This window comes from Solanum dulcamara, chromosome 10 (assembly GCF_947179165.1).
Source record: "Solanum dulcamara chromosome 10, daSolDulc1.2, whole genome shotgun sequence".
Classification (NCBI taxonomy): Eukaryota; Viridiplantae; Streptophyta; class Magnoliopsida; order Solanales; family Solanaceae; genus Solanum; species Solanum dulcamara.
The window spans coordinates 16,104,601-16,176,689 of record NC_077246.1 but is presented as its reverse complement, the minus strand read 5'-3'; the positions used below and the strand labels follow the sequence as shown (position 1 = coordinate 16,176,689).

At 35.7% G+C, this 72,089-nt stretch overlaps 1 protein-coding gene across 1 annotated transcript; it reads right to left on the bottom strand.

Annotated features, from left to right (window-relative positions):
* Positions 1-32,196: 32,196 nt before the first annotated feature.
* LOC129870793 (plant intracellular Ras-group-related LRR protein 6-like) lies at positions 32,197-37,403 on the bottom strand. Its single transcript, XM_055945653.1, has 3 exons — positions 36,954-37,403; positions 33,311-33,480; positions 32,197-33,226 (listed from the first exon to the last, which is right to left on the bottom strand). Exons 1-3 carry the CDS (start codon positions 37,218-37,220, stop codon positions 32,554-32,556), a joined length of 1,110 nt encoding a protein of 369 aa, XP_055801628.1. The 5' UTR covers positions 37,221-37,403; the 3' UTR covers positions 32,197-32,553.
* Between the last annotated feature and the right edge of the window lie 34,686 nt (positions 37,404-72,089).

Here is a 72,089-nt window from a genome sequence, read left to right as displayed (position 1 = left end):
GTCCAGAATTAAATCAAAATCCAACATATCAAGAAAAATGATATCAACCCTAGTGTCATGACCTTAAATAGTCATCACAAGGATCTAAAGACCTGATCCACTACTAAAGAATCTTCTACCGAGGTAGAAACACGTAATGGCTCAACTAAGGGCTCCAGGCTCATACTCAGTCGAGGGGAATAATATATAGATATATAAGAATATGTGGAGCTTGGATCAAATAAAAAGGATGCGGGCTGATAAAATAATAGGACCGTACCTGTGATGACATCGTTAGAGACCTCAGCCTCTACTCTTGCTGGAGCTGCATAGACGAGGGCCTGGGCTACTCCACCCTACACATAGACTCTACCTCTTGACCTACATCCTCAGGGACCTCCCCGTGCACCTTGATGACCACCCCTGCAATCCTGTCCCCGACTTCCGCCTCTAACTCGAGGTGTTGGTGCTAGCGTAGGTCTAGCTGCCTATAGAGCTGGTAAGTCTAGCCTGCAGTGAGGACACTCGCGAGAACATAGATCTAGCTCTCCCCTACTCATAGCACCCCTGGGGCTGTCAGCTAAAAGCTATAGGTCGGCCACCTCAGTCGAAAGAACCCATTTGCTAATCACCTCAACCTTGACTCAGACCTTCACTAGGGACACCCTGATGGTGTTGATCACCCTCTAAAGTCAAAAGGGAGGCCTGGAATGGGTGAATGGATTGACTAGGCTGAGATATCTAGTAAGATCTGTCATAGGACTCCCGAGGTCTAAAGCAGCGCTCACCCTGAACATCATCCTGTCTAGCTCTCTTACCACTGTCCTCTTGGGCCTCGCAATGGAGCTGCTCAAGCGTGCGAGCATGTTCTACCTCTAAAAAAGAGCAACCCACTGAAACTAAAGACTGAGTCTCAATCTGCAGTTGGAGTCTCAATCCTCTAATGAAGCACTTAACTCTCTCCTCCTCTGTAGGTAAGATCATGATGGCATATCTGGAGAGCTTATGGAATCGGGCCTCTTACTTCGATACAGTTATGGAGCCCAACTCTAATCAAGAAAACTAATCTCAGAGCAAATCTATAACACTCATGGGAATAAATTAGGTTAAGAAGGCCTCTGAAAACTCAGCCCACATGACCGGTGGAGACCCAGTTGGCTAGTCTCCAAATATATACTCCATCATTATTGGGCGGGACTGTCTAGCTGATAAGCAATGAAGTTGGCTTCTCTCAAATCCACTAGACCCAATGTCTACAGGCACTCATGGCAAGTAAGTAGAAACTCGTGGGCATCCTCACCTACAGCCCCAGAAAACCTCGATGATGATAGTCTAAGGAATACCCCGAGTATTGTTTGCTCCCGAAGTGGCATGACACCCTTCAAACCATCTGACTGAGTGGCAGGTGCTGGTGACTGTTGAACAATGGGTGTCTATGGTGCAGGCGGATCTTGTGGTACTGAAGCAATGTTAGTTGGGTCTTGGTGCATACCCCTAATGACAACTAAAATATGGGCGAACATCACCTATAAGTTTGGAGCTGCGATTGGCTCAAGTGGTGACCGAGCTGGTCCCAGGCCTACCAGCTGCTGATATGCTGGAGCTACGGGTGGCTCCACCTTCTACTCTAAAGTTTGCTCTCGATATCGAGCTAGTGCTATAGCCATGGCACAAGCCCAAGGTCATCCTCTACCTCCAGCGCATGTGAGAGCCATCTTGTAAAAGAATGGAACAAGTGAGATTTACAAAAAACAATAAGACACACATTGTAAAACAATAATATAAGAGATGCATGTTCCTAAAGACATCTGTACCCTTCTGAAGATAAGTCACGAACGTCTCCACGTTGATCCACAGGACTCTACTAAATGTTAGCTCTGTACAAGTGAGATCGATTAATCTAGGTCTCTGATACTAACTTATCAAGACCCAATTTCTCTTGTCATAATTGTACCTATTATGACCCACCAATAGCCAAGCCGACCCATATCCCAAAACTGTGAGTAATAGGATGTCAGGTTAGAAGACTAACAATTCAATTTAACCACCGTAATGAAATAATAGGAATGTATATTAATGGGCGAAAGCTAATAAAATATAGACAAATAAAAAATCCCTCCTAGAACCTAGCTAAATCCACCGGGCTCTCATAAATTCGACGGGTAACCCCGGGCACAAATCTAAGGTAACAACCTGAACGGCCCCCCATAATCCCGACAGGAGCAAAGGTAGTTGAAGTATAAGAATGGAGCCAATAGAGTTATAATAATACCACCGATATCCCAGACATGAACTGAACCATCCCAAAAGCATGAAACTTTAACCCAAAGCCGAGGTAGATAAAGACTTGAATAGAAAATTCATCAGCGAATCCAGAATTTGAACCACGTGTACACTAAACCATAGACTTCAATCGGGTAACTGCAGCTAATAAGTTGACATGAGTAAGTTAGACCATGGACTTCAATCGGATAACTGAAGCCAAGGGGTTGAACATGAGTAAGCTAGACCACAGACTTCAACTGGGTAACTGTTGCTAAGGATCTAGACCACGGACATCAACTGAGTAACTATAGCTAATAAGCCGAACATAAGTAAGCTAGACCACGAGCTCGAACCAGGTAACTGTAGTAAGGGATCGAAGCAAATTAAAATCAGCAGCCAACCAAGTGTCATGGGGAGTAACCCCAAACCAAGTGCCATCAATACATCACTCCAGCTCGAACCATATACAACCAGAATCATCGAGAAGACTCCTAGAGTCAAGAACCAAGCAATATAAAAGCGAGGAAAGAATAGGGAATTATAGAGGTAAGGTCACTTATCATCTAGCTAAAGCTTGGACTATCAGACTCAGGTCTGCTATATCAGTCTATAATGAACTAACCGTCCAAAATGACGTCAGACAAGTTCTAAGGCCCAACAATACCAAAATTGCGCAATGCTAAGGCAATACTATTCTAAGCCTAGACTAAGGCCTAACATGCTTCCAAACATATAACCACAGGCACTCCATACATCACAAGGTATGGATGATCAACAATAAGAAGTGTCATGCTTAAATAGTCCAACAATATACCGAAATAGAGCCTAAGATGTGAATTGTAGAAATTTAGCATGCTCAACACCCAAACACCTCTCATTCATACAATTGCCTAAACATGCTCAATCTCACGAGTGGAAAATTATAGCCTACCTATAGGCTGACCACATGCTCTCCCAATAGAGTCACACATTAATACGGTTGTTATGATAATAAATTATCTAATTTAGAGACGGGCCAATTTCGAAGTAAAAAATTTAGAATTGTAAGACTCGCTCTGTAAGTCACAAAATTGACTCTGAGAATAGGCTCCATTTACTACCCCTAGCTCATGTTCCAAAAAGTAACACAATTCACACATTAAAATAGACCCAAACCTAACATGCATTAATGATCAACTACATAGCCCAAGAACTCCGAAAATGCAAGAAAAAGGGGAATTTTACCTCAAAATAAGCCCCAAATCCTAATTCTGATCACATCACTGGGTTACCCTAAAAGATTCACATAATTTAGCCTTTTGAATCGCTCAAATCGCCTAAGAATTGAAGGAGAAAATAAAGTTTAAAGTTAGATATCAAAGTTGGAAATTTAGACTTACCGGTCATCATGTGTCACACAAGCGAATACCCGAGCGACCACTTCAAAGAGATGGGCATCACTTTAGCGACACCAGGTCTCTTAAGTGACCAGTAGCTTTAGCGACATATCTATCTCTTAAGAGATAGCCGCCCAAGAGGTCTTCTCACATTAGCGAGTTCCTGGCCGCTTTAGAGACTAGGAGTCACTTTAGCGATGGCACCAGACCTTGTCGGTGTAAAAATGAGCTTAGCATGCCAATTCCTCCGATGGGGTGCTTGGGATTCATTCGGAACCCCTTGCGTGTAAATGAGATATGCTACCCCACCAAATTTGACATTCCAGACTCAATAGCAGATTAAAAAATTCTATACATTGTTATTTTAACCAAAATTGGGTCCCACACCCAGTGCTATTTTGAGCCTATTTCCACAATGGGCCTCGGTTTTCGACTGAAAACCTCGAGAAGTAACAAAGGGTCGGTCTAGACCAAAATCAAAATCTAAAGCTAGTTGTGCTGTTAGAATGTTCATTGGAGCACGTTTTTCAAGAATGTTTACCAAAGTCAACTATATGCCAAGTTTCTAAGGCAAAAGATCCAATTAGCCTCAAACTCGTACTGATTGCCTCAATATTCTTGTCGACCATGCTACTAGCCAAATTCGGCCATTCCAGAGTTGATGGAACTATTAGAATTCCGTTCTAAGGTTATGTTTTCTGAAGTTATGACTAAAGTCAACTGTTCAAGTTATAAAAACTCTAAAATAGAGAAATAGGCCTAAAACACAAATGATCGACCAGGCGACTGAACAGTCACTACCAGCAAATCATAAATGACTTGGAATCTCTACAGAAATGCTCTAAATGATGAAATAAATTCTTTAATTCAAAAATGACCTAAAGGGTCATTATATCATTGGATTCCTTATGATGCATATATTTTATTCTTGATATTGAGTTGTCATTTCGGGCGTTGAATTCAAGAGTCATTCATTCGGTGGAAATATTTGAGTGTGGTTCAGCAATCGAGGTAGGTTTGGCTATCCTTCTTGAGACTAATATATGGTAATTAGTTAATCTTATGTTGTAGACTTTTGCGATGGTGTTGTAGTGGGGTTTGGGACTGTTTAATTATTTATGATACTCGTGTAGGGGATTATTTATATTGTGTAGCCTATGTGGGGGTCATAATTTCTATCTTATCTATGTTTGGCCTGTATAATCCATGACTTAACCGTGTTAGAGATGTGGAAAGGTTATTTGACTTGAAATGCCTATCTGAGGGGTTGATTTGGGGGTTTTGAGTATAATTGAGTACTGAGTTGAATCTAAGATAGGGTGAACATTTATTTTTATAAATTTCCTTCCTATTGCTATCTATTGAGGGTGAGTATCATGCTTAGGTTGAGTTTAGAGGAATTGAACCTTATGTAATCATGTTGAGTTGAACATTGCGTTCATGCCATATTTTTTGTGATGCATTCATCTCCATTCATTACAACATTAATTTTGGGAAGTGGAGAATTATGAAAGTCTTTTTGAGAAAGAAAATGTGGCACCTTATTGATCCTTGACCACGAGATAGGTGGAAAGTTAATGAGATTTTGAGATGTGATACAGTATATAGACTGCGAGTCCCCCATAGGTCCTTGTCTAGAAGCCTTACCTCGACATGTATATACGACAGGTTGTGCGACATTCTTAATTCCACCATACCATCATATCATTGCATCATCATATTACATTGCATTGCATTGATATCTGGGATACTTGACCTATCTTATTCAATATGATATTGAACTGAACTTATGTGTTTACTTTAATCGCATTGTTCTATATAAATTGGCACTAGCGTAGCTGGAGTGGGACTTTTCTGTCTGCTGGTGAAAGTGTTCCTTAATTTATTTCATAGGTTTGAATAATTCCTTAAACTTAGTCGATTAAACCTACTGAGTACATGTGTATTGTACTCACCCCTACTTTTGTGACCCTTTTAATGCAGATTCTAGCTAGTGTATCCAGCGCGACTATTGATTTCTAGTAGAGATACTATCATTTGATTAGTGGTGAGATCTTGGGGTCCGGATAGCCGCTAGTTCCATCTTTCAGTTCCTATCTTTATTTTTTTTTGGAGACTTATATTGTATATTCAGACTCAAACTTGTATTAGATGCTCTTATACTTATAACACTAGGTTTTAGGATAATTTCATTGTTGTTCTTTTTATTTCATTTATTTGTGGGATGAATTTTCTTTAGGAGTCTTGTATGGTTTTACTTTTAGGCTTACACATCATGATGTAGTTTGGGATGTGTGCCATCATGACCTCAGTTTTTGGGTCATGATAGGATTATTGCCATGACCTTGACCCTTCGTGATTGGCACCCACACCAATCCTCCAATGGGAGAACTATTATTATAGCCCAAACTACTAATACTCACATGATATAAGACGCTTAAAAATGCGGAAGAAGGTTTAATAATAAAGAAATGGTTGTGTTCCCATAAACTCAGAAATATCTAGTTATCAACCTCAAATATGCAGAATTTAACTCCTAGGAACTGGAAGTCGAATGTACCAATACTCTAGCAAAGTATCAAGTTTAGGAAAGGGGATGCAACGCTAACAAGTCACAAAATAACAGTGTCTGAAAGTTAGTTCTGAATGAAGGACCAAGACATGGAAGAGCTCATGGTAGCTTGAAAGAATCTGGCTCACCCTTTGAACTCCGTTAGATCAATAATCTTCTAAGCGAGGTCTCTCAACAGCCGCCAGTAGATGCCTTGTATTCAATAAAAATAGATCAAGTGTAATGTTAGTACACAAAGACAACGGTGTACTAGTACGATCACGTGGCTAGATAGTAAGCAATACATGAACAAGTAAATACCACACAATAAGCACATATATATAGAATAGACTTAACAATTAGCATCTCATACCCAGTACTCAACTTTATCAGAGTCCATCAGTCTTATTTATCATGCAATTTCACATAAAGGTCCGCTCATGGGACTGGTAAGCACATATCTATGTGTCAAAATATGACACCAGGTCCAAGGTTTATGTTAGAATGTGACACATGATCCAAATATATATCAGAACGTGACACCTAATCCAAATATGTATCAAAATGTGACACCTGATCCTAGCATATAAGTCAACCACAATCACAAGGAATAGTCAACCTACCCTATTTACCTAGAACAGGTTCATTCCAAGTCATGTCCAGTAAGTGGTCATTTTACATAGATCATTGCATTCTTCCCAATTCATATACACATATCATACAATGGAGTAAATTAGCAAGTACATGAATCACATACAGGGAGAAAACTATCACCTACCTGGAAATCAAGCCTTGACAACTCCAAAGTGCAGGAGTTTTCCCTTTCCGAGTTCATTCAGCTTGTTCTTGGTCTAAAAATAGTTAATACATACAAAGGATCAATAAAAAGGCCTAATTTTCAGGAATTATAACATAATTCCCCTCTTAGGACAAACCCATGATCCTAACCCCCATTTAGGGATATTTCTCACCATTAATTTCGAAACAAAACCCTACCTCAATGATCACCAATCATAATTTCTAGGTTTTAGGAATCAAAATATGAATTAAGGGAGTGATTTTCTTACCTTTGGAAAACAATGTAGTGGAAATTAGCAAGAATTCTCCCTAGGTTGCTTTTGATCTTTTAATAACAAAGTGGGATGACTAAAAACCATTTTAGGACTTTTCCCCGGCTTTAAGTTACATCTGTCCCGCCACAACGGGACTATCCCGCCCTGGCGGCCTAGCCCTAGTCAGAATAACCCTGCTCTAATGGGATAGGCAAAGACAAAGAGATTTTATAGAGTCTCAAAGTCTCCCCTTTGACAACACACTCTTTCCCCAAGATGCCTTAAATTAAACTCTTCACGCCAAGATCGATCTGGAGTTTTACTCACCTAGATGTGATTTCATAAATACATATAGACTCTGTATCATCTTGTCTATCAACTGACTCAATCAAACTATAGTTTCAAACCCCCATCCATTTTTGGATCACCCTAGACCTCAACTGACTCAGAATTTGTCCAAGTCTGGCCTAATATCAATATTTTCCATATCACTACCCAATGTTTTCTGGCCCAGATTCCTTTCCTATTGCCTTATCTATAATAACGGGAAAAAGTCATTATAATTGATACCAATTTACCCATCACTTGTCTCCAAATGACGAACTAGGAAAAATAGGGCTTAGACAGAGACGGTGTAGAACTCAATTCGGCGAATAGCTGAGGATACTTTTCTCCTATGTCCTTTTTGGTCTCCCAAGTAGCTTTCTCTACTGGTCGATGCTTCCATTGAATCTTCACAGATTTAATTTCCTTGGTTCTCAACTTCCGAACACCATGATCTAAGATTGTTACTTACTCTTCCTCATACCGAAGACCCTTATTTGACGACACGGAGTCCTATTTAATGATGTAATATCCATCTCCATTGTACTTTTTCATAATGCATACATGGAATACTGAATATTCCCTAAACAAGCTTGGTAGTAAGGCCAATCATTAAGACACTGGCCTTACACGATCAAAAATCTCAAAAGGGCCAATATAGTAATGACTGATCTTGCCCTTCTTACCAAATTTCATTACCCCTTAATAGGTGACAATTTAGAAGCACTTGTTCACCAGCCTGGAATTTCATATCCCTTATCTTAAGGTCAACATACTTTTTTTGATTACTCTAAGTTGCCAGAACCTTAGCTTGGATGCTCCTTGCCATATACTGAGCATCCCTTATGAAGTCAACCCCTAAGGGCTCCACTTCTCTAGCTTCAAACCACCCTATGAGAGATCTACATCCCCTCCTATAAAGGGCTTCAAATGGTTCCATCTCAATACTGGAGTGGTAGTTATTATTGTACAAAAACTCACACAAGGGAAAGAACTTGTTCCGATGTCCCTCAAAGTCGATCACATATGCTCTCTATATATCTTCCGGCACTTGGATGGTCCTCTCTAACCGTCCATCTGTCTGTGGATGAAAGGTTGTGCTGAAAGAGAGTTGAGTGCCCAACTCCTTATGTAACATTTCCTAAAACTTAGAGGTGAATTACGTACTATGGTTTGAAATGATGGAAAGGGGCACCCCATGTAGCCTTACTATATCTTTCACATAAATCTTGGCCAATTGATGTGCATTGTAGTCCATCCTAATGGGAATAAAGTAGGCTGACTTAATCAATCTGTCGACCACCACCCAAATAGAATCATACTTCCTCAAGGTCTTGGGGAGTCCCACCACAAAGTCCATGGCTATTATTTCCCAATTCCATTTAGGAATAGGTATTCTTTGAAGAAAACCTATCATTATTTATTGCTCATATTTCATCTGCTGACAATTCTGCCACTTAGCTACATACTCGCCTATGCCTTTCTTCATACATGGCCACCAATATAGACTCTTTAAGCCTTGATACATCTTGGTCACTCCGGGATGGATAGAGTATCGTGAACTATGGGATTCGGACAATACATTTTGAATTAAACCATCTATTCGGGGAAAATCCTTCTCCTAAAGTTGAGCATCCCACCCCAGGGGCCACTTGCAGGCTCCCAAATAGGCTAGACCGCTCATGCCAATTGGTTTCCAGCTTAATGCATCTACCATCACATTACCCTTGCCTAGATGATACTGGTGGTGACATCATAATTCTTGAGTAACTCCATACACCTTCTCTGTCTCAAGTTCAAATCTTTCTAGGTGAATACATGTTGCAAACTGCGGTGGTCAGTAAGCACCTCTCACTTGACACCATAGAAATAATGCCTCCAAATTTTTAGAGCAAACAACACCACTGCCAAATCCAAGTCATGAGTCGGGTAGTTTTTCTTATAAAACTTCAAATGCTGTGAAGCATAGGCTATAAAATTATTATCATGCGTCAATACAACACTCAAACCAAAATGTGAGGAATCACAATAGACAATAAATTCTTTACCATCAATTGGAAGGGTCAAGATAGGTGTTGTGGCCAGAAGATTCTTGAGCCTTTGGAAGCTCTTTTCTTATTTATTGGTCCACTTGAATGGTACCTTCTTTTGAGTCAACCTTGTTAAATGAGTAGAAACAGAAGTGAAATTCCTCATGAACCGGCAATACTAATTAGCAAGTCCCACAAAATTCCAAACTTTAGCCATAGAGTTAGGCCGACCCTAATTCTTAACTGCTTCAATCTTTTGTGGATCTGCCATTACCACTTCTTTCAAAATAACATGCTCTAAGAAGGCAACTGAAGATAACTATTATTCACACTTGGAGAATTTAGCATGTAGTTTTTGCTTCCCCAGAATACCTAGAATAATGTGAAGATGGGCTGCTTGTTCTTGATCACTCTTTGAATACACCAGAATATCATCTATAAACAAGATCACAAATGAATCTAGGAATGGATTGAAACCCTCATTCATCAAACTCATGAAGGTTGCAAGTACATTAGTCAGCCTAAAAGACATCACTAAAAAGTCATAGTGCCTATATCTTGTTCTAAAAGCTATTTTGGGCACACCCTCAAGCCTAATCTTCAATTGATGGTACCCATACCTGAGATCAATTTTTGAAAAGACTGAGGCACCTTGCAATTGATCAAAAAGTTTATCAATGTGCGGCAATGGGTACTTATTACAAATGGTGACCCTATTCAGTTATCGGTGATTAATGTACATTCTCATGCTACCATTCTTTTTCTTAACAAACAAGACTGAAGAACTCTACGGAGAAGCACTAGGATGGATGAACCACTTATCAAGAAGTTATTGGATTTGAGACTTAAGCTCTCTCAATGCTACTGGAGCCATGTTGTAAGAAGGAATAGAAATTGGGTGAATGCCTGGCTCCAAGTCAATACACAAATTTATGTCTCTATCAAGAGGCATACCAGGCAAGTCTATTGGGACTAGAAATTCACACACTACTGGAATAGACTCAATGGAGGAGACTCCACATAAACATTCCGAATATGAGACAAATAGGCCAAACAATCTTGTACCACCAATTTTCTATCCTAGAGAAGGGATATGACCTTAGCTGGCATTAACCTGTACACCCCTTTCCACTCTAACCTTTCCCTAGCTGGAATCTCTAGAGTCACAGTCTTAGCATTACAGTTAAGCACAACATAATAGAGAGACAACCAAGTTATGCCTAATATCACATCAAAATAGATCATGTCTAAAATCATCAAGTCAACCCAAGTCTGAAATCCCATAAACATAACAAGATAGACGCGATAAACATGGGTGACTATAACAAACTCTCCAACATGGGTAGAAACATGTATGAGGGCATCGAGTTCATCATATATCGCATCAAAACCATAAGCATATCTTACTGACATATATGAATAATTATACTTTGGATCAAATAAAATAGTAGTCATCTGGTCATAGATAAGAATAGTACATATGATCACAACATTAGATATTTCAGCCTCAGTCTTGCCCAAAACGACATAAGATTGAGCCTTGTCCTATTGATGGGCCACCTCCCTGCCTAACTGCACTGCTCCTGTACTTGCACTACTATTCCCTCGGCCTCCATGACTTTTCAAATTTTCAAATTCACACCTGGTAGTGTTCTAAATCTATCCCCTGAGGGTGGGGACACTCCCTCCTGATATTCCTACGCTCTTGTAATTAAAATAGTTGCGCTCAAATGATGGCCTACTACCAACTATGAAAGATTCTCTTTGCCCTTCTTAGGCCGAATGCTCTTGTGGAGTACCTAAAAAACTACTAGTAGAAGTGGACAGTGCTGGCTTAATCGACCTAGCTATAATTGTCGGCCTGCCTAACCCTCTAGAATAGGATCCTTGGAAGTTACCTATACTCTTGGGCTTTTTAGCCAAAGGCTCGGCCTGCCCATCTCATCATACTGTCTCTACCGTCTTCACAAAATTTGTGGCCTCATTAAAATTCTTGCTTGATGAAGTCATGTGAACAGAAAAAACCTATAACTCAGTGTTCAACCCTTTCACAAATAACCAAATTCTCTCCTCTTCTATCGTTACCAACTGAGTAGCATGCTTGGATAGTGAATAAAATTTGGCCTCATAGGCAACCAAGGATATACTACTCTGCTCCAATGCCATAAATTTGTGCTTCTTGTGATCCCTCAAGTACAAGACACATATTTATCCAAGAATAAGGTATGAAACAAGGCCTATAGAAGTTTCAGAAACTTTTTCAGTATGTCGGGCTCAATGCCTGTCATAACTGAGCCCATAAGTGGTCTGAAAAATACATATGTACCACCACCTCATCTACTAAAGGAGTTGCAATAGCAAATGGGCAAGAAACAGGATTTGATACTGTAGGCAGGGTGGGAATGGCTCAAGTTCTACCTAACCCACTTAGAAAGGTCATAATCTTCTTCACTAGTATGGGGTCTAGAGGGGAAGACCACCAGTCCCAGCTTGGGCATCCTCTACCTGTTCAGCAACCTCTTCTTCCTTCACCTCTCTATTCTTTTCCAACTTATCTTGGGGCACATGAGGGGCCTTTTCTCTTGATAGTTCTTCAATCAGAGCCTCACCCCTAGTGGATGCTTCTCTCTCTTGATCTCTTTCGTATCTCCTTCTCCTGCCCCTTTCTCGACCACATCCTCTCATGATTGGTTCCTTATTTGGTTTAATAAGAGCTGCGTGCCGAACACTATTGTAGTAAGTGTTCATCATTTAGAGACAAGAGAGTGAAAGAGGTTAGATACTAATTTGGATCACCAGCTATCAATTGGAATCAAGTTATAGCATGAGGGGAAATGAGACAGAGAATATTTTTCTAAAGTCATGTAGCCTCTCGAAGGAAAGTATAGACATCTCCGTACCATTTCGTAAGACTCTACTAGGCTCATTTATATTATAACCCAACCTAGGGCCTAGCCGCGATACGATAATTAGAATCCCAAGGGACCCTAACCAAGCCTTTTGAATAACATTCAAGAGTATACATAAGGTAAATGAAGTAAATAAGCAAGAATCAAAGATACGTAAGCATAATCACAATATAGAACATAAGTCTCAAAATGCAGAATGAGAGATAACATAGACTCCAATGAACATCTAACATGTCTTTACTAGCCTAGATGGGGGCATTAGATGATATCCAAGCTCACCCGATAGAGAAGGTAAAAGAAGATCATAAACTCATAAGAAATAAAATGTCTCATCCTAGAAATATGAGGACTCACCAAAAGTATAATAGTGCTAACTCTATCTAGAGCGAGAGGAGGATGAACGTGATCATCGGTCCCTACATTATGATACAATGTAGGTAAAAAATATGTGTTAGTACGTAGAATGCACTAAGTATGTGAGAGGATACATGAACACTAAATATAGGGCATAGCAATATGAATCATGGATGCAAGACCCATATCATTAAAACATGAGTAAAGTCTTGAGAACAATAAAACATTTATCTCATTGGTCAATGCAACAAAACCATCATAATTATCATATGAACTTACATATATGGGAGATAACTGTAACTGATATTACGACCATATGAGCTATTATATTGAATCTGATGATCCCCATATTGAGAAGCGGGGAGTCTACTTGACAAGGTAGGCTCCGACCAACATTATCATTATCATGTGCTATATGTGGATCCTTTAGCTAGGCCATATTGGCAAATCTATGGTGTCAATGTAGTTTAAGAGACTAGAGGTTGGTACTAGGGCTCAGGTCGAGCCCCCACCTCAAAGTCCACTCGGTGCTAAGTAAACCATCCTACGGAATACATATCATATCATAATCTTAAATCCTACTTTTGATAATCACAAGATTTTCATAATCATAATTCATAGAGACTTGTTCATAGGAATAACTCATTATCATGTAGGAACGAGTCGTCACTATCTCTACAATTCGTAGAGTGACATCATAGGGTTGTCTGACTTAAGATTAATAAGGGGTAGTTTGGTCATTTCACCCATAGTTTATCAATGTACGTGGATGTTTTTGAGACTAGATTCATTATGTAATTTGTCCTAAATACTCCTAAACCCTTTTGATTCCCTCATTATCTCCCAAACAAGTTTAATAATTGTCTCCCAAGGTTCCTCAATAGTTCATCATCTTCATCAAGTTTTGGTTAGGGTTTCCTCAAGATCAAGTCTTCTTTTCTCAATTTCAAGTTCAATTTCAATCAAGGTATGTGTGGATTCATCCATGGAGTCCAAGGTTCTTCTCAAATTACTTTCATGATTTCTAATTCAAAAGTCTTATTTTTAATAACTTTGCATTGGGTTTTCTTACTTATATTGAGTTTTATGATATTTGATTAAATTACTTACCTAATTGATGTTATTTTCATGAATTGTCTATGGGTTGATAAGAAAAGTATGATCATGCATGTTTTGAATCCTATTCTCATGGTTTTTAATCAAACTGACTATTTATTCAAGTTTTACTCTAATTTTAAGTATGAATTATGATTATGGATTTCAATTATGATCAAATTATGGATTTCATGCAAGTTATGGAAAGGTGACTTAGGGCCCTATGTTGGTGACCAAGGATCCTCATGATATGAATTATGTAAGTATGATATTGTAATGTTGAAAGGCTAATACTCGTCTTGTAAGTATGTTATGAAAATGAGCTACTCTATGAATGTTAAACTTATGTACAAGCTTCATGATATATGTTAAGTATGATCACTATGTATGTATTCTGTAGGATTTGGATTTGCACCGCATGATGACATGAGGTGGGGGCTCAACCTACGGGGTCCTTATATAAAGTCTCTTGTCTCATAACTATGTACCACTGTAGATTGCCTTCATGGCTTAGCTAGTGGATCTACATATAGCATATGTACATGACCCACCGAGTAGGGTAGAGTCTACTTTGGCAAGTAGGTTTCCCTTTTTCTGTTTTATGGGAAGACATTAAGATTCTATGTTATAGCTCGTATGGTCTTATTGTCGGTTATGGTTTCTATCCCATATATGTATATGCTCTTTATGTCCATTTATGATTTCAACTATATCTCTCAAATGCTTTGATCATTATGATTTTTCTCGTAACTTTACTCATCCTTTTTATCATGTATATTCTTTGATCATTGCATCCTATGAGTTACATTGCATGACATGCCCACATACTTAGTTCATTCAAATATACTAACACATATTTGTTGCCTACATTATCTCATAATGTAAGGGTTGAGGATCACATTCATACACGTGGCTAGTTGAGTTCCATTCTGCAAAGTGCTGGTGAGTCATTATCTTATCGAGGGTGAGTTATGACTTTGTTCTATCCTAATGACTTTTTACTTCACTCATGTTTTAGGTTGATCTAGGGACATTTCTTATCCCCCATCCTTCTTGGTTAGTAGAGGCAATTGTTTGACAAATTGTTATAGAGTCTATATAGACAAGTTACATTCTTCTTTTATGATTCATGATTTAGACTCTTTCTTTGTTATTTCTGCATTTACTTTACCTTATGTATGCTTAAAGATAGGTCAAGGGGCTTGTTTGGAATCCTTTAAAGTTTTTATCATCGTGTTATGACTAGGCCCTAGATTGGGTCCGTGGTGATGTTTGTGGTCAATACCTTAAAACTTGGGGAAAATGTAAATCTACAGGACCTCCTTCATGGAGACCATGACGGTTCGTGAAGGTCACCACGGCCCGTAGTAGGTGGTCTTGGTAAGGAACCTTAAAGGGAGATATGCAGGGGTGTCCACCATGGGACCCACTATGGTCCGTGAAGGGAAATACGACATATGGTGATTGGGACGTGGTCCCTACCTTAGATGGATTTTGAGGGTCTCAAGAGAGGGGTCACCACAAATAGCACCATGGCTCATGGTACTCACCACAACCCGTAGACCATATTGTGAACCCTTTCTTATAGGGTCTGAGGCTCTAAAATTCTACCACGGTGGCACAACATGAAATGTGGTGATAAATAAGGCCCGTGATGGCCTTCGTGGTCATCACTTGGGGCCAAAACAGAGTTTTTCTGAGAAATTCATCCTTAGATCCTCGTTTTAGGACTTTCTAACTTTCAGGGTCTTACAATTTTTGTACTACGAGATCAACGAACCTAGAGCTCATATACCAACTTTGTCACTACCATGAACTGCCATGATTGGCACCCATACTAATCCCCCGGTAGGTGAACCATTATGACATCACAAACTAATAGAACTCGCAAGATATAAGACGTTTAAAGATACGTAAGCTGGTTTAATAATAAAGAAATGGTCGAGTTCCAAATAACTCAGAAATATCTAGTCATATACCTCAAATATATGAAATTTAACTCCTAGTAACTGAAAGACAAATGTACCAAAACTCTAGAAATATCAAGTTTAGGAAAGGGGATGCAACCCTAACAAGTCATAAAATAAAAGTGTCTGAAAGTTTGGTTCAGAATAAAGGACCAAGACATGGTAGAGCTCATGATAGCCTGAAAGAATTTGGCTCACCCATTTTAGTCTGATTGATTAACAATCTTCTAAGAGATGTCTCTCAAACAGCTCTGAAAGATGCCCTATACTCAACAAAAATAAAGCAAGTGTAGTATCAATAAACAAAGATGACGCTGCACTGGTAGGATCACACAGCTATCCAGTAAGCGAGGCATGAAAAAGTAAATACCGCATAATAAGCACATATATATAGAATATACTTAACCATTAACATCTCATACCAGTACTCAACATGATCATAGTCCATCAGTCTTATTTATCATGCAATTTCACATAAGGGTCCTCTCATGGGACCTACAAATACATATCTATGTGTCGGAAAGTGATACCTAATCCAAGATTAGTGTGGGTACGTAACACCGGATCCAAATGTGTATTAAAATATAACACTTGATCTAAGCATACAAGTCTAGCACAATCATAAGGAATAGTCCAACTACCCTATCTACAAAGAATAGGTTTGTTCTAAGTCATGGCCAGTAAGCAGTCATATCACATAGATGATTGCATTCTTCCCTATTAATATACAAATATGCATACAGGGGCGTAATTTAGCAAATATGTGAAGCACATATGGGGAAACAACCATTACCTACCTCAAAATCAAGCTTTGATAAATCAAAAGTGCAAGAGTTCTCCCTTTCTGAATTCGTTTAGCTTGTTCTTGGTCTAAAAATAGTAAAATACATATAAAGGATCAATACAAGGGTCTAATTTGCATGAATTATAATATAATTCCCTTCTTAGGACAAACACATGTTCATAATCCCCATCTAGGGTTATTTTCTACCATTAGTTTTAGGCAAAAAATGTCACGACCTAAGCCTAGGGCCTAGACGTGATATGACGAATAAGGAACCCGAAAGTACCTCAAACAAGCCTCTTAGCATTCACTTAGACTTTTATAGGTAATGACAATAAGTAAACAAGTAGAAATCATAATAGTAAATCTTCAACTTACATATATCTAACAATACCTCTAACTTTTAGATTTAACGGGGCTAAGACAAGTCCCTAGTTCACCCTTAATCATAATAAAAAGAAATGCCATAGTAAGTGTCTAAAGATCTCAACATATCATAAGCTAGAAATATAAAGAAGTATTGTTCCTGGAATATGAGAACTCATCAAAAGTAGTCTTCAAACAAAATCTCAACTAGCCACGTAAAGGAGAACGAGGAGGAGCACCGAACCCTGCATGGTGATATCATGTATGCAAAAGAGTATGCGATAGTACTTTGAATGTACTATGTATGTAAGCATACATGAATATTGAGGAAATATTAAAATATTTATGTAATATGAAACATAATGCAATGAATGCATAATCAATCATATAGATATTCTTTAAAATATTTATTTAGTGGGGAAATGACCATAACCAACATTTAAGACCATGCGAGCTATTACATCGAATCCAACAAAATCCCCTACATTGGCCGGGGAGACTACTTTCCGGGTAGAACTCCATCAACTTTATTCATCTCTTTAACTTTAACTTTAAAGGCTTTCATGGATCCATTAGCCTAAGCCTACAAGGGATTCTATGTTGGCACATAGTTAATGAGACAAGGGGTTGCTATTAGAATTTTCTTACCGAATCCCACCTCAATCCTCAATGACTCATTCGGTGCTAAGTCAATCCCATAAAATAGTTTAATACTTCAAAGTATTCATAGCATATAACTTAAGAATTCAAAACATGATATTCGGTAGAATAGCTCATTAAAATATTTTGTGATTCAAATATGCAAGAATTATCCTTATAGCATAAAGAATCTATCATTCATAGCATTTCATCATTCTTTTATTTTATAATACTCCCTTTTTATCATGCACATTTCTTTCATAAACATTCATTTAGAGTCAAAGTTTTTAAGTCAAACTTCATTGAAAACATAGTAAAACTAGGTGGGTTCAAATCACTTCAACTTGCAAACATGTATGTAAATGAATATGCATAAATACTTTGAAATCCATTAATTAAAAATCATGATTTAAACAACCCACCATAAATTTTAAGAACCTTTAAAGAGATAAATAGATAAATTACTTGCAAAGCATCAATTCATACATATGAAATTATGTTGCATCAAAATACATCAATAATCATTAGTTTAACCATGATTCATACTATTAAGTAAAAACAAGAGTTACTATAAGAAAATATTACTTGAAATCAGGAAATTTAGTTGGAAAAGGTTTGGACTACATGGGTGGAAGAACCCATGGATAAACACCCGAATAACTTAGAATAAAGCTTAAAGAAAATAAACATAATTTATCATATAATCAAAATACTTTAGGCATGAGAGTGGAAGGAATACTATCATTGAATCATTACATACCTCGAATCCGAAGCGTTACTCAGAATTGAAAGACTTAATAAATACTCTTGAATTCTATCATTTTCTCCTCGCCGGAGCATTTTGTGTACTACTCAGAGTATATGAATCACCGGAATAGTATTTTTATACTACTATGAACTAAAACTATATTTTGAGAATGAGTAAAGAAGTGTATAGAGAGAAGAGTTGCTTGTAAAAGCTTGATGAATAAAATGATGAAATAAGGTAGGTATTTATAGGTGTGAAGAAGGGACCTAACAATAATTAAAATAGTTATAAAGAAAAATCTAAAAATTTAATGGAAGATTGTTATGTCATGGGTGATGTCAAATAGAGGACCATTGATTTCATATGTGATGTCAAATGGATCTAGATCTTTCCATGGTTGGTGAGATAAACCTTCTTTTAATGGAATACCCTATTTTGGAGCTGCGTTTGAAAAACATAACTTCCTCATTAGGATTTGGGGTTTACATATGAATTGTTGCTCTAGAAGTCTACTTTCATATCATTTAAGAATCAACCGATTTGGAGCATCCTACAGTGAGATATGATTTTTCTTCTACAAACTCTCTATTTCGCCACAACACCATGTCTTGCAAGAATTAATTTATTTGACCAATTTAAACTCTGAAACTTAAAATATGGTCTTCACAAAAGTTGTCGGTCCAAACTTTCAACCGGAACTTCTTCATAGGTCAAGTCTTCTTCAACATTCACTACTGTCAAAGGAACAATGGAATTAGGATCACCCACACATTTTCTCAACATAGACACATGGAACAACGGATGAACCATGGCCATTTCCAATGGCAACTCCAACTCATATGCAACCTTGCCAACACGTCTCACGATTCTATAAGGCCTTACATACCTAGGGTTCAATTTCCCTTTCTTACAAATCAAACCACACCCTTCATGTGTGAAACCTTCAGATACACCCAATCGTCCATATTAAACTCAAGATCCCTTCTTCTAGTGTCAGAATTAGACTTTTGATGACTTTGAGCTATCTTTAACCTTTCTGTAATGATATTCACCTTCTCTAAAGCATCAAGTACCTAATCGGGGTCCAACAAGATCATCTCACCTACTTTGAACCAACCAACCGGGGATCTACATCATCTTCTATACAAAACCTCAAACGACGCCATCTTAATACTTGAGTGGTAACTATTATTATAGGAAAACTTGATGAGCGGTAGATGATCATCCCAATTTCCTTTAAACTCCAACACGCAAGCCCTTAACATATCCTCTAGTATTTGAATTGTCTTTTTAGCTTGCCCATCCGTTTGAGGATGGAATACGTTGCTCAATTTTACCTTAGTACCGAGGCCCTTTTGAAATGATCTCCAAAAGTGAGAAGTGAATTAAGTACCATGATCCAAAATAATAGATAATGTCACACTATGCAACCTCACCAACTCCCGAATATACAACTTGGCATAGTCTTCGGCTCTATAGGAAGTCTTAACCAGTAGGAAGTGAGCCAACTTAGTCATTCTATCAATAATTACCCAAATCGAATCATGACGTTTCCAGTTATAAGGCAAACTCACTGTAAAATCCATATTCACATCTTTCCACTTCCAAGTAGGGATTTCAATGTCTTGGTCTAGTACACCCTGCCTCTGATGTTCGGCCTTCACTTGTTGGCAATTCGGACATTCATACACGAACCTTGCTATGTCCTTCTTCATGCTACCCCACAAATAGAACTCTTTTAAGTCTCGGTACATTTTCTTCGAACTGGGATGAATGGAGTATGTAGAATTATGAACCTCCATCAAGATCAAACTCCTTAGACCATCAACATCCGAAACACATAGCTGACCTTGGTAGTATAGCACCCCATATCCCCCTTGGGAAAAGACCTCTATCTTCTTTCCTTCACCAACTTCTTTAACTCGATAAACGTCGGGTCAAGATCTTGCTTTGATTTAACGTCCACCACCAAAGAGGATTCAGACCTATTTTGAACAACCATACCACCACCATAGGTATCACACAACTTCACCCCTAATCTAGCCAACCGGTGAACATCTTTCACCAACTCCCTCTTCCCTTTATCCACATGGGCTGCACTCCCCATAGACACTCTACTAAGTGCATCGGCAACCACATTGGCTTTACCCGGATGATAGTGCACACTTATGTCATAGTTCTTAAGGAGTTCTAGCCACCTCTTTTGCCTTAGATTAAGGTCCTTTTGGGTGAACACATATTGAAGAATTTTATGATCGGTATACACATCCACATGCACCCCATAGAGGTAATGCCTCCAAATATTTAGAGCAAAAACAACGGCCGCCAATTCAAGGTCATGGGTAGGGTAGTTATGCTAATGCACCTTTAATTATCTAGAAGCATAGGCTATGACCTTGCCATTTTGCATTAAGACACAACCTAAACCAATCTTTGAAGCATCACAATAAACTACAAACCCTTCTAATCCTTCTGGTAGAGTCAAAATAGGAGCGGAGGTAAGATGATCTTTCAAGGTCTGGAAACTCTTCTCACACTCATCCGTCCATATGAATTTGGTTTTCTTTTGGGTCAATTTTATCATAGGAGATGAGATGGAAGAAAACCCTTCGATGAACCTTCTATAGTACCCGGCTAGACCCAAGAAGCTCCTAATATCTAAAGGAGACAACGGTCTAGGCCAATTCTTGACTTCTTTCATTTTCATAGGATCAAGCTTGATCCCATCATTGGACACTATGTGACCAAGAAATGCCACCTCCTTCAACTAAAATTCACACTTACTAAATTTTGCAAATAATTGCTTATCCCTCAATGTTTGAATCACAACTCTCAAGTGATTTTCATGTTCTTCCTTACCCCAAGAGTAAATCAAAATATCATTAATGAAGACCACCACAAAAGTATCAAGGTAAGGTTTAAACACCCTATTCATCAAGTCCATGAATGCCGCCGGCGCATTTATCAACCCAAAACTCATCACCACAAACTCGAAGTGACCATAGCTTATTTGGAAAGCCTTTTTGGAAATGGCACACTCTCTCACCCGTAGTTGGTGATATCCGGACCAAAGGTCAATCTTGGAGAAGTGACTTTTCCCTTGTAATTGATCAAATAAATCATCTATTCTAGGGAGTGGGTACTTATTCTTAGTGGTCATCTTATTTAATTATTGATAGTCTATGCACATTCGAAGTGACCTATCCCTCTTTCTCACAAATAACACGGGATCACCCCATGGAGAAATACTTGGTCTTATGAACCCCTTTTCTAACATATCATTTAATTGTTCCTTCAACTCTTTCAATTCTACCAGGGCCATCCGATAAGGAGGAATAGAGATAGGTTGGGTATCGAGGAGGAGATCAATACAAGAATCAACTTCCCTTTTGGGAGGGACACAGGGAAGGTCATCAAAAAAGATATCGGGGAACTCATTGACTATGGGAACTGACTCAAGATGAGGACTTTTGGAGTCGATATCCCTAACCCTCATAATGTGGTAACTACAACCCTTAGAAATCATATTTTGAGCCTTAAGATAAGAAATGAACTTTTTTTTATGAAAATTTTATATTATACATAACAAAAAGATAGTACAAAGAGGGGGACATAGAAAACCTTACCTTCGAAAATAATAATATGAATGATAACTACTGAGAGGACTCCAATCGATACAATGCGACTAAGAAGAGTAAGTATACAAAACTAGTCCTATTCAACTAAGGTACATTCGAACCTAGTTAAATTGAAGAAAATCAAGTATACGTAACTTCCATTTGTATGGATCGAGATCGGTCATGTCTTCTGTGTTGCTCGACTAACGTTTTTGAGTATCCATTCGAGCTTTAACTTCTTGGGATCTACAGATGCTGGTTCCCTAAATCTAGGATCAGCCTCACAACTCCAACACAAGGCTCAAGGTCAGTACAACTAAACCATGAGACACACAACAGTGACCAAAATTGAAAACTAGTTTCTTTTTTATGGTCGTTGAGTGTAGCTCCAAGTATTGGATGTTGTATGGCTGGTCTGGATTCTTGTCGCTATAGAAACAAGCAAAACCATCTGCTGCTCCTGTAATTTCTGAGTTCCCAAGGTACTTTGTTTTTGCCCGGTAACTTAAGCTCATGTTAGATCTTGTTGGAGTTTAAGACGATGTATTTTGTTGATGAACACACCATATAAGACCTAATAAACAAGTTCCATTTTGTTAGATTTCGGAGTTTTGCCAAAAAGCTGTGAATCAGCTTTTGTGAATGCTGAAGATGCTGAAAAGGAAGTAAGTTGTGATCCAGTTTGTTGGAATTATTGATGCTGAAGAAGGTGCAACTTGTTGGAGACATGTTGCTACTGAAGAGGTGCTGGAGAATAGCCATGTAGTGAAGAAATAAACTTACCCTTCACCACCGAATCACGACTCTCTCATTCAATAACAGACTCATTTGGAAATTAGAACTTGACTCAATAAGTCCTACAATCTATAGAAGCATAAGATGTATGTAATCAATCCATCCCAAGAACGGCATTGAAATCTACCATGTCAAACTCAATGAGATCACAAGGAATAACTTTATGCAAGATAGACATGGGACAACCCCCATAGACCTTTCTAGCAATAACCGACTCACCAATGGGCTAGACACCAAATAGGGCTCTAATAATATGTCGGGCAATACATCAAACCTATTAGCAAGGAATGGAGTAACAAATGATAAATTTACACTCGTATCCAATAGTGCATACGCATCAAAAGCAAATACCTTTAACATACCGGTAAAGACATTGGGTGTGTCCTCAACCTTTCATCTCCCATTCGGTGCTAAGTCAATCCCACAAAATAGTTTAATACTTCAAAATATTCATAGCATATAGCTTGAGAATTCAAAACATGATATTCGGTAGAATAGCTCATTAAAATATTTGGTGATTCAAATATGCAAGAATTATCCTTATAGCATAAAGAATCCATCATTCATAGCATTTTGATCATTCTTTTATTTTATAAGACTCACTTTTTATCATGCACATTTCTTTCATAAATATTCATTTAGAGTCAAAGTTTTTAAGTCAAACTTCATTGAAAACATAGTAAAACTAGGTGGGTTCAAATCACTTCAACATGCAAACATGTATGTAAATGAATATGCATAAATACTTTGAAATCCATTAATTAAAAATCATGCTTTAAACAACCCACCATAAATTTTAAGAACCTTTAAAGAGATAAATAGATAAATTACTTGCAAAGCATCAATTCATACATATGAAATCATGTTACATCAAAATACATCAATAATCATTAGTTTAACCATAATTCATGTTATTAAGTAAAAATAAGAATTACTATAAGAAAATATTACTTGAAATCAAGAAATTTAGTTGAAAAAGGTTTGGACTACATGGGTTGAAGAACCCATGGATAAACACCCGAATAACTTAGAGTAAAGCTTAAAGAAAATAAACATAATTTATCATATAATCAAAATACTTTAGGCATGAGAGTGGAAGGAATACTATCATTGAATCATTACATACCTCGAATCCGAAGCATTACTCAGAATTGAAAGACTTAATAAATACTCTTGAATTCTATCATTTTCTCCTCGCCGGAGCATTTTGTGTACTACTCAGAGTATATGAATCACCGGAATAGTATTTTTATACTACTATGAACTAAAACTATATTTTGAGAATGAGTAAAGAAGTGTATAGAGAGAAGAGTTGCTTGTAAAAGCTTGATGAATAAAATGATGAAATAAGGTAAGTATTTATAGGTGTGAAGGAGGGACCTAACAATAATTAAAATAGTTATAAAGAAAAATCTAAAAATTTAATGAAAGATTGTGATGTCATGGGTGATGTCAAATAGAGGACCATTGATTTCATAGGTGATGTCAAATGGATCTAGATCTTTTCATGGTTGGTGAGATAAACCTTCTTTTAATGGAATACCCTATTTTGGAGCTGCGTTTGAAAAACATAACTTCCTCATTAGGATTTGGTGTTTGCATATGAATTGTTGCTCTAGAAGTCTACTTTCATATCATTTAAGAATCAACCGATTTGGAGCATCCTACAGTGAGATATGATTTTTCTTCTACAAACACTCTATTTCATTACAACACCATGTCTTGCAAGAATTAATTTATTTGACCAATTTAAACTCCGAAACTTAAAATATGGTCTTCACAAAAGTTTTAGGTAATGATGTTCAAGTTATTTATAAATTTGAATCACCTAATTTGGACCAACCGATTAAACGTTATGCCCAAATTTCTTATCTGTAATAGGAAGGTTGACTAGTTTTTTTCTTTTAATTTGCTTTTCCTTTTCTAGGTTGTTGTCACGACTTAATTTCTCGAGTCACGATGACACATACTATAACTCACTAGTAGGTAAGTCAACTCGTAATTCAGAATAGCTAGTAATATATTTAAGGGTAGAACTAAACAAGAATAAGTAATTCTAATATAAACAGAATAATTCAGCGAAAGACAAAACCAAAATGGATATATATACAATTGATTCCCTCCTAGAACCTGAAAGTCACTAGTACAAAGCTATCTAACAAGAGAGTACAAGTCCCAAAACTGGACCATAGAAACTGAAATGTCTCAAAATGCAAAAGACTAGTCAATATATATGAATGAAGATAGAAATAGTACAAAACGCTATGTGCTCACCCCATCTCTAGATTAGACTGTTGTAGGCTCGATATCAATGCTGGACACTGGTGCTCGGACCTACATCAAGAAAAAAATACAGAGTGTAGTATGAGTACCAAAATAATAGGTACCTAATCGGCATCGTAGGCCTACTAAGGTTGAAAAGTAAAGGCAATATGAAAAGAAGGAATAGAGAAAAACATAGGTCAATGAGCAAAAAGCTAGAAAGTAATAATGAGATGCACACGAGTGTATAAAGGACTAATTGAAGTAATCTACAAACTAAACTACACCTAACTGGACTCCCATAAGCCTACAAGGTATACCGGTGTGCAAGTTAAAATAAAACCCAAACGGACCCCCATATGCTTGAGGAGTACACAGAATAACTATGACTAAAGAGAACTAAATCTGGGGACTCAAAACTAGAGTGTACCGAACCAGAACCTCAACCAACACCAGTAGAATATGACTGAACAGAGGTCGAACCTTGCACTGGATGCTCCCCGAAAGTATCCAAGTAACCAACTGCAAGAACCAAGTAACTGAGGCCGGATCTCTAACTGGATGCTCTATATGATTATTCGAGTGATCGAGGCTAGAGCTTGAATCTGGATGCTTTTTTTAAATATCAATAAGGTTGAAGCCTAAGCATAAATTTGGATGCCCAGCAAAAGTGCCAATGTAGTTGCTGAAGGAATACCAATCGATCCATAATTATAACATCCATGTAACACCATCCACAATTAGCTAATCAATGCAATTTTCGAGTTTGAATCCACAACTAACCTATGATAAGGGAATGAAATCGGTGTTGCCGGCGTAACTCGCAAAATAGTAGAATCAAAAAAATAAGTTCAAACTATCGTCGGAGCAAGCGCATCACCTAGATAAGGCTCAACTATCAGAAAGTCTAATATACCAGTCTACAGGGATCTAAGACGAACCGACATCGGGGCAAAACTAAGACCTATCGGATCCGAATCATGCAGTTTTAAGGTAAGCACTAGTCAAATCTAGCTAAGGCTGAAAATACTTCCAATAAATAGTAAACAAGTATAAAAATAATCCACATAGTATAGAGGATAAAATAACAGTACAAGGTATGCACACAGTTACCCGATAATTCCCGAAGTAAGCCTAAAACATAAATTCTAACCACCTGTGCATAATTCAATAGTTACCCAACCCAAATTCCAACTAATCAACATGCAATCATATTCTCAATCCGAATCTAAAGGAAGAGAAATCATAGCCTACTTGTAGGCCAAACACGCACTCTCCAAACTACTCAGGTCGATCTTTTCCCTTTCGAATGGCATCGGATCACTACCAGGCTGTCAAAAATAGAATTACAATGTTTCTACAGTTGTTTAGACACTAAATACACATAAAATGGAGATGGAGCAATTTTAGAGTCAATAACGAAAATGTGGGACCTGTGCTGGAAATTCTGGACTTAACCCAAAAAATAGGGCCTAATAAGTTCCCGAGCTCATGTACCAAAATGGAACACAATTCAGAGATCAAAAACATCATAATATCAACATGCAACCAAAATTCGAATTTTCTCAAGAACTAGAAATGGGACATCAGCTGAAATTTTATGGAAGTAGGAGGTCTACAGTGAATTCCAACAATACCACGACGTTATCTGTAATGACCCGTTATGTCATTTTGAAAACGAGTCCTCTTTGTTTCATAAAAAACCCTTCTATAAATGTAAATTAGAAATTTTGGACTATACAGTAACTACAGTTAATTATCTGATGATTGATTTTAGATAATTAATTTAGTTGGTGAGCTAAATTCTTAATTTATTTAATACCTTATACCACTTAGTCCATATAAGTTAGTAAATTTTAGTATTGTTAATTTATAATTATTATACAAAACAAATTATCCTAGAACGTGACTTCGTGAAGCATCGACAACGAAGATACAACTTCCTGCTAAGCGAATTTCAATTTAGCTTCAAATTTGTCATGTAAGCACTAATATTTGCTGGCTTCTTGCTTCAATTATATACTAAAATATAGTTGGCTAAGAAAATTAAAGTGCCGCACTATAGCATTTTTTTGTTTGGAGTTTCGAGGGGAGAAGATTTTTTATTTTTCATTATTAACTAAAGGATTGTTGAGAATTAATGGTTAGCTAATTAGTGGTTAATGATTGCAGAATGATTATGGTGCCATTAGTTGGTTTTAGGGTCATGTGTTGTAGTGTTTTAAACTCGGAAAAAATTAAGATTTTGGGTGGTCATTCTTCGTGTGATGGTGACCAATTGGTTGTCATTATGAGTAAAATGTGATGTATTAAATAAATTGGCAACTGGGTGTAGATTTCATACAGTGTCCATTAGTTAAGGACACTGGTTTTGCCTCTAAATTTGTCACCACCTTTGGCTTATTAATTGGCATCAAGATTTGTAACTTGGTTAGATTCATGTGAGTTTTTGGGCCTATGCTACTTATATAGCAATATGGGTGTTGTTAGTTTCGAAATCTTATTGTGATTATTTATTTAATTAGATTACATTGATTTGAAAGTCCAACGAAAGGGGAAGACTCAAGTTCCAGAGTGATTGCTTGATTATTTGAGGCAAGTGAACTTCTAAAACTCGATAAATCTTTAGAATCCTCGAATTTCCTTTCTTGTATGCGTTGGGGAATAATGGGAATGAGGTGATGGATTATGTATTCATCTAAATAATTGAATGGGGTTAATAAAAATATAATTTGTTGCTATAATCGTGATTGAAAAGTGTGAAATGCTTGATATCGACACTGATGTGAATCTTATGATATACCTTGATAGTCCAATTCTGATTGTGAATTGCTTGAACTTGTCATTTCTTCATTATTGTGTGAACATTTAGAATTGCATTTTTTGTTCTTGGACACTATGATGAGATGGAGAGTGTGATGCCGAGGTCATTTTCGGCGAGAGTATGATGTCGAGGTCATTTATAACGAGAGTGTGATGCCAAGGCCATTTTCGGTGAGAGTGAGGTCTTTTCCAGCTAAAGTGTGATGTCGAGGTCTTTTCTGGTGAGAGTGTGATGCCGAGGTCATTGCTGACGAATGTGACTGATGCTCTATTATTGATTATGAATGAGCATCCTTGCATACTTATTTGTGGTATATTGACTCTGGTGGTTGATTCGTGTTATACTTGTAATTTCTGTCTTGTGATGACCTAATTGTGCTTGTGGAACATATTTAAATTGTGTATTATGAAATCTAGTTGGGCTGATTTTCTGTGCAGGTTGTAGTTATGAAGATTCCATTGGGAGGAAAGGAGTTCTTGTATTCTTTAGATTTTCTTAGTTTTGTTAGTTGACTTGCTGGGTATCGTGTTGATTGGTACTTACTCCTTGCTTCTATACTTGTATAGGTTCTGAACTCGTACAGTGATTTTGAGATATCCATTATCCTCCGAGGCTTCGAGGTGACTTAAAGAGGTAGTTGATTGACGCTCGGTGATCTCCCTTGTCTCTTTTTGTTTTATGCTTTGTTCTATTTCAGATACAAAGACATTTGAGACTTGTATTATTTTTTATTTCATATTTATTAGTGGCTTGTACATATGACAATCATATGTTGGGGTTATTCTAGTTTATTTAAGACTTTCGATTTTAGTGTATTTGACATATGTAGTATTCCACAGTATTTTCTATAATTGTTGGATTTAGGCTGACTTGTCTTGGTGAGATAGGATGAGTGTTATCACATCCGATTTTTGTCGTGACATTCTCCTCGAAAATCCACTCAAAATAGCCACTAGAATCATCAAATTCAGACTTAAAATGAGGGAGAAATCAAATTCCAAAATATCCCACAGATTGAGTTCACAAAGTAGCCATGGCAGCAGGTGAAAATGAGAATTTACCTCAAACAAAGGTTCCAAAGAAGCTTCTGAGATTACCAACGTGTTCTCCTCGAAAACTCTCACAACCTAGCCTCTTGAATCACCCAATTTAGAGCTCTGTAGCTCAGGATGTTCAACGTTCAAATTTAGAAAAAAAACTAAAAATGGTTGTCTTATAGACGAGGGTACACCAGATACAGTGCACCACCACACCAGCAGATTATTCCCATTTTTAAAGTCTCCGATGGGGTGCTGGGGATTCATACGGAATTTGATAAAATAAAATAGATATTCAACCCTACTAAATTCGACGTTCTGAACTCAATGGCGCAGTTGAAATTTCCATACGAGATCATTTTGACTGAAAGTGGGTCCCACACCCAAGCGTCATTTTTATCGAACTTCCCCAACAGGATTCGAGATTAGACCGAAAGCCTCAGAAAGCGAATGAAAGGTCATTCTAGACCAAACTCGACATTTCTAAACCAACCCCGCTGAAGGAATTTTCATCCGAGTACGTTTTTCAAAAATGTTGACCAGAGTCAACCCATTGCCAAATTTCAAAGGCTAAAGCGCCAAATGGCCTTAAACCCGCACCAATTTCCTCGATACTCATGCCGACCATGCTACCAGCCTAATTTGATCATTTCGGAGTTGATAGAACCATCAGAATTCCTTATTAACCTGATATTTTGACTAAAGTCAATTTTTCAAGTTTCAAAAGCTCTAAAATAAGGAAACAGATATAAAACTCAAACGAATGATCAGGCAATCGAACAGTTAGTGCCAGCAAGTCACAAATGACTTGGGGTCGCTATAAGAACGCTCTAAACAATGAAAAGGAGGTATTAAGAAAAAAAAGACCTAGAGGATCATTACAATTGTGCATTGTTTGTTTATGTTTTAGCTTGGGATGGAAAATTGGGCTTATGCCCATGTGGTGTGTTTTGGTAATGTGTGAGTTTGATTTTGTTTAACCAATAAAAAGCCCAAAAGTTTTTATTAGATAAAAAAACCACACTGGAGAACTGATTTTAGCACATATGTACAATTAGAAATCATCTCGTTCAAACATATACACTTAAGTAGGATGAATCTTAGCTTAACTATATGGGGTGTTATAGTTTTGTTACTTGTAGTGGAGGGTAATTGCTTGCTTTTCTTCTTTGTGCCACTTCTTAGGTTATTACTTGGTTTTGGAGACAAGTCACCCTCTTTGCTAATATGCTAAATATTTGTCTCCGTTGTGTCATCCTTCTCATTGTCCCTTGTATCTTCCTATTGTTGAGTTGACATCTCTTCAATTATTTAATTTAAATCCAGCCAATCTGGTACCCGACAGGAGCTGTTTGGTTTCATTAGAAACTTTGTGTGATCCTACTTCTCTATAGGCAAAGCTAATTAAATTTTCAATTTTCTTATGATTTTTTTGAGCAATTACACCTCATCTAAAGGTATTCTGACATAAAATAGATCCCTAGGATCAGGATTGAAATCTTCTATGTCTTCTTCTCTATTGTTTATTCTGGTGCCTTCTCTAAGCTATCTCTATCCATGTTCGAACGCTTCCATATCATAATATCGTTATTTTTTTTTGCATTCACCACTCCTTTGCTAGTCTTCTGCATATTTGTTTCCGTCTCTTTTACTTGTTGAGCTCGATATTGTGAAGTTTCTATTGAACCTTCCCTCTTTTCCTGGTTTAACTTATGGTTGATCATTTCCTTGTTGTAATTCAACTATTTTCCAAAAGAGTTTTCTACGCATTTCATTGTTAATTATCCTATTGTTTTCTCTCGATTCTGATCATTGGTTTGCTTCTTGCCTTTCCTATTTTGATCTGCTGTGTTGGCCTGATGTTTTTCTTTTTTCTACTCGTTATTCTTTGTTCTAGTACTAGTACCTCTTTTTGCATTCTCTAGAGCTACAAATTGATTTTTGCTTGTGATTTTTTGAGGTTGTTGGTTTCAAACTGTTATGGGCTTCCAAGTATGCTCAACTCTTCCACCCATGTGATATTGCTTGCTCCTCGTATATTCATCCTTTTTTTTTCTTAATTAACTTTGTGTCATCGACTTTATTTCCTTCGTCCTCCTGATTTTTTATATGTCCCTCATTAGTGATCTTATTTGTGATTGTGTTTTTTCCTTTGGATTCTCTATTTTCTAGTTATCCTCCTATTTTTACTTTCTTCCTCGTCCTTACGGTATAATTCAAGGTGAATTACATAGCAATCAGTCTCATTGTGTCATTATAGTGAGAGGCAAACCTGGGATTTAAAGACCGTGGAAGCATCATTATATTAATGTACGCTCTAGCAAAACATTCAATGATGATTGAGGGATAATATCGTATTCAATTGGTCATAGTGATGTGAGCAATAAAGAAAATACGAATATATAAGTCAAATATGAGTTCTAAGCTAATACTTAGATTTTAACATTGTTGTAACAATTGATTGTGATATTTTCGTGATCAAATGTGTGATGAATATACATGTTGATTGCAGATTCGAATCACGTATGCATCACTTTTGTTGTTATTATAGCCCTTTAAATCAAAACAAAAACTAATAATAAAAATGTGCTATTCAAAGATAGATCTAAAGTTGTAGTTGTGGAAGCACTATCCTCAACCAATGCCCCAAGATGCACTTCCGTTTGTAAGGTGCACAATTAAATATATACTTGTTCCTCAAAATATATACACATACATATACATAATCTTTTTCGAAGTTTGTGCACCCTCACTTATAAATGTTGGTATGCCTTTGCTTTGTAATTTGCACCTCAACCAATATTTAAGTACATAATCATAATTAATTTTAGCCATCTATCAATGATTTCCCTGATACTTTTCTTTTTCATGCCAACATTGACTCTTTGTGTAAACTCCCTCAACAATTCAACCTCTACTTTACCCTTGCACAACTAGGTCTAATCTGATTTCACGTAGCTATATTAATTTGTAAAGGTTTTCCTATTGTTCATGCTAAAGAAAAATTGTTTCTTTTCCAAAGAAATTTGGTGGTAGGTACAAAACTGATATCCATGCAATAATGATTCTATTTTCTTTGTTTGGATTAAATAATGGATCCCACTTTAACACACACATAAGGTACGATCAGTTTTATAGGTGAGATAGAACACATAATTCGCTAACAAATTTATTCAAATGTAATTATTGATATGATTTGATATAAACTTTTGGTGTGGGAAAGTTTACACGGCTGATGAATATTGTTACCCTCAAGCTTTTAAACAACATTGAACTTAATCCACCCACCCCAACCCCAATGTCATCAAAAAGAAAGGAAAAACAAATTAACAAGCATTACTACCCCATCTCTTGTTTCATTATTTATTCAAACATACCCATGAGGCTATTCATCTACTAAAATCTGTAATATACAATCTTAAAGACCACAAATTCTACAGGACGCAATGTACAGATAGATCTAGTACACATGCATGATTTCAAACGTAAAAGAAAACAAGCTAAGAGCTACCACAATATAATACCCAAGCAAGTTGCTATGTCTATTGGCAAATTAAGAATGAATGCAAGTCAGTTTCCTTATTTGGAGAAGTAGGTTTTTTGAGAGAGGAGACGACGAGGAGAAAGCATGCCCATAAATCTTGGTGAGGCAATTGCATCGATAGTTCGATTGCTTGGAACACCAAAGTCCTCTCTATCATCTCTAGGTATGTTGGCACCACTGAAGGTGCTACATCTTGCTAGCTTTCCCAACCAAGACTTCTTCTTAGGGGACTTTTCATGCATACCATTAATCTTTTCACACAAGTACTGCTTAACTGCATGTATCCCTTGCTCCACCACCTCTGGTGGGGGAGAAACGAGGTGGTTGCCTTCTACGCTCAACTTCTGGAGCTTCTTTAAGCATCCAATGGAATCTGGTAACTCCGTAATCTTGTTGTAACTAACATCTAGTTCATGCAATGAAATGAGAAACCCTACTGAATAGGGCAACTTTACAAGGTACTGGAAATTTTGACTAACGTTGAGGATTTCAAGGTTGATTAGGTTCTCAAGATCATCAGGGAGAGACCTAAGGCAGTTTAGCCTGACATCTAACACGTGAAGATTGGTTAAGTGGGAGGTGGAGTACGGAAGGTATGCTATTTTATTTGAATTTATGCATATCTTCTTGAGATTTATGAGCTCAAATCCAATAGTGTCCGGCAAATGAGTAAGCATATTGAAGTTGGCATTCAACTCTTCCAATGATCTGCAAGTAGGAAGACAATGTTATACTTGTGTGTACGTTCCTCATAATGTTATGAAATAGATATGTTTAACATGATAAATTAACCTGCAATTCTCAATAGTTTTAGGGAGCGACAGAAGGAAATTCCCAGAAATATTGAGAAGTTTGAGCTTTGATAAGCAACCTATAGAGTTAGGAATGGACTTGAGCTGATTTGAATGCATATCTAACTCCACCAGGTTAAGAAGTCTTGCTGTTAAAGACTCTGGTATACTCTGTCAAATGTTCAACAATAAGTCACGTAAGCTTAATTTTCTAAGTATTTATCTTTTTCAAATTTAATGTAAATGTGAATAAATTAAAGAGTGAATTATATAGGAAAAATTACTTAAATAAGCAAGCATAACTAGTATATCAACTCAATCGAGTTATAATTTTAAAAACATTACATAAGCCAGCAAGAGTTTCCTTTTTCCTAGCTAATTTGCCACTCTCCTCCTTCTCTCCGCTCTCTCTTACTCGCCACTATCCTACCTCTCCCTCTTCTTTCTCTCTCTCTCCCTCTCTCTCTTTACAAAGGGACTATATGACACGTTCTCTTCTTTCTCAACCAATTTTTTCTCCTAATTCATGAGACAAAATTTCAGCAACTCGTGTTTTACCTATGCATTTAGAAAAAAAGATGAAACTCTATTTTCTTCATCCCCTATCGGGTTTCTAGGCTTAAAATAGTGGTTTGTGGATATGGCAGAAGAATGATTGTAGAGCCGCATACATAGAAAGTGTGGCCTGAGATGACAATCTAGATTGGCATAGTTGGGTTTGAGTTGTATGTGTATCTTTGTATTTGTGCATCTATGGAAGATCAGTGTGCAACTTTGAGGAGATCTATATGTATATCTATGTATGTGTATATGTGTATCTACAACATACGAATGGACAACTTTTAAGAGATACGTATCTGTATTTGTGTATATATGTATATGTGCATCTATGACAAATGAGTGCGTAGCTTTGAGGAGATATATGTGTGTATCTATGTATTTGTGCATCTATGGCAGACGAGTGGAACAGTTTGAAGAGATACATATGTGTATCTATGTATCTGTGGTAGAAGGGTGGGCAACTTTAAGGAGATGAATGTGTGTATTTGTGTATCTATGAATTGTCGGACAAGTTTTCAGATCTTGGTTCTCTTTAAGTTTTGACGCTACTCAGAACAATCACACCAAGAAAATACCATACATGATACAATCTTCTTCATCTAAGTATGAATTTATGCACTAGTGATACATAATAATTGAAAATCACCAACCAAATAAGAATGTGACTTGTCCTAAAATCATTGTATCTACTAAAACGAGAAAGTGTTCATCTATGATATAATGTATGGTACTTAACATTGATATAAATAATATGAAATAGATCCACATTGATATAAAAGAGTACATAACATTGATACGCAAATGTACTTGTGTATCATATACATTTACGGTACGTACAATTAAAATTGTGAAACGCACATATATTGTCAAACACAGAGAAGAAGAGAGACGAGAGAAGAGAGTTTTAAACGAGGTTGTCTATGCTAGACTGATACAACATTAAGCTAAGGCAGGATATATAATTAATAAAAATGTTGTTGCGTTTTATATATATATAAATCAAAGGAAGAAAAAAGAAAAGAAACTAACACAAGACTTTATCCTTACTATTCGGTCAATTTAAAAGAATGATGAAGGACAAAATATGACTTTAGGACGGTTGATTTGGATTTGGTTTGATCCATTAAAACTTATATTGTGTGTTCTGTATTAATTTTTCAAAAAATATATTTTAGGAGGAACTTTGTAATTATTTTTTCTGTGAAATTAGGATTTCGAAAAGCAAAATTCTTTTTAAATCAAAATGTACCCTAAATTATCAAGAAAAGGGAAATATTTTAAGAAAGGCATAATATATAAATATGCTTTTTAACTTGGCCTCATTTTACATTTATGTCCTCCTACTTTGAGTGTGCACAAGTAGACACTTAAACTTGTATAAAATTGAACATGTAGATACACATGTCATATGTGGCACAATACACGTAGGACGCCACGTACGACACAAAATTGTCATGTAGGATGTCATGTAGAACGAATATATCTATTTATTCAAGTTTTAGATAGTTAAAATGTCTACTTGTGTATTAGTAAAATTAGAGATCATAGTTACCAACTGAATCTAAGTGAAATGTCATATTTATGTATTATGCCTTTAAGAAAATATAGTAGTATACATACAGTCTTACGTATATTTTTTAGATTTCACTGAATTCTAGTTGACTTTTGTTGTTCAAATATAACCAACTTAATTTAAGATACTTTAGATTGTCATCTAATTTTTTGTTCCAATTTTTCAATGAGTGATACAAACAATTTGTATTTATGTTATTTTCCGGCTCACTTATGTCATGATACCAAAACAGAAAAAGCTAATTAGATATTTAAATAATGTTTCAGATTCTTTCCCTAGAAGAGAAATCACATATTTCCAAGATACACAAAGGTGATATATATATATATAGGAACTACAATTGCTCATAAGTCATAACTATATCACATATCATAATAAACGAAGATAATTATTTGACTTTCTAATAGTTTTTTCCTCATTTTAACATTTTTTTAATTTTAACTTTTCACATGACATGTTCAAAATCACAAAATTAAAGTCTTAAACTCAAAATCAGACAAACAAATTGAAACACGGGAAACATATATTCCCTCCGTTTCAAAAAGAATGACCTAATTTGATTTAACACGAAGTTTAAGAAAACAAAGAAACTTTTTCTTCTTATGATCCTAAACTAAAGTTATGTTAAATGTACCAAAATACCCTTTAATCTTGTGGTCTTAAACATGTCACGTGGAAAGTTGAAATTAAGTTTAGCCAAAAAAGAAAAAAAGTCATTATTTTTTAGACAAATTAAAAAGAAAATGAGGTAACAAAGAGAGTAATAATTATTGTTGCGTAAAATAGAAGAAAGGTAATAATAACTATATTTTCTTTTCATAAAACTAGAAGAAATTAAACAAAACTAAACATGTGCGAAAGTACAAGGAACCAAAAGCAACTAAAAATGGAAGTACTTTACTGTGTTTGGTATGATTGAAAAATTTCCGGAAGATATTTTCCAGAATATAAGTCGAGAGTGGTTGTCCGAAAATTATTTTGTAGAAAAATATTATTTGGTCAAAATGTTTTGAGTAAAACATTTTGAACAAGAATTATCTTAACTTCACATCAAATATATATTTAGCCAACACTTATTTTAAAAGAAGATACTTTTCATTTAATTTCCAATCAATGATCAAAAAATGTTCCTTGAGGAATAAAATTTTCAAAAATAAATAATTTATAATGACGTTGGTCCAGTGATCAATGAAGTGCAGGGGCAGAGCCACCTTATGATTAGGGTTCATTCGAATCTCAATCAATGGAAAACTATATGATTTATATATGGTTAAATTAATTTTTTTTTTTATATATATATAGTAAATGTCAAATCTTCTTTGACTAGTTATATTGTGTCTACTGTCAGATTTTGAATGGTTGAGATCCATGAGGTTTCAGGTTCAAATTTTAGTGCAGACAAAAAGTAAAAGCTCTCATCTATTTTAGTCTTGATGAACAAAGTTATCTGATATGACACATACAAAAGCTAGTTCGGACACTACGGTTACAAAATATAAGGGGGACTAACCTGAAGATTATTGTTGGAAAGATGTAATTTGGAAATAGCTCCCAAATTGATAGTAGGATTGACAGGAAGAGATTCTAATGACATGCCACTCAGATCCACAATCTCCGGGCTCTCATCTTCATCTTCTTCTACAATACTAATTGTCATCCTTTTTCTTGTACCCCTAGTAGTATTCTTCCTCTCAAATGCTTTTTCTTCTTGTTGGTGTTGTTGTTGTCTTCCAACTAATTCCATTCTTATCTTCGTCTCTTGACGCTCATACAACATCTACTTATCATTGAAATTCCTTTGTTAATTAACTACTCCTCTTATTTGTTTATTGACAAATTGAAGGTCGTTACTTGTTTGCGGTGACACAAACACTTATAGGAAGGGAAGGGAGGTGCCCGCGGAGAAAAATTGGGGTAGTATTTTTTTATATGTAGTCTATAGATAGATGAAATGAGTTGGATTTTATGTCATACGAGTTATTTTAGGAAAACAATCAAATGTCAGTAATATATACCCCATCTGTCTTTTATACAATATTTATTATTTTATAGTTTTCCAAAAAATAAGGATTATGTGATAAGACTTTTTTTCCTTTTTTAAGAATCAGTAAAAGCATTGACTTTTTCTTTTTTTTATTATTATTTTTTTATAAGAAGTACGACTGAGTTTCATATAACTTTAAAAATTACAAAATATTCGTTCTAAGTTAAGGCCAGGAGACATGATCATTTTTAAAATATAAAGGTGTGCGAATAAAAAGTTTTAAAGTGATCGACATTATATGCGACTCTCATTTTCAAGGTTACAATTTTTATTTTTATTTCAATTGAGGGTAGAAAAAGAAAATTGAGGAAGAATTTTAATGTGAAAATTGAAATGTGATCGAGATGAATGTCCATATAGTCAACTAACTAACACTAAGATTCCCATTTCATGATTAAAATTAAAGTATTAGTATTTGATTGTTGTTAAATTTGTTAAGGAGACATGCTGCACTTGTTGATTTATAGATTTTTAAAGAATTCAATAAAGGAACTTTCTCCTTTCACTCTTTTAAATTAAGGAATTGTAAGATACATCGGTTACATTTTTACTTTTTTGAAAAGTTAGGGGTAGGAGAAAGGAAAATAAGGAAAGGAATTACAAAGTAGAGAAACAAACTGTCATTAATAAAGTGAAAATTTAAATAGTCAATCAGTTAAGCTATTAAAATTATTCGATACACTATTCACAAAAATTATTGTGGAACTAATTAATAATATCTGCTTTGTGAATTGTGATATGATGATACAATGACCAACGAGTTGTATAATAGGATGATAAGAATCTTTTTACCATAAAAAAGATTTTTAATTTGAACATTGAATTAATTAAGTTAGTGAATTTTGAATATCGAATACCTTGAAAATAAAAATTATAATACAGAGAGCTAAGATTATGATATCATAGTAAAGAATTACTTAGTTTTTGCCATATGATTATTGTATAGGACAAACATAGACATGACACGTGAACAAATTAGATGCTAACATGTGGAAAAACAAAAGAACAGTGAATCAGCATTTGGGTGATCAATCTTAAGTGAGAAATTGAACATAAGCTCAACATCGGATCAAGGCTCAGATGCACAAATGCAGAGTCATCAAGGGCATTAGCCATTATGTAACTAACTCAAAGACACAATCGGACGTTACTCTTTTAATCTTAAATGTCATTTAATTAATCATTTAAGGTGAGTTAAGAGGGAATAATTCTTCTCCATGGGTTCCTGATAATTCATCTCTATAAAAGCAGCAGAATCACCACATTGTAAATCACTGAATTCTTTAATTGAATAGTTGAATTTCTCTCTAGCAATATTTATCAATACCATCACTTGTTTATCAATTTTGGGCATTCGTCAAGCTTTTCCGGAGATATCTTCTCCAAAGATATCATCTGAATCAGGTTAACACATGTTTCATTTGATCAATATTATTAACTTACGTTAATTTATCTTAGCTTACATTTTATTTACAAATTTTCTTTCTTATATATGTTTCACGTCTTGATCGATCCATATCATGTAACCTTTAAATCTTGCGTACAAATTTAATTGTACCGTTTTGAAAAAATAGTTTGGATCCCCCTGTGGCGCTAAGAAAAATTGTGGTAATTAATTTAATCCTACTAAATTAATATTAACAAACTTTATCTTTGTGAATCTAACCAACTGACTGACTTAATGAATAGCACCAAAAACGTTGATCAGACCAACAAAGAAAACACAATCTCCCTCTTGAAAAATCCCGCAAATAATAATTTTAATTCAGACACAAGAAAAATTCGAGTCTCAAACGAGCAGAGGACTTCCCTCAGGTGTTTCGGCACGATTGTATGCAAAATGATGAAAGCAATGATGATCAAGATACAGTTTCAGTCATCAAATTTGATTTGTCAAAATATTTTGCTATATTGGAAACCAAGAGAAGACAATAATGGATTTACAAAAGAAGAAAAAGGCCACACTTGATCTTGGGCACCAATAGGGTTGTCATATTGTATCACGATCGAGGATCATGGTGAAAATAATATCACTGACTATGATAACAGAGGGTCAACTGAACTAATAAAATGCTTACATGCATTGACTTGCTGGATAGATCAAAACGAAAAAGAATTTAACGTCCAAATGAGTCAAATTCAGGGGCTCCACCATCCCTGAAAAGCTTGGATTCAAGAATTTACGTTCAAGTGTCATTCTCTCCAAGTGCGACTCAAAAGTTAATCATCAAAAGATTTAAGATGCTCGACATCTCAAAGTATGACGAAATAACAAATTCATAATTAAGAGAATGTGACAATATAAACATATGCGGTGAAGGAAATTAATATGGATCCAGCAAAATTTGATACACCCAAACTTATACTTCAATTAAGAAGTATAAAGAGGTCGCTGTCAACTGTAGAACCCAATCAGAGTTGGGATCGATCCCACAGAAAATGCGGAAAAAATATGTCTACTAGAAAATATATATTCAGTTTGTAGTCAATATTTTCAGAAGGTAAAAATGCATAAAGTAATTGGAGGGTTTTTGTTTCAACTTACTTATTAGTAGCAGTAGTTACAGTAGCAAAGTAAGATAAATTTAAAGTTTTGATTAGTAGATGGAAGATACTAGGTGTGTTCCCCATGCATCGTAACTCAGTAGGCATTTCGTATTAGTAATTTTCTCTCGATGCATAGCATGAATTATCTAACAAGTTAAGGACATCTAAACGTCTCTCAGTCTTATTAGATAAATTTCACTCTTCAAGTCTCGGTCTCAAAACAAGTTAATTACTAACTCTTATTCTTGACCCAGACAAACTATCGCCTCTTGGGCTCAAATCTTTAGACGAATGTTGATAGCTCCAAATCAATGTTATTATTATCTTTTTCTAATCACTACCTCTATCTCGAGCAAGTATTGAATACCGACGAGTTTTAACGTATGCATTCATTTTAAAGCATTTGAAACGAAAATAACAACAATACAAATGCATGCACATTGATCGTGGATTACTTCGTATTAAATCTACTATGTTAATTCTTCATGTTCCTTACAACCCTAGTTGTGAATTTAACTACTCATAATTTGAAAATCACAATTCATAAATTATAGACAAAATCTTAATTATGAACTTACAAATTGAATAGAATAAACATGAAAAATGTTTGAAGAAAATCTAATAAAGATAGAGAAAAAAAGAATAAAACAATTTTCTCCAGTCTCCATGGCAGCTCTTTCAAAGATCTCAAGCTATAAAATTCTAAATTCTATGTTATGTGTTAGTTCTTTGATTTTATTTTTATAGACTATTTATAAATATGAAAAATTCCTGTTAAAATAACTGAATTCAAAGAAAATTGAGAAACCCAAAACCTAACGGAATTAGGTTTGCCGACTATGCGCCTCCTACTCCAAGTTGTTCAAGAGTAGTGGCGCTGAGTTTCTCGACCCTTTGACTGCGATATTGCTATTGCTACCTCAAGTGCCTCAATGATTTGGTATTGCCGCTAATGCTATTTCTTCAACACTTGACATATGGCGGCAGGTAAATCTCCATTCTTAATAGAAATACAATAAATAACATATTATAAAAACTACAAGAGTACAACTAGTACTACAACAGAAACTAACAAGTCTAGATCTACACACGGCAACACAATACTCCAGCTATACTAACCTTCTACCCTAATACGTGACCTCCACTCTTATCTATCAAGAGTCATGTCCCTCTGTAATATATAGTTGTGTCATATCCGGTCTAATCACCTATTTCTATTATTTTTTGACCTACCTCTACCCCTCGGTATTCTCCCTATAATCAACTTCTCGCATTTCCTCACTAAAGCGTCAGTGCACCTCCTCTGCACATGTTCAAATCATCTCAGTCTCTCTTTTCTCATTTTTCCACCATAGAGGTCACTCTTACTTTCTCTCAAATAGCCTCATTTTAATATTATCTCTCCTAGTATGTCTTCACATCTATCTCAACATCCTTATCTATGCAACATGCATCTTTTAAACATTTGTGAGTTCTTGACTGGTCAACTTTCCACCTCATATAATAAGGACAATCTACCCACCACTTTGTTAACTTTAAGGTTAGGTGGTACCTTGTTATCACTTAACACTCTAGAGGCAAGCCTCCATTTCATCCACGCCGCTTCAATGTGGTGTGTGATGTCATCGTTGATGTCTCTACTATCCTAGAGTACGAATCCAAGATATTTAAAACTATCTTGCTTGGAAATAGTTTGTGTGGCAAGCCTTATTTTTATATTTGTTTCATCTAGCGCAATACTAAACTTGCACATCAAATATTTCATTTTGGTCATGCTCAAGCTAAATCCTTTGGACTCCAGAGTCTGTCTTCAGACCTCCAATATAACATTAACTTTTTCCCGTGTCCAACAATCAGTATTATATCATCCGCAAATAACATACACCATGAAATCTCCTCCTAAATAGACTGCGTCAACTCATCCATTACCAAGGTGAATAGAAAAGGGTTAGGAACTAATTCTTAATGTAGTCCTATCTCTATAGAGAAGTGTTCAAAGTCTCTTCCCGCCATTCTAACCCAAGTCGTTGCTCCATCATCCGTGTCTTTTATTTCCCTAATATATACTATCGCACCCTTAGCCTCCTAACACCTCTAGAGAACAATCCTGAGGACTTTTTCATAGGCCTTTACAAGGTCAATGAACATCATATATAAGTTCCTCTTTATTTCTCCACCAATCTCTACACAAAGTGGATTGCTTCAATAGTCAAACTTCCCGGCATGAATCCAGATTGATTCTAAAAAATAGACACCCCTTTCCTCACTCTCATCTCCACCACTCTCTCCCAAACCTTCATAGTGTGGCTCAACAATTTGATGTTTCAATAATTGTTACAGTTTTGGATATCAACCTTGTTCTTGTACAATGGAACCATTTTACTCCACCTCTATTCGTCAGACATTTTTCTATCTAAGAAATAACATTAAACAATCCAGTCAACCACTCCATACCTTTCTTGTCTATGCTCTTTCAAAATTTCATCGGAATCTCATCGGATCTAGTTACTCTTTCCCTAATCATCTTACTAATATCACGTCTAACCTCCTCAACCCTAAAATGCCTCTAGTATCCAAAGCCGCAAAGTCTTACCGAGTGCACTAATTTACCCAACACAATGTCTCTGTCTCCTTCTTCGTTTAAGAGTTTATGAAAGTATATTTACCATCTTTGCTTAATAGAGGTCTCTTCCACCAACACCTTGCCTTCCTTATCTTTGATGAACTTCATTGAATCCAAGTCGCCAGCCTTTTTCTCTCTCTCTTTCACAAGCCTATACAATTTTGTATCCCCACCTTTATACTAGCTTGCCATACAAGCTTGATGAAATAGCATAGGATACTAGGAAATTGTGAGAGTACACTTACCATGATTTGGAAGAAAGAACTTTTGATGGAATTGTTCAAAAATCAAGTTTTGAACCCTATGATTGAGTTCTTGATTTCACTTGAGATAGGAAGATGATTTGATGTTGGAATCTTGTAGAAATTCTAGGATTTATGTTGTAGGATTACGGAGAATATATATCAAGACTTAGTAGGGTTGAATAAAGTTGTTGGGGTGGACCAATGAGTGAAAAGTGAGAAAAGAAACTCAAAATAACAATTTTATAAAATCTGGAAAAAAATGATATATAGATGGTATACACTGGTATATGCGTCATATACACTGGTATACGAATCATAGTCTGACTCGTGGTTGCATGGGTTAATTTTTGGGACTCTATGAAGTTTTTCATGGGTTAATGTACGGACCGTAATCTCAACGTAGGATCCGTACTGTCAAGGACTGAAATTTTTAGACTGGAGCGTCTCTAGTAAAATGATCATAATCTTTTACTCTGGACTCGAATTTACAGATGGTTGGGGGCATTGGAAAAAAGACTCAAAGACCTTTAAACTCTATACACCAAATCATCTACTTTATAAGTTGTGGACATAACGTTCGCAAGAATGAAACTCAAAGGAATTGACGGGGGCTTCTCTTAAGAATAAAGAATTCGAATAGAATCTAATTCATGTTCATGTTAACAGAAGAGCGGATCCAATGGGCGTAAAAGTTTCTTCTTTATACGATATTTTTAGTTAGATGAAAAGAGGGCTCTGAACTGCTGCATAGCGGGGTGGATAGCTAGGACTACTAAAAGGGAGATCGTGTACAACAACAATCCTATATTTGATGTCGATTCATCCACACTTCCATTCCTTGTAGAGGAAGGCTAACTGCTTGCTGGCTGGGAGCTGTATGAGCGGGGCTTTGCATCTGACATTCGTTGGGCTTCTCTCTTCGGGAGCCTGCGCCCCGGTCTTTTTGTGCAATAAACCCCTCCGGCCGAAGACTAGTGGTAGGTGGTCCTGCGGAGCTTTCGGAAAAGGGTAGCCTTGTGTGTAAGCACAGCAACAATTGTCAACTGCCCCTATCGGAAATAGGATTGACTACCGATTCCGAAGGTGACAAATGATCTATTTAATGTAACACTTTATTGAACTAAATAAATAAATAAAACAATCGTTTAATAAACATTACTATATCATTTAATTTGTTATTTTTCTCTTTAGGGAAAACTATAAAAAAATAGATTCAATTGTGAAACTATTTATCCAATTTGGACCCAACCCAAACTATTTAATCCTTAATGGACCCATGACCCAAATAATTTACTCTCTTACCCCACTTTCTCTTTCTTATTTCGCACATGATATCAGCATGACGTCATCATCATTGCTATGAATTAATCATCTGTGACACTTCATCGGTATATGATACCATATCGGTATCATATAGGACTATGCTTAATTCTCTATAATACGTCGTCGGTATATTTATACCCTATCAGTATCATATATGATTGAACTCTTTTCTTTTAAGAAATAAAAATTAAACAATTAAGAGAAAATTATTAAAGTCACAATCTTATTTATTAAACTCTAAATTAGTAGAAAATATATTCTTTGTGACACTCCGTTGATATATCGATACAATATCGGTATCATATAAGACTGAGTTTAATTCTTTGTGATACTCCGTCGGTATATTAATATCCTATCAGTATCATATAGGATGGACGTTGACGTCAACACATGAATTTAAAAATAAATTTATATTATTTTAAAATAAAAAAAATATAAAAATAATGGAGATTTAAGATAAATACTTTTCTTTTTCAGGATATAAATATTCTTTTCCCTTCTCTTTATAGAGTGGGAGAGACATAGGGTTGCGAGTTTCTAATATGAAGTTGATTCATAGAATAGGGAAGGAAGACAAAAGGAGGCATGGGAAGCAACATAATCTGATTCCATTGGCTAACATGTATTATTCTTCGACATTACTTTATATGATTAGAAAAATTTGACAAGTTCCTTTCTTTTTTACATATAAATCAAATGAAGGAAATAATTTCTCTCCTCTTTTTTTTTTTAGAAAAATATCAAATACAGAACAAGTTCCATCATTTGATAAGTTCCTCACCTACTGCAGATTTGATTACTTTTATCGTTAAATTAAAATATAACAATATTTGACCGATGATTACGGGCAGCGATTTACGATGCACATTAAACAAGGGGTTTGACTTTGAAAAGAGTAGTTAATGTCAAATATGGTGTCCTTTCTTGTTGTACTTATTGACTGAGTTAATTTTTTAAAATTTATTTTTAAAAAAAGATGGTACTTTTTTTTATATATATTTAATGGGTTTTTCACTTTCAGTATTTTTCATGATAAGTTTAAAATCATAAAATTTAAGAATCAGACTTATTTTTAATTTAAAATATAAAAAAACATAAAAAATATATTTTTAAAACTTATTATTCGATAAAACTAGAAAACTTAAATAAAAATGGAAACAATAACGTATATGTCATACACACATCATCGTTCTTTTTCTTGTAGTGTACGTATTTATCCGTACTGTCCTTCCTATCCTATCCACACCCTCATATTATTGGCTTATGATAATTTTATATCACAATTGTGTGTATATCTTTCTTTCTGCATATATTAAAATATAACGGTGGATTCTTATCTTTTAAGAACCACCAACCATTTCATAACTACTCACATAAGTATTGTGTTGTAGTGATAAGTTTTTTTTCATCTTTAACTAGCAGTTTTCAGATTCGAGTCCCTTAGAATACGGAGTTGTGTTTGTTAAGGAATGCTTTTTCCTTCAATGTGAGATTTTCCTGTGCGGATCTAAATTTAATCGAGCTCTAATATAAATATCAAAAACCAAATGAAAACAAAAAAAAAACATATCATAACTTATGCATTCCATTTCCCATATAGAAGGTTTTGATTGGGGACAATAATACTTGACTAATATAACAAAAATCTTTGAGGTGGACTATAACACTTTTTTTGGATGGTTGTTACGTATTGTTTCATAGTATATCTCATTGTATTGTATTGTATTGTTTTAATGAATATAATATTTAGATAGATTGTATCGTTCTCCATCATTACATAATGTGACACATCTAGGATTCAAATGATAAAACTTACAAGAAAAGTAGGATATAGGGTAAAGTTACTATGAAAAGGTAGAGTAACAGATGAAATATAATTATTAAATAATAAATAAAGATAAAATGAGAAGAAAATATTAAGGTAACAACACGAACACACCAAATCGGTCTTTACATAAAATGAGTCTTTTCGTCGTTATCTAACGATGAATTTAAACGATACGATACAATAGACTTTAAGTAACAATCAAAATAAATATTGTATTTAAACTAACAATACAATACAATACAATAGGTAACAACCATCCAAATAAGGTGTAAAAGTATCTCCGAGATTTTTTTTTTTTTTTGTAAAGTCCCGGATAATTTTCACGCTTTCAAAACTTTATTCATATATTTACATGGAGATAAATATGATGGAAAATTAATTTTTTTCCATTTTAATTTATGTATCAAAGTTATAATGGATTATAAATTTAAGACACATGAAGCTTGTTTAAATGGTTGAGCACCTCTATCATTAAATAAATTGAGAGTTTGACTTACGCTAAAGGGAAATTGAGAACAATATTAATCCTTTTCGGTGGGACAGAGAAAAAGTAGACGTTTAAGAACAAAATTTTAAGAAAATCATTATATGCCATACTACTTGTGTGATTGTAAACCCATTAATTAAATATTTCATAACATTCTTGTCAAAATAAATAAATAACATTCTTGTCACAATAAAAGTCTATTACTAGGGTAAAATGAGAAATTTAAATTAAATTAGTTTTAAAATTAAGAGCAAACTAACAATGAAATATTAACACATATTGAAATGGTGGCAGAATGCTCTATTTTAGTTGCTAATAATTTTAATTATTAATAAGATTGAATAGTTCTAAGCGGTCATTAACGTGCATGTTTAGGTTATAAAGGGCATTTCCGACATTGTCTGCTTAGGATCATTTATATTTGGCTGGGCCATAAAAACAATGTGAGCTTCATCTATATTTTGTACTTTTTCTGTTTATTTTTAGGATTATTTTCATAGATATACAAAGTACCAAAAATAAACAAGTTTTCATTTACATAAAAACAATCCAAAATTAGTGATATATAACGGGAAAAAAAGTATTTTCAACAAAATGGTCATATATATAAACAATGTATCGATATGTATATAATGTATCAAAATTGTATAAATAGTATATACTCGCGTATATATGATGTATAACTATATGACAAAAATGTATATACATCTACATACATTATTGATATAATAAATTCAAGTTTACGACACATTGATTTTAAAATTTGAGCTTTGAAGATGAAAAAAGAAGGAGGATGAGGAAAACAATGAAGAAATAAGGAAGAAGAAGGAGGGAGGGAGGGAAGGAAGAAGACAAAGGATAAACAAGAAGAAGAAGCCGTTAATGGCTAGTTAAGAAGACCAAAGAAGGCGAAGAAGAAAGCGCGAAATTGTACTTCACTTGCAATTGAAAAGTGTCGAATGATCATTTTTGGTAAAAAGTGATAGTTGGGCTATTTTGAGAAAGGATTTATGATTGGAGGTTCATTTTGCTTAATTATTCCTTATTTTTTATTTGTGTACTTTGGATTTTGCATGTATATTAATGATTATTATGAATATTTTATCACAATATTCATATTAATTGATATATAATCTTAGATCTTGAGAAATAATTTGAAAAAGAAGTAATTAATATTGAGGGTAAAACACGAAAAATATATTCTCTTTATATGCTAAAAGTGAGAAGTACAAGTAAAAACATATTTTTAATATAGTGGACAAATAAAAGTGAATGGAGAAAGTATTTAACAACTTTCTACTATTTTTCAATGGTAAGATTTGTATTACCCAAAGTCCCAAGTGACAAAGGAAATTTATTATAGCAACTGTGTGTTCTTTTTGTTGACATGTAAAAGACAAAAAATTATTTGTGCGATCACTCATTTTCTTTCAATTCTAGATTACCCATTTGTGTAAAACAATTTTGATTCAATTTTTTTTTGGAATAAATGTTACTTTATTTGAATATCAGTATTTGACCGTGAAATTTCAAATTTAATTTGAAGTTGTGTTTCAAATTGACAAACAACTATATCATGTTTTCGAACTCAGTTTTAAAATTGTAGTACATACAAATATGAATATTAATTCACTTATTCTAAAAAGTATAACTAAACACAACTCCAACTTCATAAATTCGAATAAAATAAAAAATATTTGGTATAAATTAGGGCTTTATATGGAGAAATTGGAGCATAATTTATTACTTTTCATATTATTTTATTATTATTGATGGATTATTATTATATTTTATAATTAAATGTAAATTGTGCTTATGACTTAAATAAATTATAAATATAAAGTTAATATTATTAGGCTCATGCACAATATAGAATATCGGTAACTAGTATCAATATAGGTATCAAGTTAGGAGTGGGCATAAATACCGAAAAACCGAAAAACAGAACTGAACCAAACTAATTCAATTTTTCAGTGTCGGTTCTTTGGTGGTTCGATTCGGTGAAAGTTCTTTTTTATTGGAAAACTTCAATTTAGTATTCGGTGTTAGGATCACAATTCTATGATGCTCCCAAAAATCAAAATTTTATTAAATAAATATAAAATAATATTTAAAATTTTATTACTTATATATTTTGACCCAAAATTTAATTATGGCCCAAGTAGTTGTTGCCTGCTGTTAAGTTTGGCTGAATATAAAATAGTTGATGGGTGTTGGTTTGAATTTACTTTGGCTGATCGCTGGTGTTAGTTTGTTACTTTGAAGTTTGACGTGTGAACAACAAATTAATGTTATTATTTTATGTTGTTAGTTGTTACTTTGAAGTGTGAATAACTAATTGATATTATTACTTATTAGTGAATGATTATTTGGACACTGAAGTGTGAACAACAACTAATATAACTTATAACTTAAAAGATAGAGTATGAACTGTGAACTATCTTATGTCATTTTATTTTTCATTTGCATCAAAAATCGTTTTTAAAAACACCGAAATAAATCAAACCAAAGTTGAAAAAATTGAACCGAATCGATCTAGTTTCATTCGAAATACGGTACACACTTTTTCAAAATCGAACCAAACTTTAGCAAAATCGAACCAAAGAACCGAACGCCCACCCCTATATCAAGGAGAGGTGACAAAATTTGAGTACAAAACCTAAATTATGGATGAAAACAAAAAGTTGACCAAATTATATAACGTGTAAAATAAAGTTGACAAAAATTTCATATGGCACACATATTTAGTATGGTATATAAGATCCACTAACGGACCAGCCTGAATGGCTGCTACGGTCGATAGATCTCATATAACGCACTAAATAAGTACATAATATGTAGATAATTAAAAATTGGCACTCCAACACTTAGGGTTTTTTTGTAGTTAGATTTTTAAATCCATGTTATTTTTTTAGGTTAGATGTCACGCCCTGAGCCTACATCTTGAGCGTGAATGACACTCGAAATCACTAATGACCCGAGTGAATCGTTGGCCTGGCTGCAACAAAGCTAAATGCTACAACAATTGTGCGAAAACTTTCAAAGAATGAGCATCTAATAATCTTAGAAAAATGAACTCAATAACTTTATAGTTAAAAATATGAATAATATAGATGTTTGTAAAATAAGCTGAAACTAGAACTCAATTGACTCGTCTATGAAGCCTCTAATGTACTGAAAATAGGTATCGGGACAAGACCTTGTCTACTTGAATACTCTATTAGCAACATCTAACAATTATTAACTACTCTAGATAAACTGAGCCCTCTGAAAGCAAGGAGGCCTCAACAGTGTTGAATGAGAGAGTTCCTAGTGATGCGTATGTTGTCGATCCTAAGTACCCGAATCTGTATCATTCAAATATTTCATGTTGAATGACGTTAGTACATAAAACATACGATATGTAAAATAGCTAAATGAAATAACTAGCTAAAGACGGATAACACAGTGTTGAAAGAGTAACTTTGGAGATAGATTGAAATAAGTCAACTCAATAGTAAAGCATGCACTGAAAATATGCATCAATAACAAATATTAGAAATATATATATTTTCCTGCAACTAACAAACAACAGGTGAGCCTCATGACAATACAACTTCTTTCCTACATTGTCAGAGTCATCATATACCTTGCTAAAGTATAGTACGAAGCTTTAACTTATGGATCATAATCTAAGCCCTTACTAGGGAAAACCGAGGAGTCGACCGAACCAACAGTATGATCCTATCATACATTGGCGGTGTAGTTTTTGGGATTTGGATTATATGAATCCTTACCCATCTCGGTGCTCAATACTACTTTCAAAATAATGAAACTTTGCTCAATAACTTTAAAGGTGTCTAATAATGTTCAATTATATTTCTCGAAAGAAATAAAGATGATTGTTACCAGTCTATTTACCCAACTAAGAGTCGGGATCGATCCCACAGGGAATAGATTGAAACAAGACTATTAGCTCTTACTTATTCGGTTGTAGTTGCTACTTCCTAAAAATAAAAGTGCATAAAGTAAATGTGGGGGTTTTGGTTTTGATTTAAGAACAAACGACAATGTAATAACAAGTAAACAAGATTAAGGTTGTAAGCAATATGAAGGCTAGACTATGGTTATGATCCCCATGACTTTTAACCTAATAGACAACTCGTATTCATGATATCGATTCAATGTATTGCATGAAAAATATAGAGAGTTAGGTAACATCTAATTTACCTCCTGTTCCTTCTTAGACGCATCTCATTCATCTTCTCCGATCTCAGAATATATACTTTACTAACCCTCTCCCTGGATCTCAAAGTACTATCTCCTCCCGATCTCAAGTAACTTAGACGAAGTTTATCCCTTCTTTCGAAGCCAGACTCTCTAAATTTATTTTGTGATATTCATTTCATAATCATTATCTCCATTCTGGGTAAGCAATGAATACGAAAAATTTCTCAATGTGTGCACTCACTAAGAAAGACTTTTGAATAAAGAAATCACAATACATGCAAAAATAAATCATGAATATCAATCCTACGTTTGCCTATCTAATTATGTTGTCATGGTTCTCACAACCCTAGTTGTGAGATTACCCTTGCATAATTATGATGTATATCTCAATGAAAGATGAATAAACCATGTATTAGAAAGCTTACAAATACCAACAAATCAAACTGACAATTGAAGAATAAGACATAGATTGAATTAACAAAACAAGAGTCAAAAGTAACCAAGTTTGTATGCTTGATCCCAAATGTGTCTAGGTTCTTATGTTCTAAGAATCAACAATCAAACATAGAGTTTAAAACATGTAATGTAGCATTAAAACAATGGAAAAACGTGTGAAAAGTGTACGCAAAGTGTCCCTTAAACCTAGAACAAATAAGGTATGTATAGAAGTTGAAACCTAATCCTAAACTAACTAGGAGAACTTAAAGTTGCTGGGCTCGTATGGTCCTTGAACGGGCACCACCACGGCCAGTGGTGAACACCATGACTCATAGCGGTGCAGCGTGGTCTTTGCCTTGGTCTCTGGTGGTAGGCCTTCCTATTACGAAACTCACCACGGCCAGTGTTGAGCACCCCAACTCATGGTGGTGGAGCGTGGTGTGTGACTTAGCCAAAAGTTGGTTGCCTTCTCCTGGGACATTCTTCACGATAAGAGTGTTCTTCTTCACGGTCTGTATTGCACACCACTACCTGTAATGGTTGTCGTAGTGTGCATACTTGATCAAGACATGATGATTTAGCCTCCATATATCCAGTACAAGGTCCTTCATTCCATGGTGACATTCGTTCCTCTTAAGTTGTCCCAAAACCTCAAAGAAATCAAGTGTTTGAACACCTCTTATGAATTTTTCTTTCCTTGTGATCTCTTATCAACACCATCATTCCACCTTAGCCAAATTCAATCAAATTTCCTCATAATTTAGTCCAAATACCATCAACTCAAGCGTACTTTAATTTTTTTAAAAACCAAACAAAATCGCATATCAAACAAACAAAATGTGCTTGAAAACTTACAATAATTCCATGTTTTGAGAGTCGTAAATGCCGTCTTTTAGAGACACATCAACACCCTCAGCACCCTCAACTTAGAATTGTTAACCCACATAAAACCATATGACGTGCAAATACCAGCAACTCATAGAAATATATACCAATCTTACATCATAGACCTCATGCCCAATTTTACTTATGAAATGCACTCATGCTCTAACCAACTCACAAGGATTACTTCATAGCATCATACTATTCACATCTAACCAAATCAATGCAAACGATCATATACTTAGTCAATATATGAGCCAAACAACACAATCACAGTGCCCTCACCACAAAAAAGTCTCTCACACAGTGTATAAAAGATAAATAGAGACTGGAATAAAACTACTTATAATCTCAAAAAAAGTTCAAACAATGCAAGAGTAAAGACCATAGGCTTGCCCTTATTTTCAACAATTCAACTTTGAATAACCTTTTTATGATCACAATAGGACTTTTTGGGCTTCTTACATAGGCTCGGGCTCAGGCAAGTTCATTTAGGATAAAAATAATTACTTTGCCCTTCCAAATGCTACTTTGGCTTAGCTATTTGTTTTCAACCCCCCAAATTCTTATTGTTCCCTTATTTTCTCATTCTTTCTTCTTGGGAGTGGTTTTCGCTTTTGTTCAATATTATTCTTTCTTTATGACTCATTTTTGTACTATTTTCTTTTCACTTACAACCACAACCCATGCATTTCTTTTCTTCTTATCCCACCATCCTTTTCATACTCTAAATTTTCTATTTTTCCTTATGGTAGCCACCCTCAACTTAGGCTTTTGGCCTGAGTTGAAGTACATAATCTCTTAGGAGGGACCAGGGCCAAGATAAAGTTTCACAAACTAATTCTCCTTATAATAGCCACCTTCAAAGTAGGCTTTCAGCCTAAGTTAAGATACACATTTTCCTTGAAGGGACCAGGGCTAACATTAGGATTCATGATAGAAAGGGAAGGTGAATTGTGCTTAATCAAAGAAAAGGTCTATTCAAACTCAAACTTTTGGTTCAAAGGGTACAATTTTATTTGGTTGGTTAAATTTAGGTTAAGTGACTCATTATCAACAAAGGCCTATGATCCTGTCTTAATCCAGCTATCTAAATGTTTCAATGAAACTAACTAGGCAAGTTTTAGCTTACAAATGCATCAATCAAACTACACAACTTTAGCTCACACACACATGACATTGATTTTATGCTATTTGGTACTAATGAACACAATCATAACCAACATTTGACCAACAAATCACTATGTACAATGTTATAAAGATTTAGCAAATCAGTTATCACAATTGAGATGCAATCACACAATTATTCAAATATTTTAAATAGGGGCCATTTTTTAACTTTCACGGGCTACTACAAACTCTTATAGACACTTGTATTCACACAAACAATCCAAACATGCCAGTTCTACTAGATACTACCTTTAGAGAAATAAAACATGGCAAGAAAAACTCCAAAGAGTTTCAGAATGCCTCATTCCCCACCAAAATTTGTTCATTGTCCCCAACACACTCAAAAACTCCACAATTAAAAATAAGGGAAGTGATCATACCTGTGATTCCTTAGGCATCAATAGTAGGTTACCTGACTACTCAGACTACATCAAGTATCCACATGAGTTTTCTCCTATGAAGTGCCTTATTTAGTATTGCATCACGACATCCTCAAACTGCACTATTTCTCCATTCTTAGATTTTGAACAATGTCACTAGGTAGTGCACCATTCTTCCTTTGATTCACTGTGACTGACAATTGCCCCATCTACCTTTCCAACTACTTGATAGAGGTTGTGTGTGACTGTACAACTTGTGTCATTTTGGACATGTTGCCCTTTAGCTCTTTAACACCAGCTTCTGTAGATTCAGTTTTCTGCAACACTTTAGTCATTATCTCTTCTATCATTGAGTTGCTCGCTCTAACTCCACCTCTCTATCTGTTTCCAGGATGCACATAAAGACGCTCTAATCATTTTTATATTTTCCTTATTGTGATAGTTAACTTGATTGCGCTGTTCAAACCTATCATAGTATCCACTCCTTTGATAGCTCCGACCTTGGTTTTTAGAGTTATAAGTCTAGAAACCCCATGCCTGTTCATGTACTTTGCTTCTTCATCACCAGGTAGATTATCATAGAGACCTACAGTACTAATAACTTTCACCTTTTCTATACCTCTATCTAATAAACGCTTGGTCAACAGATCCAGCTGAGTCTGCATACAAGCCATGTCTTGGTCATGCTCTTTTTCTTTTCACTTCTACTCTGCTGACATATCAAAGATGAAACCTATAGAGTCTGAATCTCTAGTATACTAGGCCCGATTGTTCTTTGCAAGCTGATCCAATATGGTTGTGGCTTACTAGAATGTCTTGGCTATAAATGAACCTCCACAAGCAGCGTCTATGACTGGCTTGGTCATAAAGTTACAAGGCCTATAAAATAACTCCTTCAAGTGCTTATCAGTTAGGTTGTGATTTGGACACTACTTTAGTTTCTACCTGAATCTCTCCCAAGTCTCGTGTACTGCTTCGGTAGGTAATTGTTTTTGAGACCCAATCTCATCCTTGATTTGCAGCTTCTTAGATGGTGGGAAAAACCTCTTCAGAAATGCTTCCTACAACTCCCTCCAGATAGTGATAGAATCATGTGAAAGCTTATTTAAAAACTTCATTCCCACCCCAGACAGTGATAATAGAGATAAATGCAGTCGTATAACTGGTTGGCTAATCCCAGGAATCTTAGATGAATTGCAAGTGGTGATAATGTTCATCAAGTATTGTTCGCATCATCACTTGCTGCCCCACTAAATAGTCCTTTGAGGTTCAACAACTGCGGCATAGTGCTAGTGATCGTGAACTTAACGCCTTAAGGTAGTGGTATGAGGATTATAATTCCAATAGCTTCTGCGCCATCTGTATTAGCATCATCATCCACTAGGGAAAAGTTCACCGACCTCTGATCTCTACCCCTAAATTCTCTATTGAATTCATCCCTGTTGTCAGCGTCATCCCTGATTTGATTCTCAACAAGCTCTCTCAACCTTTGCCTCTCACGCTTTTGCGCATTCATATTTTGAATGGACTTTTGTAGTTCATGATCGTAGGGAAGGAGTGGTTCACCCGTACTATGAGTGTTTGACATACACTATTTGTTCCCTTCTAAAACACAGATAAGAAATAAAAAGTAAAATTAGAAAATAGAACTACAAACTGAATAAGCAACTAGTAGAATATTTCAAAGTCATTTTTCCCGGCAACAACACCAGTTATATAACATTCAATCATACTTTTTGAAAGAAATATAGATAATCGTTAGTAGTCTATTTACCCAACTAAGAGTTGGGGTCAATCCCACAGGGAATAGGTTGAAACAAGACTATTAGTTATCACTTATTTAGTAGTAGTTGTTGCTTCTCAAAAATAAAAGTGCATAAAGTAAAAGTGAGGGCTTTAGTTTTTATTTAAGAACAAACGACAATTTAATAACAAGTAAACAAGATTAACATTGTAAACAATATGAAGAATAGACTAAGGTTATGATCCCCATGACTTTTAACTTAATAGACTACTCGTATTCATGATATCGATTCAATGTGTTGCATTCAAAATCTAGCAAGTTAGGTAACATCTAATTCAACTTCCGTCCTTTTTAGAAGCCTATCATCCATCTCCTCCTAGTCTCAGAATATATACTTTACTAACCCTCACCCTAGATCTTAAAGTACTATCTCGTCCTGGTCTCAAGTAACTTAGACGAAGTTTATCCATTCTTTCGAAGCCAGACTCTCCGAATTTCTATTGTGATATTCTTTTTCTAATCATTACCTCCATATCGGGAAATAAATATGGGAATGTTCTCAATGCATGCACTCACTAAGAAAGACTTTTGAATTAAGAAATCACAATACATGCAAAAATAAATTACCAATATCAATCCTACATTTGCCTATCTAGTTATGTCGTCATGGTTCCCACAACCCTAATTGTGAGATTAGCCTTGAATAATTATGATGTATATCTCAATAAAAGATGAATAAACCATGTATTAGAAAGCCTACAAATACCAACAAATCAAACTCACAATTGAAGAATAAGACTTACATTGAATTACCAAAACAAGAGTCAAAAGAAACCAAGTTTGTATGCTTGATCCCAAATCTGTCCAAATGCTTATGTTCTAAGAATCAATAATAAAACTTAGATTTTAAAATGTGTAATGGAGCCTTAAAATAATGGTAAAAATGTGTGTAAAGTGTACGTAAAGTGTCCCTTAAACCTAAAACAAAAGAAGGTATTTATAGAAGTGGAAACCTAATCCTAAACTAACTAGGAGAACTTAAAGTTGATGGGCTTGTATGGTCCCTGGACAGGCACCACCACGGCCAGTGGTGACCACCACAACTCATGGTGGTAGAGTGTGGTCTTTTTATTGGTCTCTGGTTGCAGGCCTTACCACTACGGAATCCACCACGGTTAGTGGTAAGCATCACGACTAGTGGTGGTAGGGCATGGTATGTGCCTTAGCCAAAAGTTTGTTACCTTCTTCTGGGACATTCTTTACGATAGGATTGTCCTTCTTCACGGCCAGTATTGTATACCACGGCATGTAACGACTGTCGTGGTGTGCATATTTAATCAAGATATGAGGCTTTAGCCTCCATATGTCTAGTACAAGGTCTTTCATGCTGTGGTGACGTTTGTTCCTTGCTTTTTCCTCTTAAGTTGTCCCAAAACCTCAATGAAACCATGTGTTTGAACACTTCTTGTGAATTTTGCTTTCCTTGTGCTCTCTTCTCAACACCATCATTCCATCTTAGCCAAATTTAATAAATTTCCTCATAATTCAGTCTGAATACCATCAACTCAAGTGCACTTTAATTTTCATGAAAACTAAACAAAATTGCATATCAAACTAACAAAACGCGCTTGAAAACTTACAATAATTTCATGTTTTGAGAGTTGTGAATGTATTCTTTTGGATACACATCAGTGTCCCACTTTAGGGAAAATTGATAATATATTTCTTTGAGTCTATGTTCAATGATACTTCTTTGGAACTGAATTTTGCTTTTTTAAAACAGTCTTTGCTTTCTAAAAATCTGAATTTTCTTTCTCTCTAAAAAAATTCACTTGAAGTTAAATATACTTTCATAAAAACTTTATTGAAATACTACCTTTGTACCTTTAAACTTACTCTACTCATGAAAATAATGCATATGAATAATATAACAAGATTTTCAAAATAACTTTAGCTAAAAAAGGTCCATATAGTAGAATAGGCATAAATCATATATCGAAGATCAGTAGTGATATGAAGTACAATAGTTTCAATATTAGAATCAATGATGAGTAATTAGAAATTGGAATAATTTAAAATCATACACTTTGGAGTAAAAATCCTATCTTTTGTCTTGCTAACTGAAATTGCAGATGTAGGATGTGATGAAAAATTGAGTTCCTCACTATGATAGTCTTAAATACCTCAAATACTTCAAACGTTAATATATAATCTATGAAGAACTACTTTGGGGACTCTAAGAAATAATTCATTCAATGTATCCTAGGGTTTTGTATAAAAACCACATTAGAACTCTTAGGTTACTGTTAGGAATTGTTAGATTAACCTTAGGAACAAAAAAGATGGATTGCCTAACCTTTGGAGAATGTTTTTTTCATTTACGGTTGAGAGAAAAGGTCTGGACTGGAATCTTTTCATAGGACAATCTATCCTTCACACCAATACTCTCTGTGGGCACAATGAGTGAGGGATAGACCAAGCACTTCTTAAGCATGGAGATATGAAACACTGGGTGGACCACCGCTAACTTTGGTGGTAGCTCTACTTCTTAAACTACATGACGATTTTTCTTCGAAATTTGGTAGGGATCAATATAATGAGGACTGAGCTTCTCTTTCTTTTCAGACCTCATAACACCCTTCTTGGGTGACACCTTTAGATAGACTCAATCATTCACTTCAAACTCTGAGTCTTTTTTCTTAACATCAGTGGAGGATTTTGATGACTCTCCATGATTGTCAACCTTTCCTGAATGGTCTTCACATTCTTCATAGCCATGTAAACCAAGTTTTGTCCTATCAACTCCGCTTAACCAACTTCAAACTAGCCAATTAGAGATCTACACCTTTTCCCATAAAGAGCCTCATAAGGAGCCATGTAAATACTCGTATGATAACTATTATTGTACACAAACTCTATAATAGGAAAATGATTATCTCACTTTTCTTTAAAGTCAATAACACAAGTTCTCAACATATCCTCTAGAGTCTGAATTGTATGCTCTATCTAACCATCTGTCTGGGGATGAAATATAGTATTACAGTTCACATTTGAACCAAAACCATTCTAAATTGACTTCCAAAATTAGGCGGTGAAGCACCCTTATCTAAAATAATGGACAATGGGACTCCATGAGGTCTTACTATCTTGATGTACAATCAGGGCAGTCCTCTGGTGAGTCGGTAGTCTTTACTGATTAGAAATAGGCCGATTTAGTCATCCAATCTATAATTACTTAAATTAAATCATGTTGTCTACAAGATGGCGGGAAACCACTAATGAAATCCGTGTTGATACCATTTTTGATCTGAAGGAGCTATGTTCTAAGTCATGCTCTAGTGCTCAACTTTGACCTATTGACAATTCAAGCACTTAGAAATGAAGTCTGTAATATCCTTTTTTCATGCTATTCCACCAGTAGACTTCTTTATAGGCCTCTGCCATGACCCTATCTCAGAGACCGTCAACATTCAAAATACATAATTTGCCTTGGTATCTCAATACACCTGTATGACCCCGTAAATTTGAAAGTCCTAAAATAAGGAACAAAGGATGAAATCTCAGAAGAAGTGTAGCAAACTGGCACCAATGATGACCACGAGAGGCCATCACGAGCCATGGTGATCACCATGCCTCTTGGTGAGCAACTGTGGTGGAGATTCAGAGACTCATACCTGCAGGAAAGTGACCACGGACCATGGTTAGCACCATGGGCCATAGTGTCCTTAGTGGTGACCCCTCCTCCAAGGCCCCTAGGAAAATTTCCAAGGCAAGGACCACGGACGACCACCATGGGCCATAGAGCTCTTCACAGACTCTGGTGTGTTTTTATGGTGGTCACTGTATAGGCCTCCTGCAGCTTCTGCATCATGACTTCATTTCACTAGCCGTGATGCCCTCCATAGATTGTGAAGGTCTCCATAAAGGAAGTTCAGAGACTCTCTCTGTAGACTTCTAAAATATTTTCTCTAAGTCCTTTAGCAAGAGACACCATCACGGTCTGTGGTGAGCACCAAAGACCATGAAGGGTCCCCGTGAAGCCCAGTCTGGTCAGATTTTAAAAGGGCATTTAGGTCTTTTCTATATTTTAATATTGAAGTGTGGTAGTTTTAGGGACTGAATTAGACGTATCTAAAGATCTTAAACCTTCTAAAGCCCTCATTTCTCACACTTAGACTCAAATATTGAATTCCCTTCCCCTCAAAGTTCTCCTTAAGTTTTCAAGAAAAGTTAGGGTTTTACTTCAAGGTCCTTCAAGTCTCCATTATTTTCAAGCTTTTATTAGAGATTTGTTTCCCCAAGGTATGTGTGTCTCATTCATAGTTTCTTCCACTCATGGAGCCCAAATGTTCTTCTCAGCTTTATATTTTAATTTTAAATGATAAAATTTAATGAGTTTTTATATGATGATTCCAAATGCATAGACTATTTTCTATTTGAAGTTTATTTACTATATTGGAATATATTGACTCTCAATTTCATAAAATGAATAATTTATCAAGGTCATTATATGAAGGCATGAAAATAGCTTTAAAGGATATTGCTGGGTTGTTTTAAGATGTTTTAATTATTGCACTTCCATTACCCTCATGCATTTTAGCATTGTTTTAAATGCATTTAAAGGTTGAATGAAATGAACCCACCTAGTTTCTTATGTCAAAATGAAGTTGAATTGAAAGATTTGACTCCAAAATAAAAGTTTATGAGAGCAAATATTTATGATTAAAGGGAGTTTTATGAAATGAAAGAATTATTGAATAATGATAAAAGGTCTTCTTGGCCAAAGAATGGATTCTTTATGTGATAAGGACAATTCTCACATATTTGAATTAAAGAAAGATTTTAATGAGCTATTCTACCCAATGATGCTTTGATGATCTAAAGTTATGTAAATGATTATGTTCTTACTATATGAACTATTCCGTGGGATTTGACCAAGCCCCAAATATAGCATGTAGATGGGGACTCGACCTAAGGGGTCCTTAAGTAAAGTCTCATGTTTAATTAACTATGCACAAATATAGAAACCCTTGCAGGCTTAGGCTAGTGGATCAACAAATAGCCTTAAAAGTTAAAGTTAAAGAAATGAATGAAGTTGATGGAGTTCTCCCAGGAAAGTAGTATCCCTGTGCCAATGTAGGGGGTTATGTTGGTTCTAGGAGTCCAACATAGTCAAATAGGGTCTCATTAATGATTGTGAAGTGCGCCATAACTATGAATAAGAGACTATGAGACGTTTAGGAAAATTTTCAGTTCTTTCAAATTCATGTCGTGCCCTAGAGTGTCCTAAGACTTCCTCTAACTAATGCCTCTTTCTATGTCTTCTAGATCATGACTCCAAGAATAGTACCTCCACCTAGAGCAAGGGTTGTTGATAAAGACCAAGCTCCTTCGATTCTCGAAGCTCCACAACACGAGGAGAGAGTGACCCATGTAGAATTCTTGAGCATTGTCACATTATTGGCTAAAGCCGTAGTCAACCAAAACAACCAAGGCATTATTCCTCCTCCTCCTCAAGTGCCTACTCTAGGTTCTAGGATTCAGGGCTTCAAGAGAGAGAATCCACCCAAGTTTGATGGTTCTAAAGGGGATGAGTACCCTATAGAGTTCATTGAGAAGGTTTACCAAATTATGGCCATCATGGTTGTGCCCTCAAATAAAAAGGCCAAGCTAGTAGCCCATCAACTCAAGAGTGTGGCAAGGGTTTGTTGTGAGCAATGGGTCATCAAGAAGGGTGAAGATATGAAGCCTAGCGAATAGGAAGAATTCAAGGGTGCCTTTCTAGACTGTTTCTTTCCCTTAGAGCTAAGGGAGGCAAAGATCCAAGAGTTTATAAATCTTCACCAAGAGAGTATGAGTGTGATGGAGTATGCCCTCAAATTCACTAAATTATCTAAGTATGCTCCTTTCATGGTCTTTGATCCAAGGGCAAAGATGAATAAGTTCATTTTTGGCATTTTTAGCTTGGCATCCAAAGAGTGCAAGATGGCCATGTTGGTCAAAGAAATGGACATCTCCCGACTTATGACATATGCAGAACAAATCAAGCATGAGAAATTGAGGGAGAGGTTAAGAGGGTTCAAGAAAGCTAGAGTTGATGGTGGAAGGTTCAATCCTCAAAGGTCCAATTATGGTAATAGTGGCAAGGGCCAAGGTGGGCAATGATTTATGGGGCAAGGTTTCACTAATACTCCTCCTCCAAGGTTTAACAAGGACAATGGTGCTAACTCAATGGTTCCAAGAGAGAATTTTGGTGCTCGAGCTTTCCCCGCTTGCAAGAAGTGTAGGAGGACTCATAAAGGAGATTGCTTAGCCAGCTCTAGTGCATACTTCAAATATCGTAAATTGGGTCATCATGCTAGAGATTTTAGAGGTGGTGATAGTCTTAGGCCTCAAGGCCAAATTTCTCATGATCAACAAGCTCAAGGATGTAGCCAACGGACCAACCAATTTTATGCTTTGCATGAGAAACAAGAGGTTGAGGAAATACCCAATATTGTTACTAGTATGTTAAAGGTCTTTGGTTTTGATGTGTATGCATTATTGTATTCGGTTACAAATTTATCGTTTATTACTCCATTCCTAGCTAATAGATTTGATGTGCTACCTGAAATATTAGTAGAGACTTATTTGGTATCTACCCCCGTTGGTGAGTCAGTTATTGCTAGAAAGGTCTATAAGAGTTGTCTCGTGTCTATCTTGTATAAAGTAGTTCTTTGTTATCTCATAGAGCTTGACATGGTGGAATTTGATGTTATCCTTGAGATGGATTGGTTGCATGCATCTTATGTCTTTATAGATTGAAGGACTAGTCGATTGAAGTTTTAATTCCCAAATGAGTCTATTCTTGAATAGAGGGGTCAAGATTCGGTAGTGAAGAGTAGGTTTATTTCTTATCTTAGGGCCCTAAAGTTGATTGCTAAGGGTTGCATTTAACACATTGTGAGGGTTAGGCATGTCAACTCCAAAAGTCTTTCTCTTGAGTCAGTCTTAGTAGTCAATGAGTTTCTTGATGATCTCCCCAATGTCTCTCCCAAAAGGGAAGTTGATTTTAGTATCGATATTCTCCTCAATACCTAACCTATCTCCATTCCTCCTTACCAAATGGCCCCGATAGAACTAAAGGAGTTAAAGGAACAATTGAAAGACTTGTTAGAGAAAGGGTTCATAGGGCCAAGTATTTCACCATGGGGTGCTCCCATGTTGTTCGTGAGAAAGAAAGATGGGTCGCTCCGTATATGCATAAACTACAGGCAATTAAACAAGGTAACCATTAAGAACAAGTACCCAATTTCTAGTATAGATGATTTATTTGATCAATTGCAAGAGGAAATTCACTTCTCCAAGATCGATCTTCGGTCCAGCTATCATCAATTAAGGTTAAGGAAGTGTGATATTCCCAAGACAAAATTTTGAACAAGTATGGTCACTTTGAATTTATAGTGATGTCATTTGGGTTGACGAATGTGCTAGCGATGTTCATGGACTTAATGAATAGGTTGTTCAAACCCTACCTTAATATATTTGTGGTGGTTTTTCATTGATGACATCTTAATTTACTCTCGGGGTGAGGAAGAACATAAGAACATTTAAGAGTTATGCTTCAAACCTTGAGGGATGGGCAATTGTTTGCAAAATTTATTAAATGTGAACTCTGGTTCAAAGAAGTGGCATTTCTTGGTCACATAGTATCCGATGAGAGGATCAAGGTTGATCCTAAGAAAAGGGAGGCGGTCAAGAATTGTCCTAGACCATTGTCTCCTTCGGAAATTAGGAGCTTCTTGGGTCTAGCTAAGTACTATAAGAGGTTCGTTGAAGGGTTCTCTACTATTTTATTTCCTATTACCAAGTTGACCCAAAAGAAGGCAAACTTTCTATGGACGGACTAGTGTGAAAAGAGTTTCCAAACTTTAAAAGATCAATTTACCTCCGCTCCTATTTTGACTCTATCGGAAGGCTTAGAAAGGTTTGTAGTTTATTTTGATGCTTCAAAAATTGGTTTGGGTTGTGTCTTGATGCAAAATAGCAAGGTTATAGCCTTTGCTTCTAGGAAATTGAAGGTTTACAAACATAACTACCCTACCCATGATCTTGAGTTGGTAGCCGTTGTATTTGCTCTAAAGATTTGGTGGCATTACCTTTATGAGGTACATGTGGATATATTCACCGATCACAAGAATCTCCAATATGTGTTCACCAAAAAAGACCTCAATCTAAGGTAAAGGAGGTGGCTTGAACTCTTCAAGGACTATGACATAATTGTGCATTATCATTCGAGTAAAGCCAATGTGGTTGCCAATGCACTTAGTAGAGTGTCTGTGGGGAGTGTAGCTCATGCTGATGAAGGAAAGAGAGAATTGGTGAAGGATGTTCATCGGTTGGCTAGATTAGGGGTGAAGTTGAGTGGTTTTGATGAGGGTGGTATGGTTGTCCATAACAGGTCTGAATCATCTATGGTGGTGGATGTTAAGTCAAAGCAAGACTTCTACCTGACATTAGTGGGGTTAAAGAAATAAAATAAAGTAAAGGTCTTTTCACAAGAGGGAGATATGGTACTTCACCACCACGACCGATTATGTGTTCCATATATGGATGACCTAAGGAGTTTGATCTTGAAGCAGGCTCATAATTCTTCATACTCCATTCATCCCAATTTGATGAAAATGTACCTAGACTTAAAGGAGCTTTATTGGTGGAATGGCATAAAGAAGGACATAGAAAGGTTTGTGGCCGAGTGTCCAAATTGACAACAAGTTAAGGTCGAATATCAAAAACTAGATGGCCTAGTCCAAGACATTGAAATCCCTACTTGGAAGTGGGAAGATGTGAATATGGACTTTATAGTGGGTTTGTCTCATACTCGGAAGCATCACGATTCAATTTGGGTGATTGATGATAGAATGACCAAGTCAGCTCACCCTTTATTAGTTAAGACATCTTATAATGCCAAGGATTATGCTAAGTTATATATTCAGGAGGTGGTGAGGTTGCATGGTATGCCATTGCTGATTATTTCGAATAACGGTACCTAATTCACTTCTCACTTTTGGAGATCATTTTAAAAGAGTCTTGGTACCAAGGTAAAGTTAAGCACCACATTCCATCCTTAAGCTGATGGGCAAGCCGAACAGACAATTCAAATACTAGAGGATATGTTAAGGGCTTGTGTGTTGGATTTCAAAGGAAGTTGGGATGATTATATATCTCTTATCAAGTTTGCCTACAATAATAGCTACCACTAAAGAATTGAGATGTCACCATTTGAGGCCTTGTATAGGAGACAATGTAGATCTCTAGTTGGTTGTTCAAAGTATATGAGATGACTTTGTTGGCTCCCTATTTGGTGCTTGATGCTATAGAGAAGGTGAGAGTCATTAGAGAAAGGTTGAAGATGGCTCAAAGTCGTCAAAAGTCCTATTCCGATATTAGGAAGAGGGAATTTGAGTTTTATATGGATGATTGGGTATATATGAAGATTTTTTCCATGAAGGGTGTAGTTCAGTTTGGTAAGAAAGGGAAATTGAGCCCTAGTTATGTAGGGCCTTATAGAATTTTGATACGTGTTGGCAAGGTTGCTTATGAGTTGGAATTGCCTTTGGAAATGACGATGGTTCATCCGGTGTTTCATGTGTCAATGTTGAGAAAATGTGTGGGTGATCCAAATTCCATTGTTCCTATAGAAGTAGTGAATGTTGAAGAAAACATGACCAATGAAGTGGTCCCGGTTGAAATTTTTGACCGGCAAGTTAAGAGATTGAGGAACAAAGAAGTTGCATCCGTCAAAGTCCTTTGGAGAAATCAACAAGTTGAATATGCGACATGGGAAGCGAAAGCGGATATGATGAAGTGTTACCCTCATATTTTTCATTCTACTCAAACCTAAGGTACTAAGTGAATCATGCTCAAATATTTAAGACTCTTATATTTCAGTTTCCCTAAGTCTTCATATGCATGCTTGTTTATGAAGTTGGATTTTAAAGTCATGTTTTATCCTAAGTTTAAATATCTCATGTTTTATACATTTCAAGTGTCATTATATTCATGTTGGGTTGCTAGTCCTTGTGCCATGTCCTTTTCTATGCTAATGATTTTTATTTGAGGATGAATGTTCCCAAGGGGAAGATATTGTAAGACCCCAAAAATTGAAAAAGTCCTAATACAAGGAACAAAGGATGAAATCTTAGAATAAGTGTAGAAAACTAGCATTAGTGATGACCATAGAAGGTTATCATGGGCCGTAGTGATCTCGATGCCTCATGGTGAGTAACTGTGGCGGAGATTATGAGACTCAAACCTATATGGAAGGGACCACGATGAGGGACCACAGATTATGTTTAGCATCACATACCATAGTGCCTTACATGGTGACCCCTCCCTTAAGGCCCCAAGAAACTTTCCAAGGCAAGGACCATGGACAACCACCATAAGCCGTGGAGCTCTTCACAACTGTGGTGTGTTTCTGTGGTGGTTACCACTCTGTAGGCCTCCTATAGGACCTAAACCATGACCGTGTTTCACGGGCTGTGATGCCTTCCACGAACCGTGAAGGTCTTCGTGGAGGAAGTTCAGAGACTTTCCCTGTAGACTTCTAAAATCTTTTTCCCAAGCCCTTTACCATAGGACACTACTATGGTCCATGGTGAGAACCAGGACCATGAAGGGTCCCCGTGAAGCCCAGTCTGATGAAATTTTAAAAGGGCATTTGGGTCTTTTCCTATGTCTTAATATTGAAATATAGTCATTTTTGGGATAGAATTGACCCTATCTAAAGATCCTAAACCATCTAAAGCCTTCATTTCTCACACTTAGGCTCAAACACAAATTCCCTTCCTCTCAAAGTTCTCCCAAGTGTTTAAGAAAAGCTAGGTTTTCATTTCAAGGTTCTTCAAGTCTCCATTGTTTTCAAGCTTTCATTAGAGATTTGTTTCTCCAAATTATGTGGGTCTTATTCATGGGTTCTTCTACCCATGGATCCCAAATGTTCTTCTCAACTTAATATTTCAATTTTAAATTATAAAATCTTATGAATTTTTATATGATGATTCCAAATGCATAGATTATTGTCTATTTGAAGTTTATTTACCTATATTAGTATATATTGACTCTCAATTTCATGAAATAGAAAATTTATCAAGTTCCTTATATGAAGGCATGAAAATAGCTTTAAAGTGTATTGGTGGGTTGTTTTAATATGTTTTAAGTAATGCATTTCCACCACCCTCATGCATGCTAGCATTGTTTTATATGTATTTGCAGGTTGAATGAAATGAATCCACCTAGTTTCAATATGTTGAAGTGAAAGTTTTGACTCCAAAATGAAAGTTTATGAAAGTAAATATATATGATTAAAGGGAGTTTATGAAATGAAAGAATGATTGAATGCTGATGAAAGGTATTCTTGGCCAAATAATGGATTCTTTATGTCATAAGGACAATTCTCACATATTTGAATTAAAGAAAGGTTTTAATGAGCTATCCTACCTAATGATTCTTTGATGATCTAAAGTTATGTAAATCTTTATGTTCTTACTATATGAACTATTCTGTGGGACTTGACCTAGCACCGAATATAGCATGTAGATGGGGACTCTACCTAAGGGGTCCTTAAGTAAAGTATGATGTTGCATTAACTATGCGCCAATATAGGAGCCCTTGTAGGCTTAGGCTAGGGGATCCACAAATAACCCTAAAATTTAAAGTTAAAGAAATGAATGAAGTTGACGAAGTTCTACCAGGCAAGTAGTCTTTCCATGCCAATGTAGGGGTTATGTTGGCTCACATGGTCTTAAATATCGGTTACAGTCGTCTTCCCACAAAATGAATGTTTCAAATGCTATGTACATGATTGATTTCGCATGCATCACACTATGTTTCATATTACACAAATGTTCTAATGATTCTTAAATGATCATGCATCCTCACATACTTAGTACATCAAAGTACTAATCCATATTCTATTGCCTACATGATATTACCATGTAAGGACCGACATTGCTCCATACTCACCTCCATATGGCTAGTTGATTATGTTGAAGGCTACTTTGTTGGTGAGTTCCTATGTTTCGGGAAAAAACAACCTTTTTTTCTAGCTTTGTTATGTAAAGTTGTTTTGGGATACTTATCAGGACACTTATTTCCATTTACTATGAGAGTGAGCTAAGGACATGCCTTAGCCCTCACCAAGTCTAAAGTAGTAGAGGTATTGTTGGATAGGTTAAGCGATGTTTGATGTTGTTAATGTGTCTTGTTCCATGTTGTTTCCCACAGCCCCATTATCCCCTTTTTCTTCTGTTTATTGTTATTGAATGCCATTACCTATGAAAAGCTAAATAAATGCTAAGAGGATTGAGTGAGGTACCTCTAGGTGTCTCATTCACCGTGTCAAATCTAGGCCCTAGGCTTGGGTCGGAACAACACCATCTCTCCCTTATTCAAAATCCATCCCCTTTTTCTTATGTACGTCTCCCTTTAACTGAAGTAGGATGGGATCATTGACTTGCTTTTCCTTTACTTCCACCACTAAAGAGGATTCAGCCATATTTTGAATAAGAACCCCACCTTCATCAATGTCCACAAGGCAAACTTCTAAATGTTCAACTCAATGCACTTTCTTAATGTAAGACCTCGAAAGTCAGAAAGTTGGATCCAAAGAGAAAATTATCAAAATTTCTAAATGACTCATGTTTATGAGTCCTTTTATGACTCGTAGGGACTTCTACAACTCATAGGAGTGAGTCCCAAGGGTTTTTTCCAAACCAACCTCAAGTGACAACCTATGAATCAACAAAATGACTCATAGACGTGCCTATTGATTATAATAACCAGTCATAACCATATATCAGAGGCCATGTTTAAGAGGTCTCTCAAAGTAAAGTCTACGACTTGAAAGGATGACTCGTAAGAATTATTAGGAGTCGTAGAAATGACTCATAACAAAAGTCTTGAGGTTCTCAAATTTGCAGGATTCAAGACCTACAAGCCGAGTCCATATTACGACTTATAGATAAGTTTACGAGTCGTAGACATGACCCATTTACAAACATCAGAGACTTTAAAATTAGACTTTCTCAGACCTACAAGATGATTCATCATGATGACTCGTCCTCTTTTCTATGACTCGTAGAGTCGATCCGTAGGGTCAATAGTTCAAATTGAATAAAGGAAAATTATGTCTTTTTCCAAGTTTGGTTCAATGAACCTAGACACAATTATAGCCAAATTCAACCTTATATATACTCAATTCTTTGAAATTCCCTCATTCACAAGACATTCTTCTAAAATTTCACCAAGGCAAGAAACTCAATTCTCTCAAGGGTTTCTCTTCAAGCTCAAGCTAGGTTTTCTAGATTTCTACAAGGTTTCTTCTTTAATTCTTAGTGAATTCACTCAAGGTATGTCGGAATTGACCCAAATGTTTATTTCACCCATAGAGTCCTAATGTTTTCTCAAGTTTTTATTCAATTTCAATTGATTATGAACCCTAGTTTTGATGAATTGCATTGGGATGATTTAATTTCATTTTTAGATGTTATCAAGGATCATTATATACATGTTTTCATATGAATTATATGATTTTAAGTTGAAACATGAATTCCCATGCATAAAGCTACTTTTAAGGTATGATTATGAAAATTAAAGATGATTTTATGAGTTAATCATGAGTTTAATAATTTTTAAGAAAAGTTTCTATGATTTAAAATTGAGATTATGAGTTTATGATGAAAGTTATGATGATGATTAAAGTTAAGATCACAGAATTTATTATGGTATGATAAGTAGAATTCTAACACAATCATGTTAAAGATGGTAATAAGTACAATTCTCACCAAAATTATAGATTCTTATGAATCACTAAAGTTAATGAGCTATTCTTGATATGTCTTATAAAGATGGATTGATAGAAAGTTACTATCTTTCCCTATTATGTTATGATCATATTTTTATGAGTTTCCGTTGGGATTTAACTAAGTACCGAGATGGATTTTAGTTGGGGTTCAATCCAATAAGCAGTTAGTTACCTAAGAAAATCCTAATAGAAACCTAAAGTCCTAAACTATGTTTCCCTTATAGGTAACCTTCATGGCCTAGATAGTGGATCCACAAATATCACAGTTGAGTTGAGATGAGATGAGCAACATGATGGAGTATGCCTTGGCAAGGTAGCCTCCCCTTCTCGATGAAAGTTTCATCAGATTTCATGTAATAGCTCACATAGTCTTAGATGTCAGTTAAAGGTATTATTCCACACAAGTTAAATGTCAAGTTATGAGTTCATGATGAAGTTTTATGATATGCATTGACCAGGAGTTTCATATATTTTCAAATGCTTTAAGCCTTACTCATGTTCATTATAATTAGTCATGCATCTTATGGCATATTGTTTACATTCCTTTATCTGTTCATCCATACCTTACATACTTAGTATATTCAAACTTACTAACACATATTTTGCCTACATTGTCTCATAATGTAGAGATGGACGACACTCATGACTATCCTATTCATGGATAGAGTTGCTCTAGATTCTAAAGGAGTTGGTGAGTCCTCATTCTATCGAGGACATGACTTTTATTCTTATTGTTTACTTGACTTTCTTCTTATTATTCGGGTGAGGTAGGAGCTTGTACTAAGCCCTATCAAAGACTAGACTAGAGGCATGTTAAGACGATGTTATGATATAGTCCATATTGGACATCTATTGAGTTGATTTCACTTAGTCTCACTTCCTTAAGTTCATTACTTCCGCTTCTATCTTATTATGATGTTCTTTACCTTATGAATGAAATGAATGCTAAGATGGCTTGGTTGGGGTCCCTCACATACCGATCATCATATTGTGGCTTGGGCCTAGTTCGAATTGTGACAAACTTGGTATCAGAGCACAATATTTAGAAGAGTCCTAGGGAGTCTAACATACTGCGTTGAGTAGAGTCTTATTCATTAGTATGAAGCGTGCCATATTCATGAATAGAAGGCTATGAAACATCTTAGGAAAAGTCTCACTTCTTTCATGATCTATGTCGTGTGGTAGAGTGGTTAAGTCTTTCCCTCTAATGCTTGTTCTTTGCAATTTTCAAAATTTGCCTCTATGAAGATACCCCTCTAGAAGGAATGTGGTTGAGGAGGAGCCACAAGCTTCGAATGAGACTTTGAATGATCAAGTTTCTAATGTCGAGTTCCGAACAACTTTTTAAGTACTTTCTCAAGCTATTATGACTAAAGTCAACTGTGAAGTGGTTTCTCCCGTGAACTTGATTATTAGTACGATGGCCACAAGAGTTTGTGATTTTATGAGAATGAATCCTTTAGAGTTTTGGAGTTCTAAAGTTGATGAGGATCCACAAGAGTTTGTTGATAGCATCTATAAGACTGTTAAAATCATGGGTATTATCTCGGTTCAGAGGGCAGAGTTAGAAACTTACCAATTGAAGGGTGTTTCTTATATTTGGTATGACCAATGGAAAAGTGAGAGGCCTAGGAAGGCAGATCCTGTGACTTGAGATGAGTTCAAAAGGGTATTTCTTGATCGCTTCTTCCTATTGAAGTTGAGGGAGGCCAAAGTGCAAGAGTTCATCAACTTTAAATAAGGTAGTATGAGTGTGAGGGAGTATGACCTCAAGTTTACTCAATTGTCAAAATATTCTCCATTCATGGTTGCCGACTCAAGAGCTCATATGAATAAGTTTGTATTGGGTGTGTTGGATATAGTCTTAAAGGAGTGTAAAATGGCTATGTTGATTCAGGAGATGGATATATATATACTCATGAACTATGTGGAGAAAATAGAGAGTGAGAAGCTAAATAAGAGGAATAGGAAGTCCAAGAGGACAAGGATCGATGGTGGTGATTTCTCACATGGTAAGTCCGGGGGTAGTGGACGTCCTCATTTTCACCAAAAGTACTCTGGCCAAGGGTATTCTAATACCACTACTCCAAGGTTTGACAAAGGTAGGGTGCCCAACCCTAAGCCTCAAGGAGGTGATCCTATTAGCCAAGTTACTCCCGCATGCAAGAAGTGTTGTAAGAACTACTAAGGTGAGTGTTTTGCCAGTTTGAATATGTGCTACGGATGTGGTAAGCTGGGTAATCATGATAAGGAATGCAAGGTCAAAGATGGTCTTCCTCAAGGCCAAGTTTCTCAAGGTTCTCAAGTGCAACCAAAGGGTGGCCAACGCAACAATAAGTTTTATGCTCTCCATGGTAGGCAAGAGGTGGAGGAGACTCCCGATGTTGTTATCAATATGTTATGGGTCTTTCACTATAATGTTTTAGCTTTGCTTGATTCGGGTGCAAATTTATCTTGGTTTTCCCTTATATGGTCATGAGATTTGATCTTAGCCCCGAAACTTTATTAAAGCCTTTCTCCATTTATACTCCCGTAGGTGAGTCAATTGTGGCTAAAAGAGTCTATAGAAGTTGTCTAATTTCAATCTTTCATAAAGTTACTCTATGTGATCTAGTTGAGCTTGAGATGACCGATTTTGATGTTATCCTTGGTATGGATTGGGTATGTGCATGCTATGCCTCTATTGATTGTAGAACTTGAGTGCTTAAGTTCCAATTCCCAAATGAGCCAATCTTAGAATGGAATGGTAGTAATTCTGTGTTCAAAGGTCAATTCATTTCGTGCCTTAAAGCTTAGAAAATGATTTCCAAGGGTTGTATATATCATCTTGTGAGTATTAAGGATGAAAACTCTGAAGCCTCTACTCTAGATTCGGTCCCC

Coding starts and splice junctions, on each gene's coding strand:
- LOC129870793 (XM_055945653.1), bottom strand. CDS start 37,220: ATGTTGTATGAGCGTCAAGAGACGAAGATAAGAATGGAATTAGTTGGA. Junction 33,481..36,953: donor TTTCCAACAATAATCTTCAG/GTTAGTCCCCCT, acceptor AACATTTGACAG/AGTATACCAGAGTCTTTAAC. Junction 33,227..33,310: donor AAAACTATTGAGAATTGCAG/GTTAATTTATCA, acceptor TCCTACTTGCAG/ATCATTGGAAGAGTTGAATG.